This window comes from Ruditapes philippinarum, unplaced genomic scaffold (genome assembly GCF_026571515.1).
Source record: "Ruditapes philippinarum isolate M1 unplaced genomic scaffold, ASM2657151v2 ctg6043_1_1_1_1, whole genome shotgun sequence".
In the NCBI taxonomy this organism is placed as follows: domain Eukaryota; kingdom Metazoa; phylum Mollusca; class Bivalvia; order Venerida; family Veneridae; genus Ruditapes; species Ruditapes philippinarum.
Genome location: NW_026862343.1, coordinates 1,760 through 73,848, shown reverse-complemented (window position 1 = coordinate 73,848; position 72,089 = coordinate 1,760). Strand labels below are relative to the sequence as shown.

The 72,089-nt window shown below is 31.8% G+C and overlaps 2 protein-coding genes across 4 annotated transcripts in view; both read right to left on the bottom strand.

Moving 5' to 3' along the window:
* Window positions 1–8,738, bottom strand: part of LOC132718760 (zinc finger C3HC-type protein 1-like) — a 12,957-nt gene extending 4,219 nt beyond the window's left edge. Inside the window, exons 1-5 of the mRNA XM_060702488.1 lie at window positions 8,594–8,738; window positions 8,171–8,254; window positions 6,428–6,549; window positions 5,793–5,908; window positions 1,877–2,249 (exon numbers count right to left, since the gene is read on the bottom strand). Coding sequence (XP_060558471.1) covers window positions 1,877–2,249; window positions 5,793–5,908; window positions 6,428–6,549; window positions 8,171–8,254; window positions 8,594–8,663 — 765 coding nt within the window. The 5' untranslated portion in view covers window positions 8,664–8,738. The remainder of the gene's footprint in view (window positions 1–1,876; window positions 2,250–5,792; window positions 5,909–6,427; window positions 6,550–8,170; window positions 8,255–8,593) is intronic.
* A 26,821-nt stretch (window positions 8,739–35,559) lies between these two features.
* Window positions 35,560–59,605, bottom strand: LOC132718759 (formin-J-like). Of its 3 annotated transcripts, XM_060702484.1 has the most exons (8): window positions 59,419–59,605; window positions 56,525–56,572; window positions 52,196–52,283; window positions 47,333–47,405; window positions 46,616–46,717; window positions 40,789–40,876; window positions 39,254–39,418; window positions 35,560–39,038 (listed from the first exon to the last, which is right to left on the bottom strand). In XM_060702484.1, the coding sequence occupies exons 1-8, from the start codon at window positions 59,459–59,461 to the stop codon at window positions 37,966–37,968; spliced, it is 1,680 nt and encodes a 559-aa protein (XP_060558467.1). In that variant the 5' UTR covers window positions 59,462–59,605; the 3' UTR covers window positions 35,560–37,965. The 3 variants fall into 3 exon arrangements, with proteins under 3 accessions (XP_060558467.1, XP_060558468.1, XP_060558470.1); XM_060702485.1 differs by lacking the exon at window positions 59,419–59,605 and having other exon boundaries at window positions 56,425–56,547; XM_060702487.1 differs by lacking the exons at window positions 56,525–56,572; window positions 59,419–59,605 and adding an exon at window positions 52,457–52,475.
* Between the last annotated feature and the right edge of the window lie 12,484 nt (window positions 59,606–72,089).

Genomic DNA, 72,089 nt, shown 5'->3' with positions numbered 1-72,089 from the left:
TTTAGCTTAATATTTAAACAAATTCATGCATTTTATTGAAGTTTAAGTACTGATGTCATAATCGACAGATCCCTACATTGACCTTTAATTTGAATAACAATAGATTTAACCACAAACAAGGACATGTGCTCTTTTGTTAACAAACATGTTGTGGTGAAATTCTTATCGTATCCACTAATCTGATGATTAGAATTAAACAGATCAGAGATCTATGTATAGAAAACAGGGTTTCAACTGAATTAAGGCTCGGTCACATGTTCCCAGGTTCACATAACAGAAAATCTTAACCACTGGGTGAATGCTTACCTTTTTCAAAGTCATAAAAAGAGGAATATAACAAGGTCTTTATTATCGGGAATATTTTTGTTTGTTATCAAATAAACACAGCACACATTTCTAAATGAAGAAAACATCTATTTGTGCATGTACGCTGTCTCAGTGGACAACATCAAAAACATCCGGTTGACTTACTCATGTGACTTGTCGCAACACGTTTATCAAGGATCGAGTACACAAGCAGAGTTCAGTGGCTGCTAACTGGTAAAACGTGACTTTTTTCCTGTTTATCAAAACAAAGTCTTTGCCATCGCTAACGAATGGACCAAAGCAAACAGAAAGCTGACAACTTTTGTTAGCAGCTGTTATGACTAAAAAGGGTCATTGTACTTCTCGTACACTTGTTGTTGCTGATATTATGCATTACAATGAATTTACTATTAAGCTTTTGCATAACCAATTATTAAACAACTTTATTTGATGAATCCTCTTATTTTTTAAATCACAAACAAATCTTTTGAGAAAAAAATCTTTCACACTTTGATAGACAATTTTATGGATGGTTTGTTACTTCAAGAAATAAATATATAATTTCTTTCTCAATGAAAATGAAACTTTAAAACACTTGATCTTGAAACTCAAATTCTTTTCATTTGGCGCTTAAGACTGAAACTTTATGAACTTACAGTAAAGCTAATTGAAACTTTAAGAGCTTTAGAACAATAGCATATGCATAATATGGAGATAAAATTATGTGATAGCGAAACATTGTGATGTGGTGTCTCAGTGGTGAACATATAGATCTGCTATTTTTTTAACACAGGGATTCTGGGTTCGAGCACCAATGGGGTTACAACAATGATTCCTTATAGGTTCTGTCCTGTTGGTAGCTCGTTTTTTTTTTGTCTTTTGGTATCATCCCTGAAACTTAAAATGGACTGTTCCAAACTCAATGCTGGGTAAATCCATTACACAAATTAAGGAGGTGAAGGGTTAAACTTAAAGCTTAAAGTAAAGCATTGTAAGGTGAAAAATGACATTTACAGAGATTTAAAAGTTACATATTGAGCTTAAATAAAAGTATTATGAGCTTGACCTGAAACAATATATGAGCCGCGTCATGACAAAAACCAATGTAATGCATTTGCGACCAGCATGGATCCAGACCAGGGTGGGCATCCATGCAGTCTGATCAGGATCCATGCTGTTCGCTTGCAATCCCTATTACAAGTAGAGAAACTGAAAGCAAACAGCATGGATCCTGATCAGACTGTGCGGAGGTGCAGGCTGGTCTGGATCCATGCTGGTTGCAAATCCACTATGTTGGTTTTGTCATGACATGGCTCATATTGCTTTACCTTTAGAAAAATGATTACCCAATATGACCTTAGTATCACATGTGATTACTATAATATCCCCTATCCCACAACCCTACCTTAATCTTCTGTGATTTAACTAAATTTGGCCACTTCGGTGACGAAAAATGGAAACGGTTGACAAAAAACGTTTTCTCCTACAACAAAAATATTACAACAACAGTTTTAAATAAACTAGGTCCGGTAACTTAAAATAAATTTATCACAAAATTTCGTAAACTTACAAGCCTGGGTCTCTTTCTAACTGGTCCGTCACACTCCAAGTCCTGTTCATTTATCTTGTTTATCTGCCCATCCATATTGTTTGTATTTTTATCATTAGGTTCACCTTCTCTCTTTGATGGATCACCATTAACATGACATGTATTTTGATCCACATTTGTCTTTTCTGAGCCATTTTTATGAATACCATTTGATTGATCAGAACACACACATCCATTTGACTTCTCAGTCAAAGTGTTCCCGTTTATTCTGGTCTCTTTAAAACTGTCTGATCCCACGGACGGAGTCATTTGTTCTGTATTTTCAAACTGGTAATTCCAGAGTCCGATTTTTCGGCAACAAAAATTGCACTGCAGAATATCCACTTGAGATTCACTGCAAAGAGAAACAATACTTTTTAACTTTCTAACTAGAGAATTTATTACATTTGTTGCTTTTTTTCCTTCTTCCTTTATGTAAAATTCCCCCCCCCCCCCACCCTGCCTCTGAAAAACTAGGGGGAAATTATCAAAAATAGGAGTGAATCCCCCCCCCCTCCTAGAATAGACACTGACGGGTAGCTTTCACAAGATTACAAGTGCGGAAAGAATGGCTAGGGGACAAGCTGAATCAAGTATACCCGATTTTAAACTTTGTTTGCAGGGGAATACTAGATACTAGAGTTATGGTTCATGATCATTGACTTAGATTTATCATAAATAAAGTGACAGTGCCATATAAACAGGTACAGTTTTACTTGACATATGCAATTCACCAAACTTGATGCCTCAGTTAGTACGATAGCCCCTTTCAATTCAAGCTAAAAATTATTTCAGTACATTTTTATGTTCAAACGACTTATATAAAACAAGCAACATATAGTAAAACCTGCATTAAGCAGCCTGTCAAGAGAGTAACAAAAAGTGATTACTTAAATGAGGTGGGTGCTTAAATAATGTCATACTCAGAACTAATGGTAAATTTGGGGAGCATTCAAAAGGACTGCATAAGGTGGGTGACTGCTTAATACTGGTGACCACTAAGATTTTTTACTGTAGAAACAAATTTAAAAGTGCACAAAATCTATATTTATATTGCATCTGTTTGTTCGTTTTTACAATAATTTTAACACATTTTTTTAGTCATGCCTCAGCGGTCATTCCAATTTATACAAGAGCTGTCGGTAGGACAGCAACGCTCGACTATTCTTAGTGCTTGATAGTAAAAAAATGCTTGATACAGTTACCACCTCCTGTTTACAGGTTGGGGTAATGATGGTGAACAAGTGTGCAAAGTTTCAAAGCCATATGTCAATGGACTTTGAAAATATTTGAACTATTACAAAAACTTTAACGTAAATTCTAAGTCGAACAAGAGCAGTCGGTAGGACAGCATGCTCGACTATTCTTAGTGCTTGATAGTAAAAAAAATGCCTGATACAGTTACCTCCTCCTGTTTACAGGTTGGGGTCATGATGGTGAACAAGTGTGCAAAGTTTCAAAGCCATATGTCAATGGACTTTGAAAATATTTGAACTATTACAAAAACTTTAACGTAAATTCTAAGTCGAAAAAGGGGCATAATTCTGTCAAAATGCTTGATAGAGTTACCTCCTCCTGTTTACAGGTTGGGGTCATGATGTTGAACAAGTGTGCAAAGTTTCAAAGCCATATGTCAATGGACTTTGAAAATATTTGAACTATTACAAAAACTTTAACGGAAATTCTAAGTCGAAAAAGGGGCATAATTCTGTCAAAATGCTTGATAGAGTTACCTCCTCCTGTTTACAGGTTGGGGTCATGATGTTGAACAAGTGTGCAAAGTTTCAAAGCCATATGTCAATGGACTTTGAAAATATTTGAACTATTACAAAAACTTTAACGTAAATTCTAAGTCGAAAAAGGGGCATAATTCTGTCAAAATACTTGATAGAGTTACCTCCTCCTGTCTACAGGTTGGGGTCATGATGGTGAACAAGTGTGCAAAGTTTCAAAGCCATATGTCAATGGACTTTGAAAATATTTGAACTATTACAAAAACTTTAACGTAAATTCTAAGTCGAAAAAGGGGCATAATTCTGTCAAAATGCTTAATAGAGTTACCTCCTGCTGTTGTACAGGTTGGGGTCATGATGTTGAACAAGTGTGCAAAGTTTCAAAGCCATATGTCAATGGACTTTGAAAATATTTGAACTATTACAAAAACTTTAACGTAAATTCTAAGTCGAAAAAGGGGCATAATTCTGTCAAAATGCTTGATAGAGTTACCTCCTCCTGTCTACAGGTTGGGGTCATGATGGTGAACAAGTGTGCAAAGTTTCAAAGCCATATGTCAATGGACTTTGAAAATATTTGAACTATTACAAAAACTTTAACGTAAATTCTAAGTCGAAAAAGGGGCATAATTCTGTCAAAATACTTGATAGAGTTACCTCCTCCTGTCTACAGGTTGGGGTCATGATGGTGAACAAGTGTGCAAAGTTTCAAAGCCATATGTCAATGGACTATGAAAATATTTGAACTATTACAAAAACTTTAACGTAAATTCTAAGTCGAAAAAGGGGCATAATTCTGTCAAAATGCTTGATAGAGTTACCTCCTCCTGTATACAGGTTGGGGTCATGATGGTGAACAAGTGTGCAAAGTTTCAAAGCCATATGTCAATAGACTTTGAAAATATTTGAACTATTACAAAAACTTAAACATAAGTGGTTACGCCGGCGCCGACGCTCGGGTGACTGCAATAGCTCTACTTATTCTTATCGAATAGTCGAGCTAATAATCATGCCTTTCTATATAACAAACAAGTAATTACCAATTTCAAGTGACAGACTTATAATAATGCATGATTTCTGAATCAACAGTGAGACACAATGACCATTACACTCAATGTCCAACAGAAATTGTCACGGTAAAATTATGACTCACCCAAGGAGAGAATCAGTGAACCCTGTAATACATATATTAAGAGCTGTCATTGATTCTGTCAGTGCAAAGCATATTGTCAATACATCTAATATTGGTTGACACATATTGGCGATAATCCGATATATTGATTAATACTCTTATCTTTATATATATAAAACTTTTTCATACCTGTTTAAATGATTTTAGAAAATTAAGTGTTCTGTTCATGCAAATATCTTGTGTTCCATATCTAAAGGACCTTTGCATGATTTTTTTTCTGACTATATTTTGTCATCACTGCTATGAAATGTGTCCATTATGAAACAACAGCTTAGTGTAAGACATGGCCACTTACTTTTGTATATGTTTTTAGTGAATTTTCATTATTTATAGACATTAAAATGATTAATCAAAATAATCGATTTTTTCAAATTCATATCGATTATTAACCAATAGAATAATATCAACGATACATCAATGCTGTCTCTATCGATGACAGCTCTACATATATAACATATATATGATGCTCTCCATTTTTACATGTAGCTGCATCTAAACACTGTATACAGGGTTTTTATTTTTATCTGAGCCAACAGATGTGCCAATAAAAACAACCAATTTAGTCAAAGGTCAAGGGGGATATTTAGATATACAAAACTGGTTTTTACAGAATTTCAACAGATGATATGGATTGACAATCTGTTAATAATGAAAACCCTGTGAATAAACGTACCTGACTGTAAAATGAATATGGCAACCATCCTATACAATAAATTATACAAGGTTTCTATTCTTAAGAATTATACTGTTGCTCCTTACAGAACATCATCATTCTGCATGTGATCACCTTACATAATGAATATCAATTTGTGAAGCCAGACCAATCAAGTTGAATCTGATAATATCACAGGTCAAGAAAGTTCAAAAGTCTACTGCATTGGAAGAATGGTCCATGAACTTCACTTGTACATAGAAAGAATATACCAGAAAATGGAAACAAAAACAACTTTGTTCACAAACAAAAGGGACATACCTGTAATGCCAGCCACAAAGAGCACATATAATGGTTGAATCTGAAGCAACTATCTCACTGCTACTGTGTGAGGCAATAGTTCTCGCATAAGACATCATACTTTCTGCTGTAACTCCCTTGTAAATGAACAGGTAAAAAAAAGTAATTTTCAATGGGCGTAGTCTCTGAATACATGAAAATCTTTTCAAAATTAGTCCTTTATATCCCTGGGTCCTCTATGCAGTCATTTTAGTTCAGTTAAGTTAATTCATACAAATTCATCTTAATTTGATTGTGTTGGAAGCTATAAGCTTACTGAAACACTCAAATCCATGCCTGGATCCAACCAATACTAAGCAATGAATATAAAGTTTCTTGCTCAATGAATCAACAGCTTGTCCCTGACATGGATTAAACCCACGGTCATTTTAGATAGCATTTTTAGGAGAAAATATACCTATTTTGGGCTAAGGGAAAACAGCGATTATTTGGCTGTAAAATATAGAAAAAAATCCTTGTATAATGTTTATCAAAAGATTTCAAGGGCAATATACATATAAAAATTACAAATATAGTTATTTTGGTTTTTTCAATAATCTGTTTTAATTAAAAACATGGAGCGCTAATCAATTAATATAGTTTACACGCCAAGTTACCTTTTCCTCGATGGATTTGAATGATACTGTAGGAATTTTAGCACATTGCAGAGATGTCATTTTAAACCAGAAATTGCTCAGTAACTCCTCTCTGTCATGGTACGGTACATACAGAAATGATTCTAAAAATAGAAGTGATAAGATAATTTCTATCGTAAATCAGTATTACAGATAAAGTGATTTTTACAACTTAAAAATAACACATGGCACACCTAAATCGCTGATACATTAAAATTGTGTTTAGTGAATGTCGCCATTGCAGAAATGTTTCATGTAAGGTCAGCAACTGAACTTCAGAATAAATGAATAATTCAAAAAAAAAACTTTTATCATTAAGAATTATTTTACTATTTATAGCAACTGTTAACAAAGAAAATTCTTAAACCGACTAGAGTTGATAATAAGAACAGCTTTATGACATGTAATCCCTATATAAAGTTATTTTGGTTGGGTAATACAGTAAATGTCATATAGAGCCTTTTCAGCTTAAGTGGTGGAGGAAGACCTCAGGCTGCGGTGCCCCTCAACGCATTTATAATTTCAGGCATGAAAAGGCACCTGAGTAGAACCACCTACATTCTGTTTGCTACAAAGCTTCCTCACATGAAACAATTCAAAGTCCCTGTGGAGATTCAAACCCACTGCAGTGAGGGGCAAGTGGTTTGAAATCAACGACCATAACCACTCTGCCATGGACACCTATTAAAGTTGTTTGAATTTAAGCAAAAAGTGACAATACTTATAATTTTGCCAACAATTTTTGTAGTCTTTTTCCTGCAATTAGTCTTTTTGCTTTTCTTACATAATACTTTCCCTGTTTAGGAAAGTAATAGAATGCTATTGATAATTGAGATGCAGGACATTTAAGTTCTAAGCAGGAGGTCTGAAAATAGTCTAATGATAATGGAATCTGAACCAAGGATTGTTTATTAATGAATAAAAACTCTGAGGGAGCATTGGCCTTATGGATAAGGTGTCAATGATTCTTGGCGATATGTACTGAAATTGAACCCTCCTTGGGAACATTTCCTCTGATGAAAAACCTGAGACAGACAAAAATCCAATTAAATTTTATTATTTTATTCTACTTATAAAAGGTGGTATGTCATAAGAAAAAGATGTATACCACGGAATACAAGAAAGTTTAAGCTATGTCTTTTTACTGTATTGTGTCTTTTTGTCAATTACAGCAGCTCTACAATTAAAGCTTAAAGCTACAGATATCAGGACTGTTACTGTTACATTGATTTTGGTTTGTGACTTCCAAAATGAATTGCTTTACCTTCTTTACCTATACAATATGACTTCCAATGTCAAGACACTTTGCTGTCTCTGACCTCCAAATTTTGGGAACTTAATGGAAGCCCTGTGATATGGTAACGCAGCTACTGATATGGATACCTGCCATGAACCATTATAAGACACTTCTGACTTTTATGAAACAATACAAATATTTAGGTCATTCTGATGACCACCATATAGCTGTCATATTTTAAAGGAGAGTTATCTATCATATAAGTGGCACAATCATTTTGAAATTCAATGAAGAGACTACGGAGTGATTTTTTTAGCTGGCATCTTTTATCAATTTTCGTATACAACCCAAGATTTCATTATCTGAATGTAGTAATGGTTTAACTCTTATTAAAAGTTAGTAAGAGATAACCTGTAACTGCACTTAAGTGACGATTTATATATAATTCTACATGGAATTAACATGAGCACATAAAAAATCTAACCTACCTGGACACGAACTTGAGGACCATTTACACAATTTTTCATGACCATCCACCAGTTCTTTCTTAAATTTATTGCAACTATCCCTATCTGAATATAAAACAATGTGTTAAACATACAAAACTTTTATACCTTGAATTGTAGCATACATGTACATTTACTTGTAACTTTCAACGGACATTTCCAAAATTCAAAGCAAGTTAAATTTATCCATTACACATATTCGAAAAATATGTAAAAATCTTTATTACAAAGACTTCTAAGTTTGATACCTATTATTTAAATCATTCATTTTTTTATTAATAAGATATATGTACTTTGATAAAATCAATTACTATTGAAAATATGTTTTTGCAATCTAAAGACCTAACATATATAGACTGATACAAGATTTAAATAAAAGCTCAAATTTTTTTTGCCAATACTCACAATTTCGAGTGTCTACTGCCTTCGGAAGCTGACCGCAAATGAAGGCTTTACAGTTCACACACTGAAGCATATCGGTGTCCGTATTCTTCCAACCGTATCGGGCACAGACCAAGGGCGACAACTCCAGTGGTTTTGCGAACCACTGCAGAGGGTACCAGTGTTAAGGCTTCAAAAGTTTCATATTATTAAAAGTAACTATTTTTGATCAAATAATTCAAAATTCATCATAAAATCATTAGATTAAGATAGACGGTCTTAAAATATTTCTTAAAACTCCAAAGAGACTTTTAGACTTGATTAAACTAGAAATATTGTTTTCTAGTAAAGTGAACCATTTGATACAAGTATGAACAAATAAGTCAACTTGCATGAAAAATTTCACATACGTTTTTTGCAGAATAATCAATTAAATTGTGCAAAAACGACCAAATAATGATAAGTATCTCAAATCAGGCTAAGAATCAAACAAACAAAAAAAATTATTTTTCAAATTTAATTCTGATGATGGTCCTTTATTATTTTTTGGGTCCTCAAGTGCTAAATTGATCTATTAAGGAATTTCAAAATTTATCATAATTGAGCCGCGTCACGACAAAACCAACATAATGGATTTGCGACCAGCATGGATCCAGACCAGCCTTGGCATCCACGCAGTCTGATCAGGATCCATGCTGTTCGCTAACAGTTTCTTTACTTGTTATAGGGTTTGTAAGGGAACAGCATGGATCCTGATCAGACTGTGCGGATGCCCAGGCTGGTCTGGATCCATGCTGGTTGCAAACCCATTATGTTGGTTTTGTCATGACAGGCTGGTATGTTTTCAGGTGTTTGGACTTCAGTAGCGCTCCTTTAAAGCTTTAGAATACAAAAGTTTTACTAGCATGCAAGTAGTTCCCGTACAAAAATTGAAGTTACTAAGAAACTATTTTTCTAGCACATTCACCATAAAATTGACTGTTACATTTGTTTATAATTCTGGCAATATCCCTCACCCACCCCTAAAAAAAATATCTTTCATAGTCCAGGCCGGGTAAAAATCATCAGGGCCGGAAACAAATCTAAGGATCCCAGTCCTTGTGGCTGGAAATTTTTTTTGACTTTCGCATTGACTGCTGTAATCCCAAGGCATAATGCCATATAAGAATCTTACACTGGCTGCCGGTACAGACCAAAATATATAACTCCAGGGAAACTGGTTACAATGGTAATGAGGCTCTGCCCAGTTTCCACTAAACAGTTACCCGAGAGCTAGATATTCCTGTCTGTACCAACAGCCAGTGTTTTTTTCTTGCATAACATATCAATTATTTTCAAAAGAGAAATTAAGAAAACTAACATTCTCATTATGCACTTTTTTTCTTATTGTAGCGTATGCACTTACAACTTCATTCATAATGGTAAAATGGTGTCATCCTAAGAATTCAATTCATTCATAAAAGGCTCCATGCAATGATGTCATTTAAAGCATGCGACTTGTCTTACATGGGGGGCATAAGACAGATTTTTCTAGCACTGGTGTAAAGGTTAGATAATCCTGTCCTATATGCAAGAATTCACATGCAATGACGTGCTTGTATGCATGATATTTTACCCATTTAATAAAGCAATTAAGTTATTTTAAATGGAAATATAGAACCAATCTGACCAAAGTTAAGATCTTATAATGTTTACATCTACAGCTTAATGTAAACATAAGAAAATCTGAACTGCAGTCAGACTGATATAGAACAAAAATCTAATATTCAAAGAAATTTTCATCACTAACATGTGATATGGTATGGGGCATTATTTGAAAACTCTTTTACAGGACTCATATGGCAGAAATGATTGCACAAGAATGGAAGCCCTAATATCTACAAGGTCATATTTTGACAACTCACAGGTGAAAAGTGATAAGGTGCTGAAACAATTGTATCTATGAGCAACTGTGTATGTTTCTATTTTTGGAAAATTTCAGTAAGTATTTGATATCTGAAATATTATTTAATGAATGTCTAGTTCTACAATGACATACCAGGGCCCTCAATCCAATTTTGGGGATGTGGGTCGCTACCCTCAGCAGGGGGAATTTTAGTGTATGGGGGGAATTTTCCTCCTTTCTTTTATGTCAGATCAAATATCAAATAAACTATGATACTATCAATAAGGAGCAGGCATAAGAGCAGAACCATGGGACAAACTCAAGGATTTTTTTGGCTTATTTTATAGCCGATATATGTTCATATCCCCAATTGAAAATAGTATATTATTTTCCAAATTCACACGAAAAAATTCCCAATTGCAAGTTGCAAAATAAAAAGATTAGATACCGGTAACTAATTCTAAAATCTTTTAAAATAAGCGCTTCTTCACGGTTAAGGTGTTTAAAAGTTTGAAGATGCCATCCTAGACAATGATTCTTTGCATACATTTAATCATTGCAAAAATTAAAGTCATGCATTTTTACCAAATTTTAACAAAACATCGCTGAAATTCCCAATTCCATGGGTATAGGTCATGTTCCCAAAATCCTGGAAAAAATGCTGAAACTCTATATCCAGATGACAAATAGCTTCATAACCTATATCAATGAGGGACAGGGTCAGCAGCTTGGAGGAGCAATCATTAAAAAGATAAATGTTATTTTCAATTTAAAGGATATTGAAAATGTGTCAACACGCTCTTTGAAAAGTTTCTTGTTTCTAGCATCAGGCACATTAAATTCTTCAGCATTTGTTCCACTTGTATGAGACTCAGCTTTTCTGCAAAATACAAAATAGTTCTGTTATATCATTAAAAGCAGACTCATCCTGAAATATATTGTTATTCAAAAAAAAAAGATCAGAGTACTCAGTAGGGACCTATCAATCCCATGCAAAATCCATTCATGTCTAGCTAAAATGTTTATATATAATAATTTTGGCTTTATAATTATATACTGGTTGGAGTGTTAAAGCTGACAGTAGATCACATATTTTTTTAAAATATCTTAATACATTTAAAGGCTTTATGTTTTCGCCCGCAAAATCTGATTTTGACTTACTTGTCAGTTTTTATGTAAAGCATTTTTCAACTTGTCTGTATAATATTTACATAGTTAATTCTTGAATATTTTCACTTGTCTGTACAGGCTGTGGGACAACCTGGGCAATACGGACAATTGATTTTGCCGCCCTTGTAAAGTACATTGTAAGTTCAGTTAAAAGACATTATGATATAATGCACAAATAAAAATAGAAATAGAAACTGGTACTTCTTTAAGTTCAGGAATAAAACATCCATGGTCTTTTTATCCCACAAAAGCAGATGAAGATACTTTATTTTTATTAAAAAAAAAAAAGCTTAAAAATTTTCTGGCATTCAAATAATTATTTATACTTTTGTATGTTTTGTTATACAAAGGACTTTTATAAACAGGACACACACAGGGTGAATTTTCATAATTAAAAAAAACATTAAAATTTTTAATAAAAATTATCGATGTTTGGATCTTTTGTACAGTGATTAATCTAGACGTGCTTCCTGTGTAAAATATGCATAAAAATCGAAATAGACGCACAGTTTCAAAATATGTACATTCAATTTGAGGCATGCAAATCTGGTAGTTAATAATCCAAAATATCACGGTTAGTGATTCCTATGTACCATTAGATTACTTTAATTTCATCAGTTGAATAATTTATCAATTTCTTCAGTTGAATAATTAAATTTCAAATGATTACTGGGGCAACACTCATACCCCATTTGCTTAACGTCAAATCCCAAGCAATTGCTGCTTGTGATTGGTAAAAGCCCATTATCAGCATAAGGCAATCAGAGCGTCTGTTTTGGGACAGACAGCCTACAATGGTGAAATATGAAATTAATGCTTAGGAAAATCTATAGCATAGTGCCAAGGGCACATCTAAAATCTGTGCAAGACTTATATCTAATGAAAACAAAACTTTCCGTTGAATATTTTAGCCATCCAGTCAAAACTGGTACGAACAGCATCAGGTTACCCATCCCCCTGTAATTACACATATTCTTGAATTTATCCATCCCCTTTAGCTTTTTTCCATGTTATCTACTTACCTAATCACTTTCCCACACAGATACCCATTTCTACTTCCGTAAATTTAATCCAATAAAACAAACAAATGAAAGTGCTGCAGCACTGAATGCGACGGATATGCAACCGGAGAGACATTAATTAAGGCTTTTTTTAGAAAAACAAAACAAAAACAAAACACAAAATATATAACAGAGAAAATTTGTTCCATACAAGTTTGAGATTTGTAGAGCAATATATTTTGTGTCCCAAATTGATATAATTCAGATTTTCTACTTTCAAACACTTAAATACAGAATGAAATTTATGCCTAAAAACTCTGGTCAGACTTGTAAATCAGTGTCCTTATCGATTTATTCTAAGAAATGATATGTAAATAGAAAAAAAAACTATCAACGAAATATTTCTAGAATAAATCCAGGCAGATAAACTTCAAACATAATACATTATACATTTGATAATGCTATTTAGAATTGCTTCGTGTTATATTATAGTGGGCATACAGACAATAAAATATAAGTCATTTGTATTTTTATTTCTCTTGGATATGTCTCATTAAAAAAAAAAAAATGGTTAAAATCATCAGCAATTAATAGTGTATTTCTTAGATTTTTTTTATTTACAAGGTAAAGATGTAGAGGCCAAAGCACATCGTTTTTATTTTAATTTAAATGTCACTTAAGCACTACAGTGTCTAGTTGTCCTATTCAACTTCACACTAAATTCCATTTTCAACTTGTTTGCTTCTTACAATATTTGTATAGCATTTCTAAAAGTATTGCATTACAATCCGCTGGTTTATTAATTACATGTTTAATGTGTACTTCCTAATCGCCTGTCCAAAAATCAGAACAGGTGAAGCAGAATCTATTTTTGTATACATTGCTTGTAAAATGTTTTTCACTATAACTTTGTCATTTCTTAAGGTATCAACTTCAAACTTCAAATATATGTTCCTTATCATCAACCACATCTTATGTGACAAGGTTCATAACTCTAGCACCAATATTTTCAGATTTATCTCCCCTTGAACTTAGAATTTTCCTTAAAAAATACAATTTTTTACTGTTTCTTCTTTATTTCTTAAGGCATCAACCTCATACTTCAAATATATGTACCTTATCATCATCCCCATCTTATGTGACTAGGTTCATAACTCTAGCACCAATATTTTCAGCTTTATCTCCCCTTGAACTTAGAATTTTCCTCAAAAAATACTATTTCTTACTGTTTCTTCTTAATTTCTTAAGGGATCAACCTCATACTTCAAATATATTTACGTTATCATCATCCCCATCTTATGTGACAAGGTTCATAACTCTAGCACCAATATTTTCAGATTTATCTCCCTTTGAACTTAGAATTTTCCATAAAAAATATTATTTTTTATTGTTACTTATTTATTTCTAAAGGGATCAACTTCATACTTCAAATATATTTACGTTATCATCATCCACATCTTATGTGACAAGGTTCATAACTCTAGCACCAATAATGCAATAATTATCTCCCCATTAACTTAGATTTATACACTAGAAAAATGTTATTTTTTATTATTACATTTTTATTTTTAAAGGTATCTACTTCAAACTTCAAATACTTATTCCTTATCATCAATTACATTTTATGTGACAATGTTCATAACTCTTGAAGCAATATTTACAGATTTATCTCTCTTTGAACTTAGGATTTTCTTTAAGAAATATAATAACTTCTTTACTTTTTAAGGTATCTACTTCAAACTTCAAATATATATTTCTTATCATTACACAACTGTTGTGTGACAAGGTCCATAACTCTAGCATGACTATTTCTAGAATTATTCCCCTTGACCTTGGAATTAATGTTAACAAATGTTATTTTTTTACTAAAATAACTTAATACATAATTATACATAATTGATTTTTCTTTCATAGTTTTGTCCTCCTTACTGCGTCCAGTAATTTATTAGTCGAGCTTCGCTGTCTCCTGTGACAGCTCTTGTTCTATTTCAAACTGTTTTAGAAAACGAGCATATAGAGATATATATGTCTTATTTAGTGTTATGTAACATTGTAAGCGTCTGTATGAATGGATTAAAGTTTACGTTCTGAAAACGTATTGTCATATAATTGCATATAATAGAACCCTATCAACGTGGTGGCATCGCAGGAGTATGCAATTATTTGTTTCACACCTGCAGTGTGAAGTATTTCTGCCACTTTAGTGAAATATATCGTCCAAAAGCCATTTTCGGGAAGGGGAAGATTGGTACTCAATATTATTCGAACTAAGGAATTATACTCAATATTATTCGAATTTAGCCTTCATAATCGGTATTATTCGAACTGACAATCATGGCAGATACGTTTAGACCCCCTGGACATTTAGATGTTGAAAATGGTAACAATTATCACATAACTTTATCAAATGGAAGCGCCAATGGAAATTTAATTTACCAGTGTTGACTGCCAGTGGAAATGCTAAGAAAGATGAAAAGATACAAGTAAATATCCTATTACACTGTGCTGGACCTAAAGTTATCAATTTACATGGACAAATGCAGAACATAAACTGAAAGTGAAAAAAATATTTGACAAAATAGAAAGCTATTGCAATCCTAGAAAAAATGAAGAGCTAGAATCATACAGATTTTGGGTAACAAATCTAGATGAATATTCATCATTTGACAGTTTTCTTACAGAGTTTTGAAAGCATGTTGAGTCCAGAAATATATTTTGAAATATGTTATTTACAATCAAATCACTCAGTCAGGCTGAGCCACCCTAAACATTGTTTTCCATAACTCCTTAGACTATTGATATTTAAAGGTAAAATTATTAGCCATATATGTCAGAGCTTATGATTGCATGGGCAGTTAAATTAAAGCCATTAGTAAAAAAAAAAGGTTGACCTGGGATAACCAAAGTGAAGAGTGAAATATGACACTCAACACAGGTACATTCTAAATATTTAGATTAATGTTTATGATCAGATTTAGCACAAATAGTAATTTAATTTCCCCTGATACAACAAATATGAATTTATTTAGAGTCCTGAAGATCTTTTAATGATGAAATCTTAAATGAAAAACCAGGTTTAACTGAATAATTATAAAATTCCTTGCCGCAATAACTCGAAGGTACATAAAGCCAGTGAAAAAAATATTTCTATCCATATTCATCATTCCTGGACCTCCATCCATTTGATGAATTTCTCCAACTGGTAAATTTTTCATCTTAATTATGTTCTGTTTGTTAATATAAAAGATTTTTTATGTTTATATACAGCTAGAATAGTCTGTAATGGCTAAGATAGACAGATAAGAACAAACTATTTAGTAAACATGAGTTACATCCCTTCAAATGGAGATAAAGATGAAACCCATAAGAAATTGCCATGTCTGACAGATAGTCAAAATATATTGACGTGCCGAAGCTTGATTCTGAGATATTTTCGTTCTGGGGCAGAATCTCGCTTTGTAGAGGCGAGATATTGCCCAGACACGAAAATAGCACAATATCTCGTCGCGCAGTACAGTGCTCGAAATTAGCAGTAGTCCTATAGCCCCTGACTACTAAATTTCTCCTCGGGCTACCAACTTTTCACCGTAACAAGCCCAACCAGGCTACTGTATTTTCAGAGACAATATAAACAACTGTTTTGAAGAAATGAATCGTGCTAGTGAACTATCTTTTGGGCTAGTGAATATTCCCAATTGGTAGTCCGACCAGCCTAGTGGATTCAAATCCTAATTTCTTACACTGGCAGTACAATTAGTTGGACTAGTCTGACAGACAGCAAAATTATAAAATTCTGCAGGCTCAGTTTAACTTAGGCCCATTTAAAGGAGGTAGTGGTAATAACTGTGGGTCAAAAATTAAATGATATCATTTTCAAGGGATGTTTCTGATATGATTTACTTGAAATAATGGGTCATTATCAATGAATGTTTCTTTGACTTCTATGCCCATGTGTAATAGATTATTGACATTGCCAGCTAGATAGCTAAGCTAAGTGAGTCAGTACAGCCCACATACATGTATAATATTCTGATTCAGGTTTGATTCCGGTCAAACTGCACATTTTTCTCACCCTGTGATATTTTCACCCTGTTACTTTTAGGGTCCAATATACATGATATATGTTTATGATGGTACATTACTGAATCATAAGTCAATTCACTTTGTTACTTAAGTGTGCCAATGAAAAAGGAAAAATTTCAATATGCTGTGGATTATGTCAATGCATAGAACTATGAGACTGAAAATATTTAAGCTGTAGAGCTGCTGTATGGTATTCCAAGGGTTCTTGGTTTTTTGGTAATGCTGAGGTATGGTATTCTGAGTGTCTCTGGTTTGAGTTTTAGTCAGGCTGCATTTCATTTTCTCACTCTTTGAAATTGATAAATATTTTCAGCTCCTTATTGGCTGAACTGCATATATTAATGATTTATTTGTATTAAATCAATATTGTTAAATATTTAGTTATTGTCTATATATGTGAATTTATTTTTGATAAGGCATTGTAACAGTACTACTTCTTAATTTGACCTTTTTGTATTAGGGGGAGAAGCCCTTAATTAACTCCTTACCAGTAAGTTTTATTGTACACGATGATGATAGCTTGAAAGGATTTAGCCAAAAAAGATACTACATGAATCATTTTTTTTTCCTATTGGATTGTAAAATATTTATTGATTGTCAAAAAACTATATGGAGTTCTACTCGGTGACATTAAACAGTCCCAGCTGGCCATACATGCAGGACCTTGCAGACCATGAGACAGGGTGGTCTGTACCAAGACAAATCCGATATCGAGACATGGTGGACAGGACAGACAGTGATGTTCAGATCCCCCACTCAGTAAGGAAGTTACTACACTCAAGGTCCTGGTCTTCAATTACTTCATTTGCTTACTTGGAGTAAAGGTGCCGGAAACAATAGTATGGTATCACAAAAAGCACAGACTGTGATAAAAGTCAAACCAAAAAAGATACTATAAATTGAATTCATAGATTATATAAAAGAAATTTATTAATTCTTTAAGTTTATAGTTAACATAAAAAAAAAGAAACTTAGTATTTAATTTTGATATATAGTATATTAACACACATAAAGTGCATTATGCCATATAAATTTCAACTTAGTGCTTAAATACTTTCTGATGCACTCAGTACTAATCTTTGGATTCCCACACTCCTCTCCACCTAGCTCCAATGAGATCCACTTGGTTGACCATAACATGTACCATACCTCATATTGTTTGTTTACAGTTTGGAATGAAAAAATGAAAGTTTATTCTAGATATTATAAAATTCACAAGGCTTTCAACACATCAACAATTTTATTGTTATTTTATTTTTTGAAAATGTGTTGGACTTCTGGTCTGATGCATGTAGATGCTGTGTTGGCATATAGCAATACCCCTATTTTGTATGTGTGTGCATGCATGCGTGCATGTGTGTTTGTTTTATGCATTATATAGTTAACATCTTTTGAAAACATCTTGTCCAATTTCAACCAAATTTGACAGGGTTGTTCCATGAGTAAAGGGCTTCCAAAGTTGTTCAAAGACTTAAATGAGGCCTAGAGCATAGATATTTTGCAAAAGGCATTGTCTGGTAGACATTCACAAGATTTTCACATTATACCCTGGGGGATCAAATTAGCCCTGCACTAGGGTTCACAGATTTTCCTGATATGTATGTAGTTAAAACTTAAAATCTTCTCCTCTGAATTGACAAAGACTAGAGGTTAGATATTTGCCATGAAACATTTGGTAGTTAACCTCTACCAAGACTATTCACGTTACAGCCCAATGGTCAAAATTAGCCTCACCCTGAGGTTCATATATTAAGGTTTTCCTTATATGTATATAGCAAAAACTTTTTTAAAAATCTTTTTATCAGAAGGTTTAAGGCTTAGAGCTTAGATTCTTGGTAAATAATATCATCAGTACGTCCTTTACCAAAGTTGTTCAAATGTTGCCCCTAGTGAAATAGCACCAGGGTGTCATAGGTTTTCCTTACATGTATAAACATGTATAGAAAAAAAAAACATAAAAAATATTCTCCTCTGGATTGACAAAGGCTAGATGTTTGATATTTGGCATGAAACCTTTACCTGTGTAGTAAACCTCTATCACTATTGTCCAAATTATAGCCCTGGGGTCAAAATGGCTCTGCTAAGGAGTCTTTTTAGGTTTTCATTATATGGTATGTATAAAGTAAAAAACTTTAAAAAACATCTTGTCTGAAGGTACAAGGTTTACCAGGCACCATGGTGTCTTAGGATTTCCTTAAATGTATATACATGTATAAAAAAAACTAAACTTAAACAGTATTCTCCTCTGAATTGACAAAGACTAGAGGTAAGATATTTGGCATGAAACAATGTGTAGTCGACCTCTACCAAGATTGTTTTAATTTTAGCCCTGGGATAAAATTTGCCTTATGGGAGGGTTGGGATGTCGTTAATTTTCGTAATGTACTTGTAAGAATTTAAGAATGTACAAGGCTAAAGCTTAGGGCTTTGATGCCTAAATTTTGTCAAGTACAAATGCTTTTATTTTAAATCAATAATTGCACTATGGAGTGCATTTTTTCCAGTGAATGCGTTTTGCATGTAACAAAGATGTTCACCTAACTTTTAAGTCTTGCTGAATGATTCAATACCACATTTTTGTAGACTACAAACCTGCATGTTGTCTTGTTTTTATAGTAATAGATAACTGCACTGAAAACTCTATTTTACTATTTCAGCATTGTAACCAGAAGATGACTTCTATTGAGTTCAGTAGATTAAAATCACATGGTCTTGATGTCAAGCAATGTATACCTCAGTGCTTGCAGTGCTTTGATTAGAATAGCGAAGGTTAACTCATATCATGACCTAGTAAAATATGTAAACAAACCACAAGAATCGGTAGTAGAACTGATATTATAACTTCCTTACCATGAAAGACTACATGGCGGTAAAGTGTCTTACATGCATTTTCAAAAATAGATATTTATACTAGCCATTGTACTGTATCTAATCTATTAATAACTGCTGAATATTCAGCTAAACCCGCGGTATGAGTCACAAAAATGGTTCTTCTTTTATTAATGCGTGATTTATCCTAGAGTCACAAAAAAACTTTTGATTTGTTAATAATAATGTTTTGTATAATGTAGAAATATTTATTTCCTACTAATAATGTCTTGGAACTCAGAGGTTACACCTTTATTGAAGTATAATTTGCTGTCCTACTTTTTCGACAGCGTTAAATCGTTTCAGCAGTAATTTGCATATTGCGCAATAATACTACGGGACTACAAAGTTCTTATCAATAATATACGTTCATATTTTAACTTGGATAACTTAATTTGAAATTGAAAAGGCTAAATATGGAAGACATTAAGATATCCAGACAAAGTATGTGATTTTTGAAGGATCAAATTTATGTACTATTTCTTGGGCTGTTAATTGGTTTAGGACACATTGCGCGAGTGTAGCCAACGAAATCCCATGTGTAGATGACTTAGCTCTGAACGCGCCTGAGGGCGCGTCCGTCGCAAAAATCATAAATCTACTTTATATTTCATGAAAAAAATTGTTGCTGTTAATTACAGTATAATCTGACAGGTGTGCAACTTGATTTCCCCTAAGATCACTCAAGTTCAGGCAAGCTTTTGCTGATGAAGTGTAAAAAAAAAAGATGTCTATTTTGTCATCAGAATATTTGACAGGGTGATTAACCAATCAGGGAAACATTGTGCATGATGTTTCATGATCAAAAGGTGTATGTGTATTTAAAAAAATCTTCTGTATATAGTGAAACAGGAACATTCGGTGCAAATTAGGAACAATTAAAATGTATAATGCACAGTATTAGACATAAGTAGTAAGGTGAATAAATTATGCAAATTAGATTTTTGAGCCTCAAAAAAATGTTTTCACTGCAATTAATATTAGTACCAAAAATTACTTTTTATACACTAAATATACTTAATCCCTTGTTAAACAAGATTGCATTTGAGAAAAATGCTATGCCACCGCATTAATACAACACTAAATAGTAGTGTAGGAACAGATTTTCTTTGTTTCTATACAATTTTGAAGATTGTCATAATGCATAGATCCCGGACCTATCTAATTCTTATTATCAGATTAGTTAAATCTGTTGTTAACTCAATAAAAGATCAGAGTAGGAATATATCAATGCACTTGAGTCTAGTGAATTTGGTGTTGAAGGTAATATTTCACACAGCCTAAATTTCATGACTACATCAAAGGACAACATAGTATGACACTTTGTCAAAATCTAGGTCAGCTGAAATCAAAGTTCACTTAACATCTTAATCTGTACACATGGTTCAAATTTTCATAGCTGTACATCAAAGGACAAGAAAGTAGGTCACATCATCAAAATCTAGTTCACCTGATATCAAAGTTCAATTTTAAAACTAAAACTGTGCACATGGTCAAAATTTCAGTGCTGTACATCAAAGGACAAGAAACGTAGGTCACTGTCCCTTGGGCAAGGCAAAAATTTTGGACCCAAGGGTTTTAATTCAAAACAAATCTTGATACAGGTCCACCAAACAACATTTCAAGTCAAATATCTAAAGCTGTAGCTTTCTCCTATTCAGAAAAGATTTGTTTTATTTTCTGTTTTTACTATGTGAACATAATGAGAATCACTGCCCCTGGGCAGGGCCAATTTTAACACTAGGGGCATAATTTAAAACAACTTTAGTAGAGAACCCATAGAATATATTATAGAGCAAACATCAAAGCTCTATGCCTTGTACCTTCAGACAAAATATTTTCTTTTTTTTTTTACTATATGTACATTGTGAATATCAATGACTCCTGGGGTGGGGCCAATTTTGACCCCAGGGCTATAATGTGTACAATCTTGCTAGAGGTTTCACTACATAATGTTTCATGCAAAAATCTTAACTCTAGCCTTTGTAAATTTAGAGAAGATGATTTTTTTTAAGTTTTTACTATATACATATAAGGAAAACCTATGGCCCATAGGGCGGGTCTTATTTTGACACAAGAGGCAAACTTTGAAACAACTTTTGGTAGAGTACCTATACATGATATCATTTAACAAATATTCAAGCTCTAAGCTTTGTACTTTCAGACAATAAGATTTTTTTTATTTTTTTACTATAATGTATATATTGAAAATCAATGACCCCTGGGCAGGGGCAATTTTGACCCCAGGGCTATAATTTGAACAATCTTGCTAGAAGTTCACTTCACAATGTTTCATGCAAAATATGTAACCTCTAGCATTTGCTAGAAGAAATTATTTTACTATAAAGTTTTTACTATATACATATAAGGAAAACCAATGACCCCCGGGGCAGGGCTGATTTTGACCCCAGGGCTATAAATTTGAACAATCTGAGTAGAGGTTCAACCAGACAATGCTTTATGCAAAATATCTAAGCTCACAGCCTTTTTGGTCTTTACAAGAAGGTATTTTAAGTTTTTACTTTATGTACATATAGTGAAATCAAATGACCCCCGGGGCGGGGCCGATTTTTGACCCCAGGGCTATGATTTGAACAATCTTGGTAAGGGTCTATCAGACAATGCCTTATGCAAAAATATTCTAAGCTCTAGGCCTTTTGGGTCTTTAAACAAGAAGTTATTTTAAAGTTTTTACTATATGTACATATAGTGAAAAATCAATGACCCCCGGGGCGGGGCCGATTTTGACCCCAGGGTTAAAATTTGATTAATCTTGGTAGAGGTCTACCAGACAATGCCTTATGCAAAATATCTAAGCTCTATGCCTTTTGGGTCTTTACAAGAAGGTATTTTAAGTTTTTACTATATGTACATATAGTGAAAATCAATGACCCCCGGGGCGGGGCCGATTTTGACCCCAGGGTTATAATTTGAATAATCTCGGTAGAGGTCTACCAGACAATGCCTTATGCAAAATAATCTAAAGCTCTAGGCCTTTTGGGTCTTTACAAGAAGATTTTTTAAATTTATTCTTATAAATTCCTTTTGGTTGCCATGGCAACCAGATTTCTGCATGGAATGAAATTCTTTGAACAACTTTGGAAGCCCTTCACCAAGGATCAATCCTGCCAAGTTTGGTTGAAATTGGACAAGTGGTTTTTCACAAGAAGATTTTTTAAGTTCACTATATAATCTATATAACACACACACACACACACACACACACACGCACACAAACAAACACACACACAGGTGAATCGCTATATGCCACCGCATCGCAGATGCTGCGGTGGCATAAAAACATGTAAATCATGTCAAGGATCTGCTATTAAAAAAAAAAAATTCTGCTAAGACGCATTTTTTTTTGGGTTGTGACCATTGGGTTTTTCTAAAAGGACATTTTTTTCTTTCTTTTGCGTCGTTGGACCCCATTAAAGGGAATTTTTTAGATTAATTTACTGTTTTTAAAAAATTTATAAAATCCTGTTTTTTCGTATTCTCTGGGGTTTTAAAGGGCTAAAACTTGGTTGATAATATTTATAAAAAAAATTCTGTTTTCAGTATTTTTTTTGCCCGTACACAGAAAAAATAACCCTTTTTAAACAAAAATATAAAGGAAGGGAAGTCTTAAAAAGTAAGCAAAACAAAAGATATTTCCCCTTTTAAAAATACTGATCTTCACCCTCTTTGAAGCGGTTTCTTTTTATGGAATTGGGGAGCGTTGGTTTTAAACCGTTTTTCCTTTTCCAAAAAACAAAAAACCTCCCAGAACCGAGAAACAGGGAATCCGGGTCAGCCCTTTGGGGCCCCAAAACAAAAATCCCCCCCCGAGTCCCGCTGGCCCTATTCCAAATCGGCACGGGAAATTTGGCCCCCTTTTTTCAATTTTTAATATTTAGTTTGTTTTTAACACAATTTTTGTAATTATTTTTCATTATTTATAATCAACAGTGTGACAGTTTCGAACTAGCTTTTCTTATCAGTAGAATTGTGAGTAAAGATAAACGATTGCGTATCTCACTGTATCTCTAATATTTAACTTCTGTTCTGTTCTTTATTACTTTAACTAGATAATGCACAGACAAAGTCTTTCTATTTGATGGAAGATAGATAAATAACATTTTTTTCTAAATATACTTTATTTCAGAAGAAGTACAATGTATAATTATATAATAATAAGATATTTTTTATAATTCATTTACCTTAACAACATGCAAATCAAAGTTAATACGTTATATATTTTTGTAAAGTGGGCCGAGTTGACCTGTGCCGAGTTGACCCGTGCCGAGTTGGTATAGGGCCGAGTTGACTCTTTTCCGAAACAGGGATACTGCTCTACATATTCCTATTCCTAATTATTTTATGGACAGATTCACATCTGATTAAAATAAGATGTTCACTGAATATGTGACAGAGAAAAGTTATTTTAAACAGTGTAAAAGACTAACAAGTAAGTTCTTAATTGCTTAATACTAGATATGGCGTTATTCTCAATAAGTAGGGAGTGGCTAGAATCTACAGTATTTACATTTTGAATTTTAAACTTTATTCACAATGATTCATCAAATATCTAATCAAGTGTGCGATGATTTACAAAAATAAAGCAACTGTTATCTCATTACATTTAGCAAATGTAGATCTATTTCTTTCACAATCACTGTCATTTATTTTTTAAAATTTGGATCGCGAAAATGTATGACAATTTAGAAAATTCATGTTCATCTCCAATATATAACCTGGATTTTCATACACATGGTGTAAAAGACAAAAATATACCTTTGCCTTTCATCTTCACTTGCTGTTCTGCTCTCACCTGAGAGAAAAGAAGAAAACAACCTTTTGATTCGCTCTGGGGTTTCGATTTCGGCAGACATTTTAAAATGAATGACCAAAAGCGCCTTAAACACCGCGAAGAATCTACACAAAGAAATAAAGATTAAAGTCGTGAGGACAATTTTTGGCCAGTTTAGAGCACCAGTATGATTTCATCAGAAAACTCTGAAACATCTTTCATAATAAAATATTACAAGCACAAACATTTATTGTGTGTGATATTCTATGACGTTATGTTTACAATAGCATCTGTTTGAAAGAAAAATGGATGAACAAGACACTTAATTCATCCTCCAGACACTTCACACCTAAACTTGTGTAGACACTTAAACCCTCAAGACACTTTACCCCCAAAACCAGTAAGACACTTCACCCCTCATCAAATATTTTATTAAGTATTTTGGGGTACACATATACTTTTTACTTAACTTTGATATACAGGTCATCAGAATGTGTAAAAAAGCTGCCAATCAATTGATTGTGCTCTTATAAGAATAAGGATTTTTTTTTAATTCAGAATGTCTTCTTCTTATTTACAAATCTTTTATCAGATCTAATTTTAACTACTGTCCCCTAGTTATGCATTTTTGCTCTAAAACAAACACAGAAAAGCTCGAAAAAATCCAGCACAGAGCTCTAAGAATAGTATTCAATGATTTTAATTCTAAATATGACACACTATTAAAAAAGTAAATATGCCTACTTTACATTTTTCAAGAATTGAAACTATAACCAAAGAAGTGTTTAAATGCCTGTATGAAAAGTTACCATCACATATAATTAAATGACTTAATTCAATTTAAAAATTCCAATTATTCTTTTAGTTATCAGAAAAGTGTGAATATTCAAAGGGTCCAAACAGTAACATACGGTAAAAATTCTGTTAGGTTTGAAGGCACCAAGATATGGAACAGTCTCCCTTATGATATCTGCAAGGTTGAAAACTACAAAGAGTTGGGAGACTGATCCAGATCTGGAGTGGCCCAAGTTGTAAATGTGCTATGTGTCTGTAAATTTGCTATGTGTTTGTTAATCTGCTTAGTTTAATTTATGTAAAATGCTTAGACTGTTTGTTTGTTTGCATTGTTTTTGTGCATCCCTTTTTAGTTCGCTATGATGCTCTGATTATATGCTGTATGTTTTTTTTTCTTTCAAACCCTGTATTTTCATGCTATTTGTATCTTTACTGTCTGATTTGTATGTTTTTTCAAATTAAGACTCCTTTATTTTCCTTTCCATTAGACGGTGCATGCAACTTAATTTTAGTTAACTTTGTTTGTCGCCTTGTATGTGCCTTATCTTTTTTCTTTTTTAATGCTGATATGAATTTTTATGCATTTTTTGGGTAAATCTTAATTAATGTATAAATTCTAGATGTTAACTATTCCGATTCGAATTAATTTATTTTTCATGATAATTATTTTTATTTATTTCACATTGCTACATGTATCATACATAAATTATCAGCCCACTCTATAATCAATACTACAGTCATTTATTTCTTTTTAAACTGATAGTTCCTTTAATACAATATGTACTGTGCATATCATCATACTTTGCTTTAATTTGTCATCATATTATATAGTTCTTTCTTATGTCTCTGTTATTGTCGGTACATAGCTTATTAGCTAATTAGCTAATGTTTCTTGTGATACGTAAACTGACGACTTAAAAATGTTTCTTGTATCTTGTAAGTAAATAATTCAACAAAAAATAAAGCTTTTGTATGCTTATTTTGATTACTTTTAGTAACTTTTATTTATATTTTTTCCAGTTAACATAAACTTTTAAAACACAACATGAGTCACGAAGTACAGTTTATAGCAAACAGATACAGCACCTCTTTTAAACATAACATATAAAGGACAATGTGCATTTAATCTCTAAAATCACAAACTCAGCTGAAGTAGGTTCCTCCACAAAAAACACAGACTGTAATGTAAAGAAACACACATATATTTTATTTAAAAGTTGTCTTAAATGTACCTAGATGAAAATGATATAAGTGAATAATATAAATTTTCTTACGACTTTCTGAATATAATACTTTAAAATGTAATCTGAAGTAATAGTTATAATGATTTCAAATAATTTCAAAATGTAACCATAGTATGAAAACCATAAATTAAAATATATGTAGATTAATAGAGATTAAAATGAAACTTTGCGGAAATGTAACAACATGTATGTTTATAGTGTAATAGACCAGTTACTTACTCAAGTTACTGTTCACGATATATTGTTATATTAGGACATTCCGACTTTTTATTCATGAAATTAACTTCTTTATAAAATATAATAATTAACATATTACATTTGTGTGTTTGGGTTTGTTTACCCTCGCCACCGGATAGAGACCATATGGGCGAGCAACCTATTACATTTCTCATTTATCATTATTAAGTATAAAGCTAAATAAGATTTGCTGACTGCATTGCCCATTGTAATACATTGTGTAAATTGCATGTCACCTTGTTTATTCAATATGTTGATTGGTTGTTTATTCAGCAGTTATCTCATAATTGAATAGTTAATCGGATTAAAGTGGTATTTCTATATATGGTCAATTAATAAATGAAGGACCGACTTAAGAATAAATTATACTTCTATTATAACAATAAGTTTTTTAGATTAATTCTAAACTTTAATTTAAGAAAAAGGAAAAAAAAGCACGTTTAACTAGCAGGGTTGCATTTAAAACGAAGATCACCCACAATGTCATTAAACAATAATGATAAAAAAGCACGTGTCATGATGCAAATTAAGCACAAATTAAAAAAAACACGAATTTGTCACTAAATCATTGAACGTGGTTATTGAAAGAATATTCTACAATTGGTTTAATCACTTTCACTTTTATTGAAATTTATATAATATATATTTTCCTTATGGAAATCAACTGGGGTATTTGCTATTTTTAAAAATATCTTTGTGATATATGGGCCTTTTTTGGAGGGGTAACATTAATTTAACCACTACTTTGGTCAATAACATAATAAAATGATAACAAAATATGTAAAAACAATAAATATTCCCAATCACTACTGAATAAATTTAATATTTTCCATATTAATTGTTGAACATAAAATAAATAATGGGGATCAAGTGTTTAAATCAAATTTTTTAAAAAGAGGGATGAACTCTCTGAGGGGTGAAGTGTCTGCAAAAAATGACATAGGGTGAACTGTTTGAGGAATGGACTGTCTGTAAATCACCTAAATATATTTAATAGTGTTGTTCAATGTTCATGTAATATTATATCAATACATTACAAAAAATTAAATACATTTTTCTTATATTGTTATAGAATAATATTACGTAAATGACAAGATGTAACATAATTATTTTCGGTCAAATCAATGTGACTAGCACCTTTGAGTAATATAAGTACGGACACTGAGCATTATGTGCTTAGATGTTTCCACAGCCGAACAAGGTAACCCTAAGAACCCTATATTGTATGACATATACATAGGCACTTATGGTATCTTCAAACTCCTACAGAATCATAAGATGGATAAGGATGCTGGCTCAGATATGATAAAGCACATGTCCTAAAGGAGCTAGATATGAACTTTTTAACTTTGTATCACTCCTCTTACAAAAGTCTCTAAAATACAGGTAAACTTCCATCTGCCTGGATAAAGGCAAATGTTTCAACCCAGTTTAAAAGATACTGACCTCTCTTAAATAAAATGGTCTCCATCCCCACGCAGAAACCCGTCGACCCCAACATATCGAATTTTTCAAACTGGCTCTTAACTATTGGAAGCTGCTATTGCTTTTGCAATACACTGCAAGTAAAACAAATTTGAGGTATCATAACATTTCATATTAATATATAAGAGTGGTCAGAATTTTACTATTATAAGCACCTCACATTCCGTGTACATCAACAATATGACCACTTCTCGCACAATAATCATAAATCACCGGTCTACTAAATTGTTTAAAAGTTATAGCAAAGTGAATGTTATTCTCCAAGAATTGATCACACATTGAATATATCTGACTAAAATCTTTTCAAACAACATCAAATAACCGGGCACTGCCTCTTTTGCAAACACTACTTACTGAGTACCACACCATTTTAAGGATCACTCCTCACACAGTGAACATAACCAAGTAGGTACTTCCCACAAAGTGAGCATAACTTACTGATTTCTCCTCACACAGTAAAAAATATTGAAATTGCACACGACTCACATAGCACTGCTAACATATTTCAATAAGCACTAATATTATTGTGCACTAGAAACACGTTGCAAATACTACTCACCCACAGTTAATTACTGATTTCTACTTAAATATTGAACAAAACCCAATGATAACTACTCGCATATTTAAAAGTACTCACAAATTGAACATTTCCCACAGTAAACTATTACCTCACAACACAGTTATTATCTGAATACTGCTCTCAGAATGATCAGTATTTACTCACCGAGCAGATCACACACTTAACACTTTTCACTAATACATTATAATTATTCCATGAGTACTACTCACACGGCGAATAAAACTAAATGATTCTCATAAAGAAAATCGTTCTCAAAAATTAAGCATTACTCACAGAACACTGAATTTCACACGACTTTTCCCATACAAATAAGACTACTCAATGATCACTGATCATGCAGTGAACAGTACTCCTGACATAGCAGACACAACCAAATGGTATCGCATTACTCACGCACTTCTTATTTAGTAAATAGTGATTAGACAATGAATAAAATTCACAGAGCACTACTCACAAGGTAAAAGTACTCATTAAGTTCTAAGCACACGGTAGAAAGTACTAACAAAGTTGAAAATACTCACATTTAAAACATTAATTTTAATCAAATTACCACTGCACACTGTAAAGTTAAACCCTTGTTTTCAAGAGCTTGCTGCTCTTATTATAACTTTTATTATGTAATTAACAGCAAGCATTTTGAAAAAAAACAACAAAAACAATGATATAACCCCAATGAAAGAACAATTTTGTGATAAAAATCAGAACAGCATTTATTCATTATTTTTACATTCCTCTTGAGTTTGTCACCATAGACATATAAGAAAAAAAAACCGGATGTTAAACTGCGAATAGACACTGGTCACCGACTACTTGTATATACGGCCGCTATGTTTTCTCCCTCGATTATATAGTTTACAAAGTCTTTTAAAGCAACAATAATAAAGCATTTTATTTATATTTTCAGTTCTTGTAAATCGCCCAATTAAAGCAAAAAAAGGTACCAAGTGATATTTTCATGTTTTCGTGAAAATTGCGTTTAAAGATTGGAAGTTCCATATCAAATCAGGTTTGTACAACCTAGCAGAGCAACTTCACATTCCTTTAGATAATATTTGAATGTACATGCTAAAGCTGGAAAGCTTATACTAGTATATTACTAATTAGTGATAATAAACCAATTAAATGAAATGGTTCCTTTTTGCACTAATAAATATTTTGACCGACAAATGCAAAAAGGTAACATATGATCGCATGGCCCCTTTTTGCATTGTATGATGTTTAACATTCGCCCTAAAATATATCGGGTATAAAAGGTATCATATGACATTTGGCACCTTTTTTGTCCCAACAATATTAACGAAAATCATTATTTGGTTACAATTTTATTAAACAATGATACAAATAATAATTCCGAATTATTGTTTTTTTCAGCAAATGTCTGAAACAACTTTCACTCTGCATGCTTTGAAAGTATTTTTTCTGTGATCAATCTCAATGCCTATGTCACAATGTCAAACATGTTGTTATTCAAAACAAGTATCATCCTCATCTTGTTTCATCGGGACATGCTCTTTTTCTTTCTTGTTTGTTGATAAAGTAGCATAATAATTATGGAACTCTTTTGGGATAATTTCTTTTGCACACTAAGTAACCAAGTTCTTTTTCTTCTGAACTGAAACTGGAGATTTGGTATCATAACATAACTTCATATATTGTTTACCTCTTGGCCACTGATACATACATTCTGTCTAGATTTTGTATTCTGAACATCTATTTCCAAAATAATCTTCAGCATTGAAGCTGTAATTTTAAAATACTGATTTTGGGTTTTTCCTTCCGTACCTGTATCCATTTCACCTGTAGCCCGTTTACTCTGTGTCCTTTAATGGATGTTTTGAGATTCAGATTTTCATTTCACAAAGTCTTTGAAATCAATAACATGGTAATATTTCATTGGCACAGTTATGTACACCACTGAAATGGTACATAGTTATACAGTCGTTATTTTCTTTCGGGGGCGTCCGTGGCCGAGTGGTTAAGGTCGTTGACTTCAAACCACTTGCCCCTCACCGCTGTGGGTTCGAATCCCGACAGGGACTTTGAATTCTTTCATGTGAGGAAGCTTTCCAGCTAGCTTACGGAACGTTGGTGGTTCTACTCAAGTGCCCGTTCGTGCCTGAAATAATGCACGGAAGGGCACCTAAGGTCTTCCTCCACCAGTAAAGCTGGAACATCGCCATATGACCTATACTGTGTCGATGTGACGTAAAACCCAAAACAAACAAACAAACAAACGTTATTTTCTTTGCCCCTTTAATTGTCAAAACAACAGAATCAACCTCCATATGTGAGTGACCCGTTTTGTTGCGAAAACATTAACCACTCAGACCTACGGCCTTCGTGGGCAATTCCTACGCATCAAAACTTTAAGAAAAAGGTGGATTTTGCCGTCTCGTCGTGTTTTCGGGGCAAAAAAGCAAAATTACGACAGGAGGACGATAATACGACACATAAAATTGATCGTATATCCGCATTCCACCTGTCGTATTTTTCTCATTTTCGCGTTCAAAATTCAAAAAGTATAACTTTGTCGTCTCTTTAAATTGCATTTTCGCTTTTTCGCATTGTTGCATTTTTGCTTTTTAGCATAGTTACATTTTCGAATTTCTGCATTTCGTTTTTTCGCAGACGGAAAAACGAATATGTAAAAATACCAGGCATTGCTGTTTTAGAGAAACCTAATCTTAATGTTATAGTTGTAAAATATATTGATATAAATTGCGTATTTTAGAAATTTATTGGGAGCAGAAATCTGGTGCTGGCAAGTTCAAAGAAGGAACCAAGATCGTGTTATAGTCAATGCTTGTAACCATTGATGTAGATATATACATTGAGTTACACATGTATGTTTTGTCTTTCATCGTTGCCACGACCGACTCCATGTACGTTCATGTATTATTGGATACAGTCAGTTTGACCTTTCGAATATTGTATACCTTCCGTGCGAGATAACTTCAAGTCCAATACAAATGGGAAATTTATTTTTTAAGACGTCACACAATGGTTATGTTGGCCTTTATACGAAAAAAGGTCTTGTAACACATGTTGTAAAAAGGAGTTGAGATGTGCTAGTACTAGTTGTTCAAATTCAAGCAAATATTTTTTCTCTCAAAAAATACGAAAAAGTGTTGAACGGCCATGGATCCTAAAAGTTCTACTCGGATGTGTAAAATATAAAATAAAATTCACATACATACAAATAACGACCATTTAAACGAATGAGAGCGGGTTTTCAGAACCAACATAACAGTCAGGATTAACATAAAAGTCAAACACGACATACACTTTAGAGTTTTACGATGTGCGCCTTTTCAATGATGCATACATGTGCCTGATATATATTTTTGTGATTTGTCATGATGTGCTAGAATAATTCTAAATGTCACATAAAAGCTTCATTATGTTAACCACACAAATAATATCACAACATCAAGGAAACGACATTCACATTTTCTTGTCCAGTATCTCAAATGGATTGTGTTAATGCAACAAGTTGTCCGTTAGAACATGCATGCTTGCTACTTTTCATACTTTTCTATTAAATGTTTTTTCTTTTATTTTATACACTGCCATGTGACAATTCCATCTAAACTTATAAAATGCGTACAGCCAGGTGTCATTTAATTCATGAATAATCATAAATACATAGGGCAGAAATGTAATACCATAATAGGATACTAAATGTTTTTTTTTTAACTGTGACAATTGCTTTACTATCAGCTTGAACGACTGTTTTATTTTGGTAGACACGTACAATACGGTACAAAGTACGTTGTAGCATGTCATTCAGTAGTTATGACCTATTACGCAATGTGAACAATGGTCTACAAGCTTTTACGATAATTTACACTAAGAGTGTGTCAATATAAACAAAATGGACGTTGCCACACAGATAAGTTAGTAGGCCTAATTAAGTATGTGCGAGTAAAAGTTACTGAGTAATGGTCAGTGAGTAATTGTCAGTGATACAATACAGTAATACTCACCACTCGGAATTACTAACTGAGCGCTTCTCGCTCCTGGACCAATACTTGTTGATCATGACTCACTAAGATTTACTCGCACACTGAAGGTAATCAATCATTACATTACGGTCTACTCATTTATCTGTGTGTCAACGACCATTTTCATTATAAACATCTATTTGAATAATTTTTGCATTTTTTTTACGAGAATGCTCTGAAATAGCAATTAAACTGCTTGCATAGTTGTAACATTGATGCAGGATCTAAGAATACGGAGCAGAAATGACATTTTTTTTCTCGGAAAATATTAACATTTCTCAGTCAATTTGAAGCAAGGCAATAGATATAATTTGAAACTTCTTGACTTTAAGCTAGATTTAGGTTAGAAATAAAATGCATAAAAGTTGCAACTAAATGAATTAGTTTAAAATATTTTTTTTAGAATAATTGTGTATTGGTAAGAAAGTTAAATACGCTGTCTTCATACTATTGTTTGGATGTATATTAAACATACATATTTCTTTCAATAATGACAATTTTTGGTTGGATTTAACGTCGCACCAACACAGACACTAGGAATTTAACGACTTTCAAGCTTTACTTGTGGAGGAAGATCTCTGATGCCCCCCTTCGTGCATATTTCGGGCACCTGAGTAGACCTATCGATGCTCCTTAAGCTAGTCGGATTGATTCCTGTCATTCATATCATGAACGAATCCAAATTCCTTGGCGAGATTTGAACGCAAAGCAATGAAAGACAAGTCGCTTGAATTCAACGACATAGCCTAGCAGCTAAGGAAGCCCTTCAATAATTAATAAAATATCTAGAGTTTAGAAACAATGGAAATTTATGAGTTTTGAAATTTTGATCCTAATCATGGACTGATTCTTAAATCTTCCTTTTTGTTCTTGTTTAAATTGGTCATGGTCTGTTGTTAATTTGAAAAAAATAAATCACAGGGATATGGTAATAAAAACATATCGTGTCTTTATAATACAATAGGTTATTTATAAAGACGTTTTAAATGAAATTTTATCATTAAAACAACAAAAAGTCTAACTTTTAAAGATGTTGTGAAAAAAAAGTTTTTTCGTGTTCATCAGGAAGCAGTTTCATTGACTACAATATACTCCAATTGCCAAATAGGATGCTTCTCTCAAATGTAACGATGGTTTAATTCACATTCTTGTTATTTGTTCAAATTCTCATTGAAATATGCAACAAACCCTATTTTAAAAGATAAATTTTTTTCATTATCGTTCCCCTGCAACAACTGTGTAATCGTTAGCAATTAGGATTTTTATGAACTGCCTCGAATTTTGTCTCAAAGTTCATTTTTTTTTGGGGGGGGGGTAGGGGGTGATTAGATTTGTTCAAATCTATCTTGTCAATTTTCATGGTTAAATATCAAATTTTCAAGTTAAAAATCTACAAAATAAGGATTATATGCCAACTGTGAGGTGGTCAAATGTAAGTCATGGTTCCAAGCTTTAAGGTGGTCAAAAGCAAGGTATGGTTATATACATATATGTAATTTTATCTGAATTGAATGTGATATACTAAAAAGGTTGAAGAGAGCACAAATAAAACGTTTAACTTTGTCAACAAAACATGTTTATTTTATTTATAACAGCTAATTTGATGATAATGAACAAACAATTTTATTTATGTAACAATGTATATGTGCTAAAATAACATTTTTTCCTTTTTCTTAAAAAACATAACAATTAAAAATTTCTAAAATATGGTATAATTTTGTCTTTTCTTTAACAACTTTCTAATTTATATCTAACAATTGTTAACAAAAATAAAATATAATGTCAATTTTAAAGATGTCTGGAAACTTTGATACTTTTTATAACTTTTAAAACTCTAAACTGTTAATAAAAAAGTACAAGAACATTGTTTAAGCATAAGAGATACTTTTATCAAATCTTATCTATATCCCTGAAAGTCCTTAATAACACTTCCGAATTCTCTATTTCCACATGTTTCTTATTAGTTTAACCAATAATAGCGTTAAAGTTCATGAGTTTAGATGATAGTAACAAACACTGCACGAAACTGATGAAAACTAACATATGTAAGTCACAGTTTAATAATAATATAAGCAGGAAATACGTTATTGCTTTGCAAAATATGAGATTTTTCATCACATTGCAAATGGGAAAAGGGATTTCAATTAAAATTTAAACATAAAAAATTAAATTGTGTCTTAATTGTAGAAACAAAACTTGGAGTAAAAATGGAAATAAAGGAAACAGCAATTTATTAATTAAAAATTCCGAGTCTGTCCATGAGAGATACTTGGATGTGTAACTTATCCAACGCCTCTTAGCACAGACAATTATCAATTGCTTATCTATTCCATTAATTGTGTATACGAGTTGTTATTCTCAAAACAAAAGTGCCAAAATATTTGAAAATTGAAAATTTAGAAGAAAAAAACTTATCAAAAACCTCAAAAACGATAAGCAAAACCCAAACAAAAACGTGTTATTTAAGGGAAGAGCATTTTTTGTCAGGAAGAGAGAATACATTACTATAAATCAAACTATCAGTAAGAAAAGGTCATATTTAAATTATGTCTTGAAACGAACAATTCAAATTATAAACTCGCAAAAAGTAACAAATATTTACATAACTACCAACTTAGTAATATTGCAAGATGCAATTTTGCAATGGACTGTTAGTATTGAGCAATATCAATAGATGATATAACATCTTTTTACCCTAAAATGTAGAAAAAAATTACCTTAACTGCAATGTTGCTTCAGTTAGAAGTAAAAATCAGTCAAAGCTGACATATGACCTTTTTAAGTTAAATCAAATTCAAAGCATGACAAATGAAATACAAATCAGATACATTTTTCACCTTATTTAAACATGAAGATTTGTTTTGCTCCACCCTTCAGAAAATTTCTTAACAATTTCAAGATATTGGTTATTTATCAGTTTTCTTTATTTTTAGTATTCTTTATACAAAATAATATCAATCATAAAACTTTTGAAATTCTTACAACGTGTTTTTCCCAAATATGAAAATATGAAAATTACAAGTAAATCTTTATTTCTTATTAAAACTTTGAAATGTATTGTCTTTGTATCAAATTCCTCATTAGATAACAACTAATAGTTTATGCCAAACTATAAAAATACTTTACAAAAAAGACCGTGTTTCCTTTCCTATGTGCTACAAGTTTGTATGTTTTTACGATAACTTGAGCAAATAAAAAACTTTACAACATCACAATTCTAAAATACCAGCTAAAACATCCACCAATTTATCAATAATACATATATTCAAAAATTTCATCAGTAACAAAAACATGTCATTTATTATGGCTGCCTAACATGAACCATTGCTTCGCAAAGTCAACGCACATATTGCAATTACTGATAAAATATTGGAATACAGGTATTGTTTTATTCTTAACAAACTACCACATATCAAACATGGCAAAATTATGGACCTTTTTCAACCATCATATTATAGGACAATCAACAAAGTAAAATAATCACAAATTCCTTATTGTATAATACTTATCAATAACGGAAAACAACTTTTATCACAGTTTCAAAATCCTCGAAACCTTAAAACCGTCGAATTCCAAACTTTAAAATATATGTGCCATTTTTTTCTAAAAACAAAATTCAATAATGAAACAAAAACAACATTAATAACAAGTTTATCTAAAAATGGCAACACTATCATAAAACCACTTCTGTGAAAAAGATATGCAAGGCGCATACATAGTGCACAAAAAACTTCCTTTGTAAAAATAATATTTAATTGTCCTATACATTATACAAACTCTTCAGTTAAACTAATACTTTTCATCAAGACGACATTTCTTTTTATTTTTTTTTTCAAAATTATTTTCTACAACAGCTACTAAACAACGATAATGCATAAAACCAAACTAATATAACAAAACAGACAGTTAGGGCTCAAATGGCCAAGGTCGCTTCAAAGTCAAGTGATATTTTTGATCATCGCAAATGATTAATATCCATATTTTAGATATAAGTCCTACAAAACAATGTTAATTTTTTACCAAATCAAAATACTGTTTTAGTCTTCTTTTGATACGGAAGCGCTTTTATTCAGAATATTGTCAGATTTGCCCGTTCTATGTTAGGCCAAATTAAGTAAAATCCTATTCAGAAAATATGGAAAACCATTTAAAACAACCTAGTAATGATAAATATTAAACTTCTCTAGCCAGTCTGAACCCTAAGTGTCTGCGTTTAAAAAGGGGCTTTAGCCACTTTAATTAGACATTTAGTTATTCTATAAATATCATAACCAAATATGTTGAACATTGGAAAGTAAACATAACCTTAATTCAAACGAATTTTATAAAGAATTTTACTGAAGAACATGTGCACAGGAAGACATATAGAAGTCATCCACCATAATAAACACAATTTCTCATGTTAACATTTTAGTGTTCATTTCTTTTCACATAAAGTTTAGCAATTTCTATTTAAAAAAAAAGAAATAATAAATCAAATATCTTAATTAATTTTAGTATTATATTAAACAATAATATATCTTAGAATCTAAAAAAGAAAAATCTATTAAAAATATAATAATCGCCTATTGAATAAAACTATTCTTTTATTAGAGAATATGAAAGCATGACTGATTCGATCTCTGGGAGAATCGCACACGCATAAAAGTCAATGAAATTGAAGAATAAATAATAATATTACCTTATTATAAGTTAGAAACTGAATATCTAAGAACACATATAATAAATGATAGAAATACATAATCAATTTAAACAATGACTTATACACATTATTTTTCACAGATAAATACAAAACGTTTTTAACACAATAGAAATAGAAAAAAATGTATCTGCTACATATAGGATATAAATATGAAGACAGCTCTAAATTCATGTAGCATTTACAGAATAAGTGTCACATTTGTATTCACGACACAACAATAACGATCGAGTGTATAATAAAATTATCAGCACCGCCGTATGATACACGTGATAAAAAATGGATGAAATATAAAACTTGATAAAAAATGATACTCGTCACGTGTATTGCAATGTATATTCGCAATGCATCTTATGTAATATATATGATGACAATGATGAAAATATGCGGTGAGACAATGAAGTTATGGCATTTGATGAACATTTGTCAAGAATATCAAATATAAATATGCGAACCTTGAGCTGATTCAATCATTTTGTTCATAAAATAACTAAACAAGACCGCAAGAACTCTGACATAACTATAAATTCAGTTTATAAACACTGACGTATGTTTAACTAGCACTTTTCACGGGTTCCGGCTCCGGATTGGGACTGTTTTCCGATGGACAGCCGGATGGACATCTGCTATTGCTACCTTCAGATGAGAGACTCTGTACCCCTGACCCATTTGCTTTCGATTCAATTCCAATATTTTTCATATATATCAGTGGTCCACCAAAATTCACTGGAATGCTGATTGGATGGAACACCCTTGGCCCTTGCTGAGTAGCTTTGGCAAAAAAGTCATATCCAACATTTGATGGATGGATTGACAAGGGAATGTAATGTGTTCCCACAGGATGTAATACAAATCCTGGGAGGTAACAGGATGGCTTTACCTCGTCCCCTGTACTGCTTGATTCTCCGTTAGAGCTACTGTTGTTATTTGAACTGTCCGAATTCGGATACTGAGAGGAGATGCTACTCGGACTTCGTGAGCGAACATGACGGAACTTTCTCTTCATTTTCTCACATCGCTTTTGATCTTCTCTTGAGCTTATGGATGATGAATCACTCGGATTTGCCATCTTAGGCGTTGTCTCCTCAGAAAACCGCTTTGTTATATTATGCTTGAATTTGTATACACTACTATCATTTCTATCTGAACTTGTGTCCATACTCGTTTGGCTACTCGAATTGTTTAATGTCGGCACTGGCTCTAATGGAATTTTGTATGAGCCATTACCAGAGTATTTCATACTTGAATCTGTTGTATTGGAGATATTGGACCCTGGACCAGTAGAAAGACCCGAATCTTCGACAACATTCTTTGCGTTGTATTTACTTGCAAGTAAAGTCCACAGGTGTTTATCCCTTTTCAAATGTTCTTGCGTAATTTGTTGTGCACTGGCAAATGACTCAAAACTAGGAAATGAATTTTGTGGGCTTGTATTTTCACTCTGAGCAGCTGGCTGAGGCGGTGTAGTGATCTGGGCTGTATTTTGAGGTGGGCTTGGGTAAAACTGAGGTGGGGGACCTGTACCTCCAGGTTCAAGAACAATAGTTTGACCATTGTGAACGGCGTGAATATCTTCCTCAACGTGTCTATACTGCTCTTCTTTAGCGGCTTGGCTTAGAGATTCATCTACAATTTAAGGTATTTGTTTAATTTTAAAAATAAATATCTTCATTTACAACCAATATTGCTCATTTTAAAGAATATTTAGTATAAGAGAGATATAATCTGTACAAATAACATATGCAGATAAATAATGCGTTTTTATATAACAAATACATTTTCTCCGAGGTAGTATTTCATTAAGAAACCAGCATAAATTTTGAAACTTATGTAAATGTTACCGTTCATTATCCGGAATTTCTCGCCGGCTTGTTCTAGATGCGACATCATCCTGCTGCAAAGTTGATCGTGGGCATCCCAACCTTCCACTTCCACCAGGTACCTCATCACTTCATCTTGGCATTCTTTGAATCCGAGAAAGCGGTCGGGCAGACTTGACTTCAGCCCTTTTAAATAAAATACATTACATAATTACATTATCTATATATACACAGTATTGAAATCGGTATAATGAAAATATTGATGTAGAAGATGGATGTTTCCGAACCTACACATTTGTCAATGTTTTTAATGTACATTCATCGACAAAAGCTGCCAGAGCAAAATTGAAAAAAATCTAATTTTTTGTACCAGTTACATGGACCCCCGTACTAACTTACTTCATCCAAAGTAAGAAGAAACCCCAATATTTCTTCCAACCAGATAAGAAAGACATCACAATAAATAAAGATTGATGAGCATGAAGAGTGAGCAAAAAAAGAGATTGTTAAAATATAAGGAAGACACAAATATGGTTCTTTGACACTGCACTTCCTTTCAATGGTATCTATCATTAAGTATTACTTAGAAATGCAGAGTTATGGTTCTTTAATTTTACACTTCCTATTTCGAGACTCTACTAATTGTGTATAGTTTCAAAGACAATCTTGATAGTTTAGAATTAATTTCAGGGCACGCATTTATTAATATTATAAAAAATTATTCAAAAATTAAGGTAGAGTTATGATTCTTGACCACTGCACGTCCTTTCAATGAATTGTATCACTGTTAGAAATTTAAATAAAGTGCTTTCAATAATTTTCAAGTTATCCTCCGGAAGAAAGAATGTGACAGACGGACGGACAGACGGACGGAAGATGGACAAGGCAGTATTTGCATCTCCCTTCGAAGAGGATAAAATGAGATTTCAATTGAAAAATATTATTTTCCCTTTGTGTCCATCTGTTGAATTATTTTTGTAATTTTTGTATCATATCCCAATTATGTTTGCTTATTCATACAAGTCAAAGAACGTTGCGTAAAATTCTACTTCAACTAAAACCTTATAAGAGTAATAATAGATAAATAACTAGAACATACTATTGTTTTACTGGGTTAAGCACAATATTTAGCAGCCTTGAAGTAATAAAACCGCTGACAGATACTTAACTAGTGTAACTAGATCTCACTAGTATTAACCTGTTTGTTCTGTAAATTACCATCGCCACTTTATCAATCAGATATACACGTTGAATAAGAAAGAATAGTGTTGAATAAGAACTAATAGCTTCATTTAGTTGAGAAAAAAAACATGCAACACCAAAAATGGTTGCTTCCTTTACTATTTCTTTAATACAATTATGTTAATAATAAACTTTTTTGCTTACCATCGTCACTTTATCAATCAGATATACACGTTGAATAAGAAAGAATAGTGTTGAATAAGAACTAATAGCTTCATTTAGTTGAGAAAAAAAAAACATGCAACACCAAAAATGGTTGCTTCCTTTACTATTTCTTTAATACAATTATGTTAATAATAAACTTTTTTGCTTACCTCCTTGTGTGTTTGTTTTGTTAGTGAGATTTTTGATGTGCCTAATGGCCATCTCTATAATCTCCGTTTTTTCAATCCGTCCTTGACCCTGTAAATCAAAGGTGAAAGGTAAGTTACAAGTAATGGCAGGTTTGACACCAATAAATGGTGTGTACATAAGATTATTTAAATTGACAGTGTTAAATATATTTAAAGCAATTAATCAAATGAATTATCTAATGATGATTAAGTAAATAAAGATTTATTAAAAACTATAAAATATTACAGATAAAACACGATGATTACTATTCCTACAGTATTATATTACAAATGAAAATGAAAATTAATAATGTAACTCAAACTTGTTACTTAAATCGTATGGTATCATGGAAAGTAGTAAGAAATGTAAAGTAAGAAACATGAATCGGTTAGTGTTAGTATAACAGAAGAACATAAGAAAAAGAACACTCTATCCTGCTTAAACAATAATACTATAAATCCAGCGTTGACAAAATCAGATGAAAAGAAGATTATACCAGTTTTTCCGATGGCAGAATATATTTTACAAACCCAAGTTTACATACCAGCGTAGGCCCAGGGGATATTTTTGCGTATTTAAAGTACCTGCGACTATATAAGCTAGCTGAAGTATACATATGTAGATTAGGGGTAATGATAAAAACAAGGAATAAATTGTGATGAAAAAGACAAAAGGTTTAGAAATCATATCAACTTCATAACTGTTCTCTACCTCCAATCATTTCTTTAAAAAAATACAGTGATGTTATACAACATCAAATATATGTTTTCAGATAAAATGATTTATAAACCCTTTGTACATAATTAAAAGTAAAAAAAAAATCGAAAAAGTTTCTGAATGTGAACCGAACATTTCAGGGCATCTGTGAAAAACATGAACATAACAGGTACATCTACTTTTGACATAAGGTTGATCACATCATGTGTTAACTTTGGTGTAAAAATGTCAAGTCAGAACAAACTTTTCATAGAGTCAAAATATTGTAAAGTTAACAATCACAAAACCATGAAGCGGCACTTCATTTGTTTTCATAAATTAAAAGAAAATGTTTGACTACAATTCTATACATGTACATTCATCAAATGAAAAAGGAAAACTTAGCTTTTTAACTACAATCACCAAGGATAAAACTTCTTTAAAAAATATTAATAAAAATAAAACAATAAACATTAAGATATTACATTTCTAGTCATTAGTATTAAATATCACTAAATTGAAAAAAAACTAACAAGAAACAAAAAATTCATATACGTTTTTCCTTAAAATTATGCACTCATTGTCAATCTGTAAAACGTTCATATTGTATCTTAATTCAGAAATGACTTTCATTTTATTAAATGTAAAAGAAAAGAATTATGAATTATGAAATGCCGCTTCAATTTACATTAATACAAAATAAAAATCTCATATCTCGAGCCAAACTTATATGTAATTTAAACAATGTCATTCACACTAAAAAAATATGGTAAAAAATATTAAATAATTATATTTTTAATCGAAACAAAAATAAAATCAGTAAAGTCCAATGAACATCTTTAAGTGAGCTAGTTGAATGATGGAAAGGATTATATTTTTAATCGAAACAAAAATAAAATCAGTAAAGTCCAATGAACATCTTTAAGTGAGCTAGTTGAATGATGGAAAGGATAAATTCAGATTTCTAAAAGGATAACTAACATACAAAATTAAAATTAAAAAGAATACACACTATAACACTTCAAGATATATTTTCCACTATTGAATAAAGACCGCATGGGATTCTAAACAGGGAAATATAACCAGTTCTTTACATTTTGATCCTCATAAACAATTGACCTCGTTTAAAGCTAAGCAGCAACAAAAGAGGAATGGCTTTTAATACAGAAATTTAATTGAACATTAAACTTATTTCAGGTAACGAAATTGGACACCAAGGTGCACGTGCTAGACTTTCATTATTGGAATTTCATTTTTGAATTTCTCCTTAAACGGCATATCAATTTGTTGTTAACTTTATTCTTGGTAAACGTTCAAATGTATTGTTTCATTATAAAACCAGTACAAAATATGGTATGTTACAAACATTTCAGTTATTTTTTTTAAAAAAAAAAGATGGTTTGTTGCAGCTTGTGCATCATATTCGTTGAATAAGATTTACAAACAATGAAAAGCAATAAGATAGAGATTTCAGACGTATCTATCAACCATTACAAGAGAAAGAAAAAAAAATACAATCACAAATCATACACTAGTTGCTGTCTTTACAGCTGCATGTATTTGCACCATGTTGGAAACAATACTTTCGAAAAATTAATTTTGATCAGAAAATTAATAATGCAACAACTTCTAGCAAACTACATTTGGCGAATCATGTTTATCACAACATGTTTCTAATTATACCATTTCAGATTCTGTCAGGTTTGACGAGGTATCTTGTTCAAAACGGCATGCCTCAACATGTGACAAGCTCTTAGGCTAATCCTACTTTAGCCAAATTACACCTGAGCTTTTTCATTGTTCTATCTAGTGATTTTTCCATAACATCAACGCTGAGGCAGGCAATAAGCAAATAATGTTTATCTATCACTGTTAGGTGATTACTCTGCTTTTACTATGAATGAAAAACCGATAGGAACCAGAGACAGACATTCAGTCACATGTTCGACCATGTGTATTAAATGATCAATATTCCTATCACGCTTTCATGCAGATTTCAAACAAAAGGCTTTGTAATATTGCACATGGACATAACAAATGTATTTGTTGATATTTTCAAATTTCTCAAGTAATTTATGGGGTTATTCAAAATAATATTTTGTTTTTAATATTTGAACCTGTTTTTTTTTCTTTCTAGAAAATTCTTGTTGCTCATGAAGGAAAATATAAAAATTGTGATAAAAGAGTAACCAGTAGCAAAGAAAGAAGTATTTCATTTCTAGCTGACTTTGAATTTTAAGAACACTAATTTAAATGAAATACTAAGTTGTTTTTTTTTTAAATCCCTATAGAAAGTTTCTTGATATTTTAATGCAATTCGTTATTTAAAGATTGCAAGTAAAAAAATCCAACGGTCTAGAGTAAAAGCTATCCGGAGAATTGTACTAAAAATTAATAATTTTAAGCAAAATCTTCACATAGTTTAGTACTGATTAGTTATCTATTTCTAAATCGTCGTGTTTGTTTTCTACCCTTGCTTTAGTTTGTCAACATAAATTCTGTAAAAACTAAGCTAAATAGTAAGTATAGGACAAAAAATTAAGTCACTTTGAAATCACAAATGAAACAAAAATGAAATATTTCAAATAATAATCAAAATTATAACGTGAACAAAAAGAAAAAAGGACTATCATATAAATAATACAAAAAAATCACATGTCAACATACGTAAAAAGGCTCGAACAAAAAGTAATCTTTACTTGGCATATTACACCCAAAGTTAACGCCTGATGTGCTTGCTTGTATCAAAAGTAAATTGACCTGTCATAGACTATTCTTCCGAGAGGCTGACATTATGTACTTTGGCATTATAATAAACATTAGATCCAAGTTTGATAAATAAAAAATCTACTTTAAATACAATGGTACTTTTAATAATTAAATATATGTATATATCATTTAATTTTCAAGACCTTCTTATGCTAATTGTTATCATTCTACGAAAAATTTACAAAAGAAAATTAAATAAAGCAAAGGGAATTGCCAATTTACAAAATGTCGCCCCTCTCGAAGGAAGTGTGCGGCTACATTGTCATTTTGTATGATCAGAGATGCTGCCACCAGAAACTGTGGCCTAAAAAGAAATATTTCCTATCGAACAAACAAAAAAATAATAAAAAATTATATAAAACCATTAATCATGAATAGTCACTTTTTGTGGTAACAAAGTGCCATTTAAAGTAGTATTAAAGATACCTTCGTCCAAGCAGATCAATCTTCTGCAAATGAAATTCTTGAATAATATATAATGTAAATCCAATGGTACTAATCTCGGGCCTTGGACAACCATCCGATTAGTTTTACAAGAAATCGGACAATACTGATAGCATTTTACTGATAAGCTTAACAAGGGGTAGTCTTTTATATATTTTGTTTTGACTTTTACTTAAAATTTGAAATTGTTTTTTTTTAATATAACTATGGTTTTCTAATTGCATTTACAAAAACACTCGAAGGTATCCTACTCCATTAAATAGGCTTTTCCATTTAATCATGCTTATACCATAATTCATGGATTTATAACTTTCTAGCAGCATCTTTGATTAGAAAAAATGCAAAAGTCTGTTCAGAATCATGTCATTTTTGACATTTCATTTCTATTGTGTCTTTACCCTGCAAAAATTCAAATATATCTGAATCAAATAATATCAGATTACTTAATTGGCCAAAACTGAAAAAAAAGTATTTTGATTTTCAAAAAATGCAAATACTTGAATTTATGCAGGTGTTTAATATAAGCATGGTGTTACTGTATAAGGTTGTATTATGTTCTAAGAGAAGAAACCGGATACTACTTTAATTTATGTTGGCCGTATCTAGTGCTACACGAAGAAGCACGATACAACTTTAAACGCATCACCTCGATGTACCCGTGAACATCTTTTTTCACAATGTTATAGTTTTTTGTTTTCTTTATGTTCTATTCATTTACTTGAAGCAGGTACTTTTAACAGTTCATTTTTGTATCGTCTGTGCATATAGCAAGCACCGTGGCAATTTACTGTTGCATGCAAGGCTGTGTCTATCATTGGACTTTGTTAAATGCAAAAACGTCAATCATAGAAAATGTTATTCCCTTACTTTCTTATTCTTATTTTTACAGAACCCCCTTAAATATTATTTAATCCCGGCAAATGTAACCTTTTCTTAAAATAATGATAAATTGAGAATACAAAAAATAAGGTATTTAGAATTTTAAAAATGAAAATATTGCTTCAAACGTAAAAGAACAAGAAGTAAGTTAAGCGTAATTAACAGTTAAACATTTGATCAAGGTAGGGAGATTTGCTCTGAAAGTTTTGCCTTATCAAGTTGTCGGTGTATATTCACTTCCCTTTCTTAAATCATTTTTTCAAGAAAAACTATTATTTAACGTTCGTTGTCAAGCCTATGCTGGTTTCCTGACATTCACTCTTGTTTGCAGTATTCAAAAATTATTTGTATAGTACCGTTCATAATTAAAAAAAACCCAAGAGATAACAAAATACAATGATTTTTACAGCCTTGCGTATTTATATATACAATTTTTATTCTGCCAAAGTCGCGATTAGGCCATGTTGAATTTTTATAAATGTTCTGGTAATGCCATTTTCATCAAATTTCATATTGTGCATCATTTAGATTTTACATTTTAAAATATTTTTTCCCAAGTTTCGTATCTTATCAATCAATCAAGATGCATGGTTTTTAAATCCAACTTAAAATCATTCCAGTTTTTGGTAAAATTTAGATATTTGTACCAACCGAACAAAGTTCCATAATTTTAGATCCAATTTCATTTCGATTTTTTTTTTGGTAAAATAAAATTAAAATGTATGAGTTAGCAATTTCCAAACGACAAACTCATTTTCATTTTCGCTTTTTAGGATCATACTTTTGTATGTTTTGTTTTTTTCAGGTTTCCCTTTTACTATAACCTAACTTCAGACTGTCAAATAAATGGCAAATTAACAGAATTTTTAAACCATCTCCGAAAAAGAATTTTGTACATGGCCTAATTCTTTCAAGCGTTTCTGTTTTCAAAAGCCAAACACTGAATAGACTAAACTACTGTTCCAAATCAGTTGTGTTAGTATTGTGATAAAAGATGTTGTATCTCAGTAAAAGCAGTACCTGTTTCAGATAGTTTGTTGGAATCAGTCTACTCAAATCCGCCAAACAATTGTTCATACGGTCCCTCCGTCTTTTCTCTATAATTCTGTGTGACATTGGGTCCTGTAAAAGCAATGGAATCTTAAATTGTGTCCAGATAACGTAAGTTAAGATAACATATGATTTAGATTGATCGGTTTGAATAAACTAATAAATCAAAATAGTACATGCATGAAAACAATTAAAAGGAAATAATAAAATTATTGAAAAAAAGGTTTAAAATTTACACAAAAATTCATCTATTAATGCCATTGATAAATAAATAAAACAATTTTAATGTTTTATTTTTGAAGTTTTGCGACTCATTTTTGTGTAAAAAGTTGCTCAGAAAAAATGTGAAATTCATTCTGAACTGAAACATCCATTTTAAGATGTTCAGTGTGAATGGTTTAGATATATAATACTTGGTTTATATATTCTGAAAAAGAAATGTCCTTGATATATCTTAAATATATCTTTTTCGATACAAACTCAATATTAAGGTTTTCAAAAAAGTCACAGTGCCACGTCATAACGCTTCTAAGTGCTACAAGTGACACATATAAGAATCTTAACTGCCTTACACTAAAAGGCCAATATGCCCGCTTTAACTTTCAGTTAAGAGCGTTATGCCCGCATTTGCATTTTCTTTCAGGCCATTTAGTATATGGATTAGGTGAGCTGAAATTAACAGCTTACCCTAATAGTTTTTGGTTTCTTCACAAATGTAAAGTCAAATTCCTCCCCTGGTGATGTGGAAAAATTGAGCGATCTGAAAGAGAAACAAAACATTTGATTATTATACATCTTTGCCAGCATCGTCGCTACGCTGAAAAGTAAAGATAACTGTTCACATCAAACACACCAGCACTGAAAAAAATGACACAACATTTATACATGGCACTACAATACGTGAAACTAAATTCCGAGAGAAAAAAAATCTTCACTTAAAGCAAGGACGCATTGGCACCATTGCGAAAAGAGTCTGCACAAGAGGGGTATAAACTGTTCATTTTTCAAAAACCTAACAATTTTAGACACAGTTTTACAATGACTTGTAATGACTAACGAAGTTATAAATGTTACAAGGATAAGACCCTTATACCGATTCATTAGGAGACAGTGCAATGCAGTAATTTCGATAAGTTTCAATTATCTTTTATAGTCCCATAAGAACCTTAAATAACACATCAGTAGATGTTTTCGACAGTAGTTCCTCTGGTTAACTTGAAAACTTTTCAATTTTGGTTGACAGTTGTTCCTCTGGTTTAAATAACTTGAAAACTTTTCAATTTGAAATATGAATGTTTTGTGAATCGAAGACAACTATGACGACAAACACTTTAGTGTTTCATGTCAATTCTAATGTAAACAAAAAACAAGTTATAAGAACATATTAGTAGTTGACAATGGACAGCAAGCAAACATTTTATAAGCTATGCTTATTATGAACTTGTGCATCTTGTGAACCTATATGGTTACCTTAGGTTGTACACAAGAATAAAAGATTACCTTAAGGGTCAACTGGAATAAAGACTTTAAATGCTAGTTCAAAAGATCCATTAATTTGCATATTAATTACACATTTACCACATTTTGGTGATGCTATAGCAATTGCTCAAACAATCTTTCCTATTTCTAGCGCCTGACTGTGACCTCAAAAGGGGGGACAATGAAAGTATATGAACAAAAGAAACCTTCCTTACTTTATGCATGGTTCAGTAAGGCTACAGTCTGTAGGCATCATAAGCACATTAGAAAAAGTTGAAATATTTCACCACATCGCAGATGCTGAGGTGACATAATAATAAAATGAATGTTAACAATTCCTTAAGGTCAAGCTGATAATTAGAAAAGACTGCGCTTAATATAAGTCAAATTTAATACTTTATAAAGTAACAATTATCAGATGGTTTTGTACACATGCAATCCTTTTTAATTATCACACTGGCCAAAAAATTACACAAGAATGTAAGTTACGCCTAAACTTTAAATCCCTGTTTAATCACTGTTTCATGGTATTTTAATTAATTACAACTTCAAGGAGAGTGATGGTGTGCAAGCTATAGATTCCCCATTCCGTAAGTTTTGATTTTTTAAACTAACTAACCATGGGAACTATGTGCCATTCTTATAATTATTAACAACTGTTGGCACCAAGGTGCTGATAGTAAATTGTCGAATTATTAGAGCATAATGCAAAGGTTTGTTTAAAGTACTTTATCTGTGTGACTGTCTGGTTGTTATGCCGATTTCAATGTCACTAAAAATGTTCGACTTGCATGAAGATTCAAACCTATCCAAAATAAAAGAATGGACTTGGAAGTTAGGAAGAGTCTCCTTATTGTGTTATAATATTAAATAACTACAGCACAAAAATGTTGAACAATGCACCATGCAGTAAAGTGTAAGCTAAGCACAACTTTTACAAAGCAATAGAAAGGGATTTTGACTTTTGTATTTCTAAATGGTAAAGTTCCCCACCCTACAAAGACAGATGCTAAATTCCTAGGCACTGAAAGCTTAACCTAACAGGCCATTTTGGTGCCACCACTGCGCTTCTCTAATGAAAACAAATAATGCTCAAAGTTTCATCAGTCTGTTTTTCTAATATATAATGAAAATAGAATCAACTTAAAATTTGGAACGTTTAATTCCTTATTGTTAAGATTGTCAAATTTAAATTACTTAAGACCCCTCACAGCCTGTGGGTTTGCATCCAGTTAGGGACTATGCATTTATCACCATTAAAGCTGGACAATCACCTTATGAACAAATATAATAAGGTAATTAACAAATAAACTCTGAATTAAATTGAAAAAATTGGTAATTTATGTGATTATTATTTGAAATTATGGTCACAATCGAAAGGTTTAAAATCTAGAAAAAAAGTATTTCCAGTTGTTAAAACTCAGTGGAGTCCCTTTAGTTTACAGTGTACAAAAGGATTTGATAACTTACTTAATGAACTTTTTTCATGAACATTTTCTTTTTTATGTCTTGAACATTGTTTTCTCAGTTAACTATCCCTGTATTGTTTAATTTGCACACTCCTACGTTGGCAGGTAAATTTATATTTATTTTTATATCATGCACAAATTTATTACATTTCATGAAAAGTATGATTATGAGTTAACAGGTTTTTTAATTAGTAAACCTAGGGATTGTTGAACATATCGACTCTTTCAGTCTTACTTGATAATTAAAGGATTGCTGTGGCATACAGTACATTCTTTGCAGAGCAACACCTTTTATGAGAGAAAGATTTTGGTTGTTGTTGATAGGTGTTTGCTTTTCAGAGGGTATAATTTATATTCAGAAGTCTTACTTTTCAGAAAAATTGTTTGCTATCATTATAAAGAGGTTACTTGTAAAAGAAGGCTGTGGTTGTTCAGTACAGGTTGTACTGTAAATATTATTTCTGTCAGGAGTATATTGCCTTTGTTTATTTACATTATTCTTAGTACAAATTCATACAAATGATTCTTTGTATATATTCGTACATTACCTAATGCATGCAAAACAAAGAAACTGCTTATTTATATTTCTATTCATATGTTCGCTATAGCTTTCAAGACACTCAAACACGTAAGCACCGGAAGTCAATGCATCCAAAAGCTCCAGTTTTTTCTGAAATAGCGAGAGATTTGGGCCACATTCCTACCCTCTCCACGTTACAACACTGCCAAGATGTAGTGCTTTTATTTTGGGTCCTTTTTAAATAGCACGGGACATTTCCAAACTCAAGTGTGTATTTGTTACCATTTGACTGTCACTGCTCAGTACAGCCTATGGTAAACTTCCGGTTAAATATTTCTTAAAACCTAAATTTGTTAAAATAATGAGTCATTCTATATTACGTTTGATAAGACCAAAGGGAGACAACTTAGAATATAGTAACTTGTTACTGCCCCTTATAGATAGTATGTTGTATTGAGAACCAAAATGATAATATATACTTAAATAAAGTATTGCATACAATAACATAAAAGTTTCTAATTATTATTAATTCTAAACATAATTAATAATTAATAAGTGTTTGATACCTATTGGCTGCACAATTACACGCATCGAAATGTTGATAATTAATGATGAAGCTCTCGGTTACATGTAAGAATTTTTTTTTGCAAAGTAATCATTATTTTTTTAGTTGTTTTATTATTGATGCAATTCTGTATCTATGATTCACATGAAACAGTTAGGGTTGTGGGGAGGCGATGGGGTGAGGTTGAAAGGGTATTAATGAATTATAACTGTATTTATTTGTGACTTAACTTTAATATGAAAGGATATGTTAACCACACTATGCTTAACTCCTTACTTAACTGGAAAATTTGGCATATGTCTTAATTTTAATTGGTTTTAATGGCTTCTAATTTAAAAGCTGAAAAATCCTTAGGTGCTAGTTAAGTTTAACTATGGCGCACTCAATCCTGGAAAAGAGCAGGTCACCAAAACTTGTGAATTGAAGGACCAGGTAACTCAAATGGGGTGAGATGTTTACTTCTGTATGCATCAACACTGACTTGCCAGTTTTGTTGCCCCAAAGTGGCCTGGGATATGTATACACCAATAGAAGAGAAAAGAGGATAAGGCCCTTTTCTAAATTAAATGAGAATAACCCACTGGTAAAAAATAGATTGATAATAATTTATATCAACATTCCTTACATTTTGACTATCTCTCCTAACTTTGATTTTAATGGTTTTTATTAACCTGTAAGTGTGTTAACCTTAAATAGTTTTTTCTTTCTTGAAATATGGTTCTTATCTCATTATCTATTACCAACATTAGAAGTACTAATAAAGATTTAAGTTTATATTGTGAAATTTACTGATGAATGTACATGAATGTTCATGGAAATTTCAGTTTAACTGTGATGATATTTTTCATAATTTTGTTTCAGTGAAATCTTCTACAAAATATATTTACAAATAATTTATTTGCTGTTGAATAATGTATTGAAGAGAAATCATATTTCTTTCGTTTGAATCAGATTTTCTGGTCAATATTCAATTTAATTATAAATAACTAATTAATAGAGACTGAAAATGGTATTACACTGTTTTATGATATAAATTATATCATAGATATGTTAAGATAAAGGCCAACAAAAAGATTGAAATTAATAAGTGATGACTTGTAGCATTTTAATCATTGGATAATGTGCATAATTGAAAATGAGCATAAAAATTCCTACACTACATGTATATAGCGTAATTGAAAATGAACATACATGTATAGATTTGTACTACATGTATATAAGGAAATTGTATGTTCATTATGTATATATACGTAGTTTAAACACCCTCCCCGATAAATGACTTGAAAAGGCACATACAAATATCCCGAGGGCTTTTCACACATCACGTCCCCTAGGCCAAGACCCGTGCGTCACGATTACCCGTGCAGACCCGAACATGCATACATGTACAAATACAAATTAACAATATAAACATAACAAGGGCATCATTCATTAAGCATTAACTGCTTTACAAATAATGTAAGTGCATTATCATGTATCTAATTAGCAATCTAAATGAGTAAAATAAAGTAACGAACCGCTCATCGGGCACCAGGATCTTGGGGGCTGAGGTTGGTCCTTCGTTAACAGGCATTTTCATAGAGTTATTCTCCTCGTAGTCCATCACTGAAAGTTCAGAATTCATTTTAAAATCACAGCTTCCAATTTTCACTTCGTTACAAATGCAATCCTTAAACTGAAATGACAATTCTTAATAAAATGTTTACTACAAACAAAAATCTCGTAGACAATTTAATTACTATACACGCTTTCCCTCACGTGCGGTTTATTCTATATACCTATCGTTTAAACAGTAGTCACGCGTATGCAAGCATGGATTTACTACGATAGTCTATAAATAGAACTAGGTCGATATCGAATAAAACAGCCACCATACACTTTAGTAGTTGAATTGGCTTTAAACGCGCTGTAATAAAATAAATAAAAGAACAATTAGGCGGATTTTAGAGGAAATGTTAGTATTCAAGCTAGCAAAGTTTTGATATAAAACGATAAAAAATACTTTAAACATAGAAAATTAAAACAAAAACACAAAAAAACTTTACATTGGACGTTTTCTTACTTTATTTTATATATATTGAGCTCAAAATTTATAATGTAAAGTCAACACTATTTAAAACAAAACTAATATTTAAGAGTATATCATTAATGTTTAACCATAGCAAATGTATTGTTAATATAGTTAATTACTTGTGAATGAAATATTAGCGCGTTTTTTTCGAAGTATCGAGTTATCACACATTGTTACAACGTGACAGCTTTCGGAACACAATTTTACACGGCGTTGTGTGCAATATGTCTGTAACGTTTGGTGCAGAAACGTTTTTTTTGTTGTTGCTTTTTTAAGCATGCCTATCTTTTTATATTTTTTCCGTCTAATGACGCCATAAAATTCATGGAGTGTGCAAAATTTTAGTCAGACGAGATTAAATAAATAGATAAATGAATTATAAAGATTATGTACACATATATAAAAGACAACTGCTACTCTAATTCTAATGCATTGCTGCCCCCCCTTTCCCTCCCCCCCCCCCCCCCCCCCCCGAAGAAAAAAGAAAAGAATGCAAAATCACCTATCACCCGGAAATTAACTAGAACAAAACCCATACAAGCTTACAAGTAAATATATAAGAAGCCATTCATTTCCAAACACAGAATTCTCTTTAGAAGCGTTTTCAAGAATCGCCTCTACGAGCAATTTGTTATAAAAAATAACTGATGAACATAAATACTTTTCTTTTGCTTTCTCGTTACAAAATATACCAGAAACTTTATTACCTAATTTACTATTTTAAGAAAACCGCTGAGGCTCGGATATAGTAATTCTTCTGAATTAATTTGGAATAGTTTCTTTTTTTTAAGAGTCGGGTAAAGCCACACATGCGCATAAACATTAATACATTTACGCGGGAAAAAATATATATCACCACACGATGTTCTATGGAAAACTTCTGATCACGTTTTACGGCAGGAGAAAGAACCGATATGATGACATCATCAAAACAGATAGTTTTCACACCGCCCGTTGTTTCCCGTTATTTTGTCTCACACATATAGTGCGTACGGACAGACTATTAACTCTGCGTGTACTTTGTAACAGAAGTGCCAAAAATGTGTCTTTCCATTGTCCAGTCATTAAATAACAACCAATAAGGAACATGCTGCCCTAAAGGCGACAATTTTGAATGTTCTTGAATAAACTAAATGAATATTTCGTCATAAAAATAGCAAGAAGAATTGTATATTGAATTGCAGAAAAAATCGCTCGCGTCTGATTTACTCTCAACACGGCAACAAGGCTTTCAATTGCAACAAGGATAAATGATACTCGGCAAGGTGTTCCGAATATCAAATTGCGTGCGTCGCAGAAGTAAAGAAAAAAAAAACACTAGCTAACACATAATCATTATTTACTGAAACTGAGATGATGATGATGATGATAATAATAATAATAATAATAATAATAATAATAATAATAATAATAATAATAATAACAATAATAATAATAATAATAATAATTGCTAAGTTTTGTCTAATATAGATGTTATCCCTAAATTTGGGCGTTCCGTTTCAATTATGGTTTCTTTAAACCGATAAGTGCCCGTAAAATATTCTGTATATTTTATCAAGTAACATAACTTCGGCTATTCTCGTTCTTTTCTAGTTTTGAAAGGCAATAAACTCAATCTCAATATCCCTGCAGGGACCAAAGAACATTGATCAAAATCCGTGCGCAAAACAATATAGTTCGTTGCAAATACACAAAATAACAAAATATGAAAAATGCAATCTTTTTAACAAGTAAACCCAAAATTTGATTCTTTAACTGAAAAAAAAAAAAACTACAACAAATCCCCCATCCCACAACAATACACCCAACAACATATATAACAACACACGCACGCACGTACGAACGCACGCACACAAACAAACACAACAACACTTTTAAAAAACTAAGAAACATACACAGAATAGATAAAATAATGAATATTCAACAACTGATCTTATTTTCAAGTATCGAGTTTGGATCCTACAATTGAAATACCAATAAATAGTAGTGTTTCCGTAGTGTTTTGTTTTTGTTTTTTTTTTGAAACTGATAGTCAGTTGCTGGACAACGTACAATTGGAATTCCAGGTTCCTTCAAGCGCCATCTTTAAACATAACTTGCATTCTTATTTTATATCATTCGATAATTGATAATTTCATTAATTAAATCAAATCACTTTCTAAGAACTTTCAATCTATAATCACCTCCGTCAGAAATAATAATAATATCATAAAGTTAAAACATGTGATCAACACGTCTTTGTTTTGATATCACTGTCGAATAAATGTGCGAGCGATCAAAAAAAATCTATATACAGAGCGATTGCACGAGGGATCTTGCGTGGATAGTAACTGAATTAACTATTTCATATAAATTCAATTATTATGTGTCTAAAATCGTTTTTTTTTTTAATTTGAGCTGAAGTATAATTTATTAATACTAGAGTGCAATAATATAAGTTATCGGACCCGTACTGCTAGACAGAAAAAAAACTGATTAATTGGACCAATGGACCAAAAAAAAGAAAAAAAAAAAGGAAAAAAGACTTCATACTAACACTATATGCGAAGGTGATGTTATTTTTTGGCCAGTGACCATGCAGACCATGATTTTTATATTATCTAGAGTTTTCCATGTAATTACATATTAAATAAAGATTTAAACCAAATCAGCAACTAAAATGCAACTGTTCAACCAGGACTACAGTAGCGTGCATCTTAGTCGGAGCGTTCTCTTCAGTACTTACATTGGTCCGGTAAAGAAACATGACTTTTTCTTTATCCGGTAAGTGCTTGAAATAGTTATATTAAAGTTCTATGATAAAGTGGCCATGTGGTAATAAAGAAAATAATTATTTCTGTGGCAATTTTGAGAAATTAATTGAGAATCTGTCTCCTGCTACGTGAGATCAAATCATATGTTATTATGACAGCGTCATTCCTTTAATGTCACTTGGAAAAATTCGCTTTAGGTATCTTGTACAAACATTACGGGTCCATTAGCTAAATCAAACGTTGAAATCCGAATTATCGACGTCCGAATTATGTGCATCTTTTAAAATGTTGTAAATTGTCATATTTCTTCCCCTTCTGAATACATGTCCAGACTTGTCTAAATAGTTTTTGAAATCAAGAAAATGAATTCATCTTTCAGTTATTCAGTACCAAATTTAAGAGTTCTCACAGTATCTCAACTAAATTCTCCGATGTGAAGATTTTATTGACAGATAGTTTGGTCATTTTATTGACAGATAGTTTGGTCATTTTATTGACAGATAGTTGCTGTTAATTGAATCCACAGTCTCTGCTAATACCAAAAGCATTCACGTGTGAAGCTGGTGTATACTTTTATGTAAAAAAGAGGGAATTTGAATTATCCCCATAATATATATAATAGCAATAACAATCAGTGAGATAGATATTTTCTATAATTCTCACTATGATCATGTTAATAAAGGATCTCTTTTCGTTGAAGATTACAAAACACAAAATCCATGTACATGCATGTTTTTTTTCTACCTGTCCATCCAAAAACGTTCTCTTACCAAAACTGATTCTTTACTGACGCATCACATTTGGAGAAAAAACAGTTCCAATGTCCCAGTTTTTTGGATTTGATATTTTTACAACATTTTAAAAGGAAAAACTGCAAAGCACCAAACTAATTATTACACACAATCCTGCGTTGGATACATACATTTTGACCCATTCCATGAAATTTCGAAATTGCTTGAAAAGTGTTCTGTTAAGTGTTTCAGCGCTTTGCAGCGAACAATATATATTTTATTTTACCGTACTTGATTGACTATAGTCGCTGGGATAGTAATACTGCTTTAATTCTTTATCTGAAAATATAAAAATAATAAAATGCATTAGTTTAAAACTATTACCCTGATCATGCTGATTTTGATTTTGATCTTTCGGCAAAGACGTGCAGACTTGGCCTCTAGGCTGGAGACAAAGGCTTATTACATTTGGTAGGATTTCCTCTTTTTTATTATTATCATTATTATTATCATTATTGTTATTATTATCATCATCATCATCATCATCATCATCATCATCATTATCATCATCATCATTTTCATCATTATTATCATTATAGTCAAAGCATGATACAAATTCAGACTACTCTCGCGTTGGGTTCCCGGAAGTAACCAGTACAGGTGTCATGTGAAGAAACATGGTCGTGACCAAATAGGGATCGAATTGATGAGCCACCAGGCCACCACTCCTTTTTTGCACGAAAGAAAAATGGAATGTACAAACGAAATGTTCTCAATGTGAAAATATTTGGGAAAAAACAACAACAACAAAAAAAAAAACAACACCTGAAATAAAATAACCGGCATGTTGTAACCACGTGACTACCACGTGACTCTGCACTCAATTAACCTTTATATATTTTCTTCCTGAAATTTCCCACAGTTATTATTACTTGAAACATAAGAATGCGACTTTTCCACGCGATGGATGCCCTATTTGTTAAATGGATTTGTGATGCTTTGAAATCGGTAGATTAAATTTGAGATTTGAGGGATTTACCTTCATTAAACGTTTTCACATATTAGGACTTTATCCTGGCCGAGGGTAAAAGCGCAAAGGACAGTGACCTTGTATTTGCATGAACATCTTACTTTAACTGTATACATTCATTTTTATCTTGTCAATTTTCACAATTTAACAAGATTAAAACGCGGACGTCATAATTAAGAGAGTAGAAATAAGTGACATCTCTATAATCAGTACATGATAACAGTTTAAATAATGGCCTATATATTTACACCTCTTAAGCCTCATTTTTTGACACATTACAATATGCTTGTATTACACTTAATACAGTAAGTACAATATATAAGTTTGAATAAATAAAACAGTGCGTTGAATGTTAATGATATGCATATAGGAATGTTAAATATCATAACTAACTTGATATTAATTTATATATAAAACACTCTAAATCCTCAACCTTAAACAATGAGGTACCCACAACACAAACATCAGAAACAAACAGAAACAGCAATACCCTCTATTAAAGAAGAAGAAAATAATTAAGACCCACCTCTCTCCATCCCCCTCAGAAAAAAATGCGACGCCTAATTTTTCTAAATAATCTATCAAGAAAATGCGAAGGTTTGAGATGGATCTTCACTAGCACAACGAACCAACGCATGACTTACGCATGTCATTAATAAGCACGGTATGTGAAAGTGTATAAAGCTGCATTTCTGCCAAAAACGTATTGTTCGAATTTTAAACAACGTTTCCCAAGTCATTGTATGATATAAATATACTTGGTTATTGTGCGGAATGGTAAAAACTAAGTACTAAACATAACAGTCCGAACATTATATTATGTTTACGTGCAATTTTCACTATATCCATAATATCTTTCTATATGTTTACCTCTACAAAAAATAAATAACGTTTCTTTATCTGATTTAGAATAGTAGCATTAATTCACGATAAGCAAACTAGGAGTTACAGCTTTGAATCGTTACAGTACGGTAAAGGTTTTTGCGAAAGTAAACATATCTGTTTTTGTTGACTGAAAATGACTCAATACAGATTAAACATAACCTATATAATTTATTATGTATACTATCCGGTTGATTTTCCGATAAAGTAAAATAAAATCATGTAAAATGGAAATCATGTTAATACTCTAAAATAGAAAATAGGGGCATACCAACTTCAAAATATTAGGTTTAAGCTAATACGAGCAACAAATTGTCAACAAAAGTATATAAAAAGCGAAAATCGAACTCGCAACAGGCGAACAATATATATTCAGTTTAAACACAGCGAGTCTTGTGTTGAAATAGAGAAAAATAAACGAATATACATGTGTACTTGCTCAAATCGGAAAAAATGTTAATTTATTTTAACATATCTCACTACAGAACAAAGTTACCTCCCCTAGGTTAGAAACGACATTTGTGTTCATAGTATTAGAAAACGTGATATATTATCTTTACCAAAATGTCCTTAATCATAAGTATTCTGCTCATTGTCATAGAATCTCTTTATAAACATAATCTTGAATCAAATCGAAAAATGAATAAAGCTATATTGGTAAGTTTTAAAGACTTTCTCTCAAATTTGTTTGTATGTTACATAACATCCATAATACTATAACTTAAATAAAAATAATAGCGCTTTCTGGGCTCAATGGGCCTTTAATAAAAAATATATATTTTTTATGTTATGTATTTTATTATCAACAAGAATGCATAGATCTATAAAATACTGTATTTAAATATTTTGGACATACATTTCATATACGCTCTTCTGTAAACTCTTTACTACATTTATTTATTTATTTGTTCGTTTTTTTTTATAGTATTTGAAATTATATTAACATTCTTTCCTAGCAAATGTTTCTCAGCATGAAGTATATACATTTAAACAGATATTGAATAAGTAGCAAAAAACCTAACCGTGTGTAAAGAAATAAAGAATTTTATGACACGAAAAAAGGAATTTTTATATATAAAAATGAATAGATCTATGTCTTGGAAAAGAGAAATCTGTTTTGAATAAAAAAAGAAAGAAAACAAAGTCTATAGTATCGGTACCCTGTTGAAAATAAATGAAAATAAAAATGAATTCAAGAAAAATAGCAGCGTAGATTGGGTAAAAAATGTTAAATAGAAATAAACAGCGGTATAAAAAATGTATGCAAACTTACCAGATATATTCTCAAAATACATGTGTTGATGAGTTCCGATCATATCTTCCAATCACTGATTAGATATAGATCTAATATAAATGTAAATTTGTTTTGAATATATCTATCTATATACTACATATGCGCATGTTAAGAAACAATAAAACGTACATTCACTTAAAGAGTTCAAAGTATCTTTCCGCTAAATATCAAATATCTTTTAGAATACACTAGAATATCTGTCAGATTTCACAAGTGAATAGTTCTTACAATTGCGGCCTTATATAGACTATAGACCACTGGTAGAGCAATGGTGTGTTTCTATTGGTCTGTTATGAATATACGATTTTGACACAAACTGTGATCTTGCTAATTATTCAAGCTCTTCCCTCGTGTAGAAAATTAGCACATTCTATTTGCATCGAGATATGATAATATATCGGAAATTATTGTCAGGTATAATTTAAGAGACCTTTTACATTATTTGCTTTCTAGTTACATGTACTTCATAACCATTTACATTTGCAGACAATACTATTTCAATTTCAGATTTACAAAGAAATGAAAAAGTTTTTTTACTTAAACTTACCAAAAAAAAATGTTTTAATTAAATTTTTCGTTTATTAAAATGATGTACTTTTATTGTAAACAATATGTATTCCTTATTATTTAATTAATAATGTGTATATTCAATGAATATATAATATGATTTATTTTGTTATATTTGAAAATATTTTTTAATAAATGAAAAAAAAATACAAGATTGACAATAATCAATCAAATGTTACCGCACGTGATCCTCACGTGCATAGCAATAACATTATATTGCCGGAGTAAGTTTGCCATATTTGAAATAAAACAGTTAGAGTTCTGTTGTTAACATTAGGTAGTGGCATTTAAAAATCATTCGAAAGATATATATGATTATATTTAGGTAAAATACTTATATTGCTTTCGTTTATTGAAAACAAAATAAAAATCTTAATAAATATTTGCACAAAAAATGCACAAACTATGTTATCGGGAGCTACATTGACAATTAACTTGGCCGTTTCTAAAAGAACCACATAAAAATTTAATGTAGCCAAACTGTCAGTTTTTCTCCACGGCACTATGATTCATTTCAGTCGGAAATGGCAATTTAAAACGAGTTATCATTTTTTCAAATGTATTCTATTGAATCGTTATAAAATACCCTAATAATATTATTGTTAACTACTAACAATTCCCATATATAGCCCAGCGCTCCTTTGTTTGTATAATTACAGAGTTTGTTAATGGACTCCTCGGACTATAGGATAGGTTGTACGTCTCCTACGGTGTTGTTTCGAGAAACCACGAAGAACCAGATTTGAAATAAATTACGTTAAATCAAATATTACAAGTTTTTTTTTTTATCGAAGACCCGAGATAGCAATTTGAACAAATAAACCGTTTAATGCAGAATACAATAAAATGTTCAATTACTTATATTTCTCTACATTTCTTTTTATTATTTTTCCTTTTCTTTATTTCTTAGCCCGATTGGCACCAATCTAATCTACCCATGCGACCAGTGCAGACCATGACCAGCCGCCATCTTCCAAGGTAAGTGTCGTCTGCTCATGATCTGCACTGTTTGCTATTCAGTCAGTACTTATCTAGAAATTTTCTCGTAATACGATTGACTGAAAGAGGGAAATGTCCGTTTAGGGGTTTCATATAAACAAGTTCTTTAGTTTCTGCTGAAGAGAACTATAATGCAGGACTTAAAGGCCCGTACTTAGTTCAGAGCTCTTACTATTCAATAATTCGCAAGCCTTTACAATAAATACAGAAGATAGTTTTAAGTTTTTGTTATTTATAGTTAATAAATTGAAACTTGATAAACTCTTCATTTAAAATCAAGAACAGTATCGTAGCATTGTAAAATAGCAAAATAATTTTTCGATTTACTTATACATGTTTTTTGTACAATTATATCAAGTCATTCGTCAAAAGGGTCGTTTATATAATCTATATATACACGGACTGATGTAAATTTACGAGTTATTTTAATTTCTTGTTGACCATTTTGATCAAAGAAAGAAATTGTGTTACATTTTCGTCAGGAAGACTTCTAGGCATGTTATATGGCCATGTTTGAAGCCACGTTGTGGCCACCGCTAAATGGCTTGGGTCGTATAACCTCGTTACCGACGTCTAGCGGCCACAATAATATCAGGTCACCGATTTATACTGGGCAATAATATATATATATATATATATATATATATATATATATATATATATATATATATATATATATATATATATATATATATATTATATATATATATATATATATATATATATATATATATGTACAATATCAAAATCTGTTTTATAAGTTATTTATTATATTTTAATGGTAAAGTGATGCCTATTTTGTATACTATTAGCACCAAGACAAAGGAAGATACTCTGTTGTTTTTGTATATGATTTGCATGCACCTTTGAATGGAAGTGGTAAAATACTGCGGCAAAAGCACTGCTCGCTATCAAAAAATCCATGACAACACTGATCGCCATCGCCATAGTCACACGTCTTCTATGTGTCTGCAGATGGGAAACACGAATTGACCACGTGATACAAGTCAGCAATGGTAAGTTGTTGACATGTACACAAAACATTGACTTACTCACGAGACTTGCACCTTGTTTTTTTGAGCAGAATTCTGTACAATGTTGGCTATAATTCCCTCCATTTAAATCAATTTTTTACAACCGTTCGTTATGAAATCAGTACCGACATGACATAATACAAGGACAAACTGTTCACCCACCGCAGTTGTTTGTAACACATTTGACCCTTTTTTGGTAAAATGCGAGAAACAAAGAATTAACGAAGGTTTAATGTTATGTATATTGGCAAAACTAGGAGAAAGGAATACACCACGTGATATGAGAGAAGATACATTGATAACTTTTGACAGTTTTTATATCAGATTTTTTTCCAAGCGTCTATCACTTTTTATTACCTCTGATTTTCATTTACGACTGTACCGAAATTCCAAAAATGGGGAAATGAATAAAACAAAACCCCCAACCCCCTAAAAATCAACGAAAAACAAAAACAAAACCAAAAAAAAAAGTTGAAAACAATTTTACTACGTGAAATTTACAAGCTCATTTTTTGTTTGTTCTTGTTTCTTTTAGTGTGATTAAGATATATTGACTACATGTAAATATGAACAACACGTGTCTGTTATGGTTATATATAATACCTGTTGTCAACAAACGACCCTGAAAAACACTTTGTACTAATAAAGAAATCCAATTACACTCCAAAACAACTTCACGTGAGCAAAGTTAAGTCACCTAGTCATTTTAAAGCTTTTTAGGCTATAAAAATTAGAGCAACCAGCTGCCGGGTTTTAAGGCAACAATTTAGTAGCGTTCTCGAACGCTGGAAACAACGTTTGAACTTTCAGCAAAACGTTTCGCAGGAAAAATATTGGATGATTACCTAAATTAAGATCAGTAAGAAATTTATGTCTGATAATTCAAGTAAAAGCGACTTAAAGTATATCCCAAAGCTATTCTTATTGACAGTTTCGGACTTTCTGGAATTTAAAATTTATCTACAAAAATTTAGTTCTGAATTATGAATAATTAAGTGTTTTTTTTATTTCTTTTTTAGTCCCCAAAGAAATTTTCGCCGCAAAAAAGATTTTTTGGGAATCATTTTTAAATTTTATTTTTTAAACCCAGAATTATTGTGATTGTGAAACTTTTTTTGCAAAAAAAATTTAATCAATAAAATAGAATCGGGGCCCAAAGCCTTTTTTGTAAAACTTTAATTTCCTAAAAAAGTTCGATTTTTTTAAAATAAAATTGATAAAAAAAAATTCATCATCATCATCATTTAAATCAATTTTTTATCAGCAAGGGGCATTATTTTCATAAATCATCATCATCTTTCTTTTCATCTTTCATAAACCCCACCACCCCCAATCCCCATGTCACATCAACAAGCGCCCCAAGTTTTTAAAAATCAAGTTTTCAAGTATATAATTACTAAAATGCCTCAACGGGGAAAATTACCCCATGTTTTTTCATTTGGTTTTTTTCCAAAAATTTTATAAATCTGATTTTTTAAATTTTTTTATATTTTTTAATATTGTTTTATATTTTTTAAAAACAATCATATTTGGGATCAATTTCAGGAATTTCGGGAAATTTTACAAGAAAAAAAGAAGCAGACGACAGGCGGGGATTTTGGTCGGGAAAATTTTGCACGGATTAAAAACTTTTACATAAGTCTTTAATGATCGAGACAGGGCCGTTTTTTAAAAGATAATAAAAGGGTTTAAAAAAACCCTAAAATTACTTTTTGAACCCCCCTTTCCTTACTTTTTCACGAGCCCTTGTTATAATCAACAAGAAAAAAGTAAAAAACAGTTGTTTTGTTATGAAACTTTTTTCAATTTCCCCAAAGATTGTAAAGGGATTGCCGTCAATTTTAAATAGCACCCTAATTTTCCCACGGGGGGCGAGAAAAGCCCCCCAAATGGTTTTTCCCACCCAAATAAAACTGCTTTTTTTAAAGTTTTAAATGTAAGATAGCCGGGGAAGGGAATTTTTTAAGTTTTGGGGGAAATTTGAAAATTTGTTTTTTTCCAAAAGGGCTATTATTATATATTTAATAAACCTGGCATTTCCTTTGGCGACCGCCAAAGATTGAGCAGAAGTAATCAACATCTGCCCACGTGGAACTGGATTTAGATAAAAAAGAATAACAAAAAAGACAACATGCTGTATGAATAACAAGAAAAAAACATTGGAAATTTAAATTGGATACATATTAATTATAATTTTTAGAAAATAAATTATAAATTAGATTAAAGGGGGCTAAGGTTTGACCCTTGTTTAAATGTCAGTAGCGTTCATTTTCTTCTTCAGAATTATTTGCATTTATAATTTTCTGGATAATTATTTTCTTGATGAAATATCACGGGATATTTATTTCTTTTTTTCTTCTTGGAAATGTACCTTGATACATTATGAAACGATTTTAGTTGGGGTTTAAGTCTTAATAACACAGTAAAGGTCATATAGCGACTTTCCAGCTTTACTGGTGAAGGGAAGACCTCCATGCCCTTCCGTGCATTATTTCAAGCACGAACGGGCATATAAATAGAATAATTACCGAAGTTCCGTAAGCTAGCTGGATAGTTTCCTCGCATGAAAGAATCCAAAGTGTCTGTCGGGATTCTTACCCACAGCGGTGAGGGGCAAATTGTTCAAAGTCAACGACCTTATCCGTTCGGCTACGGACGAGAAACCTCGTCTAATCTCACCTGATTAACCATGTATTCCAAATATTTCTAATTTTTGACAATCGAAAACGATCCAAACTGAACATAATGTCCATCCATGTTAAAAAGGTATGCACTACGTAAATCATAAATCATAAAAAAACAGACATTGATTTCTTTTACAAAAAAAATGAACAAAAGTACGGGAAAATGAAAATAAAACAAGCATGCGCGTGAGCGGGGAATCTTCTGAAGTAAGATCTACTAATAAATATGAGAAAATCAAGGTAAATTATGTATGTGCTGCCTTAAATTTGTAACAAGTTATTAGATAACACATTCTGCAATGGCGAGCAATGATCAATTAAAATACAGTTGGAAGTAAATTATCATTTTCTTAAGGCCCACCATCTCTAAGATATGCTATCATTTCTAATTCTCAAAATCTTTTATTTTTGGTATCTTGATGCAGTTGAAAAGACTTTTGCTTCTTTGCTCTTTTTGCAACTGGTATAATTGTACTGAATTAGTATTTTGTATGGAAGTCATAATACTACTTTGTTTACATGCCGCTACCTTTACGGCACATTATTACCCAGCGCAACTTTTTTTCAGTTGTTTAGTACCTAACAATTGCTCTGATTCTATTATCAAAATACTTTTTAAACACAAGGTAGCATTTTTTTTTTTTTTTCGAGGCATGATTTGCCTTTAACAATATTTTAGTATAACAAATAGCAAATAAACACAATCGATATCGATTTTTAATTTTATGTTTAATTCAATCAATTCAGACATTGTTTCTGCCATATACTAATATATATTAAATCTACTAATAACTTTCCCCTCAAACATTAGAATCTCTAATATAATCGGACTTTATACTTACATCAGAAATAAATAAGCTGCGTCACGACAAAACCAACATAATGGGTTTGCGACCAGCATAGATCCAGACCAGCCTGTGCATCCGCAAAGTCTGATCAGGATTCGTGCTGTTCGCTTACCAACCCTATTACAAATAGAGAAACTGATAGCGAACAGCATGGATCCTGATCAGAATGCGCGGAAGCGCAGGCTGGTCTGGATCCATGCTGGTCGCAAACGCACTATGTTGGTTTTGTCGTGACACGGCTCAAATATCCTCAAGAACGTGCACTTTGACATGATATATTTGATATATATACATGTAGAGGCTATTAAATTCGGGAAAGTTAAATACTGAATTCATTGCACGAGTTGAATAAAATAATATTATGCTGGCGAGCATAATATTATTTTATTTAAAGAGTTTAATAAAATTAGTTATGAACTTACAATAATTTATCATTCTATCTATCACATAACCAAAATTAAGACCGTTTATAGTGAAAAAAGAGTCTTTTTTTCATCAACGCACGTCTTTCCACTTTGTTTAATGCAGGGTCTTTCAAATAGAATTCTATTTGAAAGACCCTCTTCAATGCTGATGACGTAAACGGCCGTGCAATACTCTTCGTACGGAGTAGCAAGATCGGCACGGGTGTGTGATAAACAGTCAAAGTTAAATTCAAAATCGTAAACGTTCAAAGAAATGTGTACGGTTAAATAAAATTCTGTAATAATTTTGCAAATAGTGAAACATATGTGTTTATTTTTATCATTATAGATGCAAATACAAATGCTGTTTAACATTTACCACGCTAAATAACTTAAATAGACTTGTACATCTTTTTTTCAATTTAGACAAAACCATTAATCACTTCTTGGAAAAACTTTGCTAACTGTATAAAGAACATGTACAAGCAATGATCGGACGCTAGTGATATATTTAGTCAAATTGACAATAAACGTTCATTGGTCAATTTCGAAGAGTTTAACCAGATAAATGTTGCAGATCTATATTAAAACCACCAATCATGCAAAAGAATGCACAACAATGATTACAGTTCAAAGTAACAAAAGCATCATTTCCAATCTGAAATTTCATTGGATGAATAAGTTGGGAAAAGTTTTTGAAAAGTCAGAGAGTCTCTACTCAAAGTTTGTAAGAGCTGAGGAAGCAACTTCATTGCAGAGTTTTTTTCATTAATTAAAAAAAAAAAATGATACAAAAATAAAAAAAAAAGATATTCGCCATTTAAAAGCCACGTGATGTTGGCAACATAATTAAGAATTCAATAATACCATGTAAAAGACAAAGAGACAAAAGAAAAGATGGCGATCGTTTCTTTACTTCACAAGTATCATACGGTATATTTCAACTTTTACATATATCATATCCATCAAACAGCCATAAGTAATAATTTTAGCATCAGTTAAATGATTGTGTTCCTCCACATATTTCTTGGTAGTTTTTTTTAGTGTTAAAAATGAAGTGTTTTTTTTTTGTTTAATAGAAATTAACCTCTTACTGCACTAAGGTGCCGAAATGACGTTTTGTAGATACTTGAATGAACAGTTTAATACTTTTTTCCGCCAATAGTTAGACTACACGGCTGTGCTTGCTGTCATGGCTTTAAATGTTGAATTCTTCTTAAGACGGTGCTAGGGGGCGTGGGCGGTAGTTTGCACTTGACAATACCGTCCATGTACAGGTTCATTCAAACCGAGTCGGCAACATTTTCAAATTTGCCGTCACTGACATGAGCGTTTTACAGATTGCGCTGAAATGGTTTTTACGTGACATGGTAACGCTGGTTTAATTTTAAATCGGAACTTGTAACGCCAGGATTAACCCGCTTCTATTGAGCATACTTCACGAACATAGACCTGAATCAGTGAGGCAATTTACAGCGCCATCTATTTGTATTTTTACCTGAATAAATTGGTAGATGACCAGCATAACAGATGTAAACTAATAGAATGAGAACCGAAAAAAAGCATGATGCCGTCTTCAGGAAGACACTAATACCCATGAAATACAAATATCACGTGACTTTATTCTGATAAAGGTGGTGACGAATATCACGTGACTATGTTCATAGCAACGATAAGATGACTTACATTGTGTACGCTAAAGCTTGACTTAAAGAACAAGAGCTGTCAAATAGTGTTGAGTTATCGATACACATTTCGATATCTTATTGTTGATTTGATCTGCACGTTCGTTGACGGATTCGATGAAAAGCTGTTAATTGATAAAAGAGTTTTTCTTTTGCAATACTTCACGGATAGCAAAACTGTTAGAAACAAATTAATATTTGATAAAAATCCGAAAGGAAATGCAACCGTTGCATAGAGACCCTCACTACAGTTTTTTATCCTCTTAACATTAAAGGCACATCATGCCTAACAATCTAAGACAAGGCAAAAAAAAGTTTTATAACATTTGGCTATTAGTCTTACATCATGTTACAAGCTTATCACCTGAAGAAAATAGCGCTGAAAAAGTAATAAAAAAATTATTTGTCAAAAAAGTGGCAAAATGTAAACAAAGTAGTATTTTGACTTCCATACATAAACGTAATCACTATAACTGTACTAATTGCTAAAAAGCAACAAAAGCAATAGATGGTCAAGTAATTGGCCAATGAGTAAGTTTTTGGAAGCTATAATAGGACAAAAAATAAAAATAAAAAAGGCCTTGAGAAAAAATGACAAAATGATGGCTGGAGCATAATGGGCCTTTAAGAGTATCTAGAAAGACTTCATGTTAAAATAACCTCTCTAATGCAGCACCTTTCAACAACAACCAGACATTTTGTACCCAAAAGGGCTTTGACCTGCAGAGACAGTACCGCACGTGACAAAAGTTTGATGATTACGACACGCGCGTTGTCATGACAGTTCAGGTATCACATATATATATATTGTTTATTGTTGTTGTTGATGTTGTTGTTTTAAATCATGCAGAAATAATGCGAAATAGAAAGCCTCGACGAAATACGAATTAATATCTAATATAACAACATTAATCTTTATCAAGTTAACAAATATTTCTTTTATTTATATAATGTCCAAATGCCACCCCCCAAAAAACAGCAACAACAGAAAAAAAAAAAAACAAAAAAAAAAAAAAAAACGTCAGTTGCATCATGGAAAGTCAACGTGTGTAAAAGTTGCGCATTTATTATTATGCAGTTATAATTGTATTGTAGTGCAACTTTGGCAACATGATGAAAAGTTTGTTCTTTCCTTCTTCAACACGCATTTAGTTCGAACAATGTGTGATAACGTTTCCTGATCAAGTGACACTGTCTAGTTGCTAATGATTTTCAATGCGATAGGGAGATAGCAAATAAAGTTCTGCCTAAAATTGCATACAAAAAATAATTTTCACGATCATCTTGCTGTTTCCAGATAAAAATGTTATTGTTAAACTGTTTTGAATATAATTGGTTTGTGATCTTACATAAACGAACATCGTTTTAATATACTGCTGTTTAAAACCAGCTTAGTTATCAAATAATGTTTTTAACTTTGGTTCTCCTGTCTGTCCTTCACCTAAACTGCTTTGTACTTAACCAGACTGATTCCGAGGCATGGCACGATACGATTATAATTATTTATTATGTTTCAAAATGCATTATACATAATAAAGGCACACTATGCCACAGAAAATGAATACACGTTTATTTCTTATGAAAGAGCAATGATTAATTTTATAACGTTTATATAGTCATTTCAGAGCAGGTTTGATATTCATCACCTGAAGAACGTAGTGATAATTGTAAATAGTTTGTTATATAAGTAGCAAAATGTAAACAAATGTAGCAAAATGTAAACAAAGTATACAAAATACCACTAACCAAACAGCAAGAAATGAAAAAGATGGTTCAGATACTTGTTCAATCAGTTACTTCTTGGAAACTATAGTAGAACGCCAAGCATTAAAAGCTTTCGAGAAAAAGAAGGCATTTCTGAGGCATAATGGGCCTTTTATGACTATTTATTTGAAATAACTTAAGTTTAACCACAACCTTGCGACAATTTGTGGCTGTTCAAACACTTAAAATGCCTGGAAATCAAAAGAACATTCATTTGCATTACTGCACGCAGAAACAATATTGTTTTTTTACTCAAACAACAGCTAATGAAAATTAAGTAGGAAATACGTAAGTAAAGTCCTTTAACGTCAGAACGGCTCATTAGCATACAGTATTGTCATAGAATTTGTGAGAATACATGTCAATATTATCATGAATGAAGAAGTTGAAGAAACGGGAACTATTTTTTCAATTAGACTATACCAATCCTGTTATGATACATTTCAAATATCATGATAAAAAGACAATCCTCATTTGTTGTCCATTTCATTATTTGAACAGCGTCACGACAAAACCAACATAGTGGGTTTGCGACCAGCATGGATCAAGACCAGCCTGCGCCTCCGCGCAGTCTGATCAGGACCCATGCAGTTTCTCTACTTGTAATAGGGTTTGTAAGCGAACAGCATGGATCCTGATCAGATGCGCAGACTGGTCTGGATCCATGCTAGTCGCAAACGCACTATGTTGGTTTTGTCATGACGCTTCTCGTTTGTAAATGAACGCAGCTGTATAAAACATGCGTATATATGTATTTTCTTAGATGCCAAAAACATGTGGAAGGAAAACTTTATTGCCCCTTCAAGTTTATATGGTCAGTGAATAGGTAAAAACAAAAATGAATAGACATTTTGCCATAATTGTGTTAAATTTTATATGGTGCAGTTTTTTAAAAATACAATTTAGGTGGTTTTTATATTGTATCAAAAACACTTTTCATTATCAATGTTTTGTCAGTAGCCATTATATCAGCTTATCTTTTGAAATATATTACTTTTTCAACTCTTTTGCAAAATGGTTCAAGTACTGATGTAAATAGTAAAGTTCAATCGCAATATTTCGGCATTATTATGTACTTAAAAAAGTCAAAGTGTTCCGAGAGAAGTCAAATGACAAAAAGCCTCGTTATGAAATATTCTTACGCTGATAAAATGTTGTCATATTGAATCATATGTGCCTGCTATAAGTATAGAATACACTTTTTATGTAAAAATGTTAAACGTGCCACATAAATTTATTACATTCAAAATAATACTGTTAGTTCTAAATTATTTCATTTTTGATTCGCCTGTGATTTGTCTTACAAGAACAGTTATTACATTCTTTGCCTCGTATGTAAATACGCCCCGCTTTTGAGACAAAAATAAATATCTAAAACACTTTAACTGATGGTGTCCTTCGTTAAAAAAATTGAAACTTTACTGTCAACAACGTTACATAAAGCATTAATTGTTTTAAGCAAATATGTTTATTTTGCATTTTGCAAAAGAAACTTAACTTAATTTCACATTCAGTGCTACCTTCTTAAGGTAATAAAAATTATTTTTTGTATGCAATTTTAGGCAGAACTTTATTTGCTATCAAAATCATTCGTGACATTGTCACGTGATCATGAAACGCTATCAAACTGATGCGTGTTGAAGAAAGGAAAGAGCACAATTTTTATCAAGTTGCCACAGTACACTATACAATACAATTCTAAAATGTTCTAAAATCATTTTTAACACAATACAACTAATGTTCGCCCTTTCTAAAGAAGAAAAAAGGCATAAGGTGCGTTTTATAATTTGAAAATTTCCATTGCAGGTATGAATGATAGTGTCCATTTTTACAAGATGGCATTCAACGTTGAATGGGTTAAGAAGAACGTATATTTTCATTATCTTTTTTTTTCGGCCACAGGGCGTCTAAATTAAGCCTGACACTTCCTGTAAAATTAACAGTGAAGAACTCAATATAAGAAGAATTTTCATTGGTCATTTTAAAGTTAAAGACAAAAATCTGCGAATTTCATTAGCCATTCTAAAAGAAAATGTACAGGATAGTTCTTGACATTATAAAAAAAGTTTAAGGATAGTACTAAAATAAAATGTAAAGGATAGTTATTGCTTTCAAATATTTCCAGTAATCATATAAACGAATACAATACATTTTAACAGCATTAAATTAGTTACCAGTTTTCAAGTTTTTATATGGCTGATACATGTATAAGTACAAAGGAAAAGATTTCACGAGGAAAACCTTCATTTTGTGCTGAGTGCAGACGATACTATAGATAAGGATATAAAGTTTTAAAAATAGTACATTTTGCTAAACTCGTGTTTGATATAACATGCTTAACCTTCCAACGTCACCATTGGCAGGACTATTCTCAATATGACCCGCGTCAGGACAAAACTAACATAGTGTGTTTATGACCAGCATGGATCCAGACCAGCCTGCGCATCCGCGCAGTCTGATCAGGATCCATGCTGTTCGCTATCAATTTCTCTACTTGTCATAGGGTTAGTAAGCGAACAGCATGGATCCTGATCAGACTGCGCGGATGCGCAGGCTGGTCTGGATCCATGCTGGTCGCAAAGCCTTATGTTGGTTTTGTCATGACGCGGCTCATATACAATTTTGTTTAAGATAAGACAAAAATCACTTATAATGCACCCATCTT

Bases quoted from the DNA above. Each gene is read 5' to 3' on its own strand.
- LOC132718759 (XM_060702484.1), bottom strand. From the start codon at position 59,461: ATGATCGGAACTCATCAACACATGTATTTTGAGAATATATCTG. The intron at 56,573-59,418 runs GTAAGTTTGCAT...TTATATTTTCAG, and splicing joins GTATTTTGAGAATATATCTG to ATAAAGAATTAAAGCAGTAT. The intron at 39,039-39,253 runs GTAACATTTACA...CTTAAATTGTAG, and splicing joins GAAATTCCGGATAATGAACG to ATGAATCTCTAAGCCAAGCC.